General features: G+C 38.3%; 6 protein-coding genes across 8 annotated transcripts; 3 read left to right on the top strand and 3 right to left on the bottom strand.

Annotated features, from left to right (window-relative positions):
* Positions 1–21,226: 21,226 nt before the first annotated feature.
* On the top strand, positions 21,227–27,267 carry LOC137718792 (uncharacterized). 2 transcript variants are annotated; one of them, XM_068458327.1, is made up of 5 exons: positions 21,227–22,320; positions 23,857–23,992; positions 24,074–25,846; positions 26,138–26,575; positions 27,010–27,267. In XM_068458327.1, exons 1-4 carry the CDS (start codon positions 21,278–21,280, stop codon positions 26,489–26,491), a joined length of 3,306 nt encoding a protein of 1,101 aa, XP_068314428.1. In that variant the 5' UTR covers positions 21,227–21,277; the 3' UTR covers positions 26,492–26,575; positions 27,010–27,267. The 2 variants fall into 2 exon arrangements, with proteins under 2 accessions (XP_068314428.1, XP_068314427.1); XM_068458326.1 differs by having other exon boundaries at positions 24,062–25,846.
* A 2,771-nt stretch (positions 27,268–30,038) lies between these two features.
* On the top strand, positions 30,039–32,999 carry LOC137718798 (5'-adenylylsulfate reductase-like 4). The gene is made up of 4 exons (XM_068458332.1): positions 30,039–30,654; positions 31,519–31,706; positions 31,787–31,911; positions 32,268–32,999. Exons 1-4 carry the CDS (start codon positions 30,472–30,474, stop codon positions 32,711–32,713), a joined length of 942 nt encoding a protein of 313 aa, XP_068314433.1. The 5' UTR covers positions 30,039–30,471; the 3' UTR covers positions 32,714–32,999.
* Positions 33,000–37,973: 4,974 nt separating this feature from the next.
* Positions 37,974–41,522, bottom strand: LOC137718800 (uncharacterized). 2 transcript variants are annotated; one of them, XM_068458335.1, is made up of 6 exons: positions 41,361–41,522; positions 41,016–41,262; positions 40,535–40,693; positions 40,056–40,161; positions 39,841–39,955; positions 37,974–38,198 (listed from the first exon to the last, which is right to left on the bottom strand). In XM_068458335.1, exons 1-6 carry the CDS (start codon positions 41,406–41,408, stop codon positions 38,157–38,159), a joined length of 717 nt encoding a protein of 238 aa, XP_068314436.1. In that variant the 5' UTR covers positions 41,409–41,522; the 3' UTR covers positions 37,974–38,156. The 2 variants fall into 2 exon arrangements, with proteins under 2 accessions (XP_068314436.1, XP_068314437.1); XM_068458336.1 differs by having other exon boundaries at positions 40,661–40,693.
* A 2,073-nt stretch (positions 41,523–43,595) lies between these two features.
* On the top strand, positions 43,596–46,483 carry LOC137718799 (14-3-3 protein 7-like). The gene is made up of 7 exons (XM_068458333.1): positions 43,596–43,895; positions 44,509–44,815; positions 45,026–45,113; positions 45,241–45,350; positions 45,476–45,621; positions 46,066–46,100; positions 46,257–46,483. Exons 1-7 carry the CDS (start codon positions 43,829–43,831, stop codon positions 46,260–46,262), a joined length of 759 nt encoding a protein of 252 aa, XP_068314434.1. The 5' UTR covers positions 43,596–43,828; the 3' UTR covers positions 46,263–46,483.
* A 144-nt stretch (positions 46,484–46,627) lies between these two features.
* Positions 46,628–49,607, bottom strand: LOC137718797 (uncharacterized). The gene is made up of 4 exons (XM_068458331.1): positions 48,795–49,607; positions 47,636–47,728; positions 47,370–47,437; positions 46,628–47,115 (listed from the first exon to the last, which is right to left on the bottom strand). Exons 1-4 carry the CDS (start codon positions 49,422–49,424, stop codon positions 46,953–46,955), a joined length of 954 nt encoding a protein of 317 aa, XP_068314432.1. The 5' UTR covers positions 49,425–49,607; the 3' UTR covers positions 46,628–46,952.
* Positions 49,608–60,036: 10,429 nt separating this feature from the next.
* On the bottom strand, positions 60,037–60,732 carry LOC137717134 (uncharacterized protein At4g02000-like). The gene has a single exon (XM_068456438.1). The coding sequence runs from the start codon at positions 60,730–60,732 to the stop codon at positions 60,037–60,039; it is 696 nt and encodes a 231-aa protein (XP_068312539.1).
* Positions 60,733–65,674: the final 4,942 nt, after the last annotated feature.

Here is a 65,674-nt window from a genome sequence, read left to right as displayed (position 1 = left end):
ATTAGGTGAAGTTTCCTTATACCCTAGCATCAGATTTATGCATGCAAATTAAGCGTGCACTCTCAATTCATATACATAAACAAGTTTTAGTTCAAATAGATAAGTAAATTGAATTCACCATTCATGAAATCACAACTGAAAGTAATCAAATCATAATGCAAATATAGCCATGGTTTCGAAATTCCCCCTAGCCAAAAGGGGATTAGTTCCTCATACTCGCAAAGCAAAGATTCTTGAAATTAAACATTGAAAACACAAGAAAGATTACACCTAAACGTTTCAGCAATTCCAGGTTGAATGGCATGCACGGCTAGGCTTCCCTTCCTCTTCCTTGCTACGGCACAAGTTGTGGGTGGTGGTTTTGGGGGTTTTGAATGGTGTGTTCTTGTTTAGGATGATGAATAATGGCTGATTATGGTGAAGGGTTGCGGCAGGTGGTGTATGGAGGTGTATGGAGTGGGTGAAGGATGAGAATGGAGGCTAGGGTGTTGCGGCAAGGTGTTTTCTGTATAGCATAAGGGGTGGTACAAATTTGTGGCTGAAAATATGTTTATATAGTCCTAGGGTTAATTAGATTAGGGTTACACTTAGCAGATTTTATGGATTAGGGCCCTAGGGTTCGGCACAAGTAAGTTAAATCCACTTAGGAGAGGGTTTGGCCCAATTAGTTTCATAAAAGGATTTGTGTAACCCAAATCCACAAGGAATGAGTCCTAACAAATCAGAATCCAAAAGGAAAAAGGTTTAGGAAATTCGTCCAAAATTGGGCCTTCTAGAAACTAGGTGTTTTGTGGCTGATTTTGGGTTTTCTAGAAGAGATAAAAGGGGGAAGGGTGTGGCACCCTTTTAGGGTTAGATAAGGCTTCTAGAAATCATGGTTTGAGGTCCACTTGCAGCTAGGATTAAGGTGGAACAAGAATAGGTTAGGATAAGATAGGATGAGATAAGGTTTTGGATAATGTTTTGGATAATGTTGGATAAGGTTTTAGATAAGGTTTTGGATAGGGTTTCCTTTTTTGAGCTACTTCCTTATCCACTTTGTCTTGAGCTTAGTTCCTCTTCTCATCATATTTCTAGCCTCTTGAACTCCAAATTCGTCCATCTATGTTGGCCCATATGCAAGCTATCCACATAGTGCCCAAAACTGCTCCAAAATGCATCAAAATGCACTTTCTTGGTACTTTAACCCTTTGGACCTACAAACACACGAAAATGAGTTGTAATAGGACATTAACTAGGAAATAATAACACAAATGCATAAGAATAAGCTCACTAAGTCGCCTAAATATGCTCCTATCACACAACTCCGACACAAACATCATAAAATGATATAGAAGGCAGCCTAAAATCGTTTATCTAAAACTCAAACGTGAAAATCATGACATTAAATGTCTTTAATATAATGTGTTGCTCGAGTACTATCACATCAACAAAGATAAAACAAAAGACATTCCTAAGTGTCTTCAATCCTATCTACCAAATTTTAAAATCTGTTTAATGATCAAAGAAACTAATTTTTCAAGAGTACCACGTAGCATTCAATGATACAGAATTTAGAGCTGTTAGAAACATAAAGTTATAGATAGTACACTAATGCACTTGATAAAAAAAAAACATCTCGAAGAGAATCAAGTGGGAAAATTTAGAATAGGAAAAAAAGCGTTGCACATGCCACAATTACAACTCAAGTGAAAAAGCCGGTAATCTGAGACCTCTTGAATCTTATCTACCTTTGTAAGTTTTCTTCTTTTTAGTAAATGAGGAATAAAACAAGCCCAAACTAACAACTAACCACAAAAAGACGGAGGGTTGTATGTCCATAAAAATCAATAACGTAGGAAAAATACAATATTGTATCCCCAATATCCATGACGGCCTCAAAGGTGTGCAAGTGATGCCACCGGATATTTTATCCTCTTTGTACATAGAGCATACATATAATTTATAGCCCAAACTAACAAGGAATATTGCTAAATAGGAAAACAACTGACTGTTGGGCTTTGTTTACTTTTGAAAATTTTGGTTGTGTTATATATTTTATAGTCCTATACATGTGTCTTTTTAATAAAAATTGAAAATAGAAAAATCTGTAAATTGAGATTTTGAAGGATCTTAAAAGTTTGATGGAATTTAAGTGGAGTTTCATAGACTATTAAGTCGTTATTCAATTGGGATTTTGAGGGATTTTAATTCTTTCAATGAATCTAGAGGTATTCAATCAGGATTTTAAGTAAAACTCTGAAATTCAAAGTGTACTTTAAGATAGTTCAATAAAATCTGTATAAGTCCATGTATACAATTAGGATTTTAAAGAAGTTTATAACATTCCAGGTGTATACAATTCTGAATTCATGTTAAAGATTTTAAAATTTTGAAGAATTCGAGGGAATTTGGGAGATTTTATAGTGTATTTTAAGCATTCACAAATCTCACATCTCCCCCTAAGATTTTGAGAAAATTGAATCAAAATTTTACATAAAATCTTTATAAATTAATTAAACTCCATCAAAATCCATTAAAATCCGATAAAATTCCAATTGAATACACCCCTTACATGTGAATTCATTCAAAATCTTAAGGAAGAGACCTGATTTCCTAAAGCCTAAAATTCACTATAAAATCCTCATCCATCAAAATCCTTAATTTTTTTTTAAAATACTTTAAAATTAAATTCCTAATTGAATACACATGGAGTTTGTTGACTACTTTAAAATTTTGATTGAATACATCCATATTTCTATGGAGTTTTATAAACTCTTTTAAATTTTTTATTAAAGACTCATGGACTTTCATGGATTCATTTAAAATATTTTTTGAATACCCTTAGAGAGCTACTAGACCCACCCCATTGTCTTATTTTGCCACCCACGTTATAATCCCACCCACCTTAAAAAATTAAAAAAATAAAATGCTATTTCCCCACCCACTATTATTCTCAAAATAACCTTTAATATATACATATATTCGAAATTATTAAATTGTCTCTTAAAAATTGTTTTGTACTCAAAATTACACCATTGGCTCAAATAATCAAGGCCGTCGGATGATTATAGATTTTTCTTAACATTACTATTGTTTTTTTTTTTGTTTTTTTTTATTTTTATTTTTTTTATTTTTTTTATTTTTTATCATAGTAATTATCTTGAAAATATCCTTAAAGTGTACAGAGTTGTGATACGCGTAAAGCTCCATGTGGAAGAGGTTATGTGAAATGCCGTGCAACATTAGAGTCCTAGCTTGCATGCAGAACCACATGGAACAATACCACAAGGATGCAATTAATATTGGATGATCAGCATGTGGATATGCCCTTTGGATTAGTCAAAATGAGGTGATGTGATGGGATCAGGGTGGTTTTGCAGATAATGCAAAACTATCAACCATGGTATTTTAATTATCATGCATGCATGGTTGCACTTGGACCAATATAGTGGAGAAAGAGAAGTTTCGGTTGGAATAGGATGCATTCATTTGGTCAGGCCACGTATATGGGAAGATATATTTAATATTTTCAAGGAAAATTAAGAGATAACCTTTATCATATCTTGGAGATATTGGACGGCTAAGGTGATGAGACATAAGTCTGAGTCAAGTGATGTTCTACAAAGTTAGAGCAACAATTGGACTCTACAAAGCTATCAAGCTATGCCAAGAAAAAGACAGCTACTATAAATACAGAGTGGCAGACAACATTTAAGGGCCTTCAATTCAACGCACAAATTGCTCTGCGCAAACTCTTAAACATCTTGAGATTTTTTATTTTCTTTTTCCGCCAACACACCTTCAGTTTGGATAAACAACAGTGTGAAGGCAACCAACGAACATCAGTTTGGATAAACAACACTGTTGCCGTAGAATCAGCCAACCGATTAACACATTCAATTTGGATAAACAGCACTGCGTCGAGGCTGACTGGTTACCTATCCAAGTCTCGGTCGAGAAGGGTTTCTGAATCCTTATTGGCAGAGGTCATCTTATTAGCCTTCTCGACGAAGTAAGGTGTTACAAGTTACTACATTCAGCACATTGAACGCTGAGTGATTTTATGATTGGATACTCACAAGTGTGTTTTAGAGTTCGGCATTCTGACGGTTTAACCACATTTACCATCAAGACATACATCTATTTTGAGTACATGTGTTCGTATAGTTTGGAGTCGGTTCGACGTGTTTATACTCTTACGAATATAATTACCGTGACCGAACCCGACGTCGACGATTTGTGAACTTCGCAGAACTAGCAGCCTTGTCTTCAAGCTCGAGAAGCCGAAGGCTGAGATGTGTTCCTTCCTCGGTCGCAGTTGCAAGATCAAGAAGTCAGTAGCGTGTTCAACGCAACATCGCAAATTTTACTCCTCGGCCAAGCTCGGCCGACGAGTTGGAACACCTGCATCAATTGAAGGATGTAATTAGCTTATTAGTTACTCGGCCTGTACGCCATGTAGGCTTTGTAGTTTTTAGGGTCAACAAAAATATAAACAAATAATATGTAAATGAAAACCACTAAGGTCTGCAAATTCAAATGGAAACGATAGAGGTATCCAAATTCAAAAGAATTCGACAACGACAAATTAAAAAATACGATGGACAAATTCAAATGACCCACACACAAATTATTCTTCTACCTTTTCAATGGAAACATAATCTTCTATCTCTTCCGTAAAAGCGTCATCTTCCTCCTCTTTAATGAAAAAGTCATCTTCTAAGTCCATTGATATTTTTGTACTTTCTCTGAATGAAAGGAGATGAAAATATGAGCTAGGGTTTGAGGTAGACAAATCATCTTCCACGCCCAACCTTTTTTTTTAAAAAAAATTAAGTAAAACAAGATAATTAATGTCCTTATCAGTCTTTTTGCAAACGGACAAATTTGTAATTAAAAAATTTATTAAAATGTGGGTGAGAATATAAGACATTGGGGTGGAAATAACATCACTCTACCCTTAAATTTGTTATGTGACATCCCACATCGCCCAGGGGAGTGATCCTTAAATGTATGTTCCCATCTCTACCTAGCACGAGGCCTTTTGGGAGCTCACTGGCTTCGGGTTCCGTAGGAACTCTGAAGTTAAGCGAGAAGGGGGCTAGAGCAATCCCATGATGGGTGACCCACTGGGAAGTTGCTCGTGAGTTCCCAAAAACAAAACCGTGAGGGAATGGTAAGCCCAAAGCGGACAATATCGTGCTACGGTGGTGGAGCGAGCCCAGGAAGTGATCCGCCCCGGGCCGGGATGTGACTATTGGTATCAGAGCCTATCCCTGGCCGGAAATGTGCCGACGAGGACGTCGGGCCCCTAAGGGGGGTGGATTATGACATCCCACATCGCCCAAGGGAGTGATCCTTAAATGTATATTCCCATCTCTACCTAGCACGAGGCCTTTTGGGAGCTCACTGGCTTCGGGTTCCGTAGGAACTCCGAAGTTAAGCGAGAAGGGGGCTAGAGCAATCCCATGATGGGTGACCCACTGGAAAGTTGCTTGTGAGTTCCTAAAAACAAAACCGTGAGGGAATGGTAAGCCCAAAGCAGACAATATCGTGCTACGGTAGTGGAGTCGGGCCCGGGAAGTGGTCCCGCCCGGGCCGGGATGTGACATGTTAACTCTTTTAAAATCTTTTAAACTCCTAATTAAATACAACTCCCTTAACCCTTTTAGAGATTTTTTTTCCCCGCTAAGAAGAACACTGAAGAGAATGATTTGATAAAACGTAATAAATATTGGAATAAAATTGAAATATGTACCCTAGTGTGAGTTTGATTCCTATTGATTCCCCCCTAAGAATAAATATATAACCCACCAACACTATCGCTCTAGTCAAATATTAGTGAATTAGAGCATCTCCAATCATGCTTTTATTTTATAGCTAAATTTTAGCTAAAAATTACCAAAAGTTATTTTAAAATCTCTATAAAAAAAGTGTTACTCCAATCATAATTTATAGATTAGAGAGTCACCATGACTATGAACCAATAGGAATTAATAATAATAAAGAAAGTGGTGAAGCTGGTGGCCTTCGTTTTTGCTCTAGTGTGGATGGCAGATGTGAAGGTTATTCGAGGAAAACTTACTACTTGCTTAGAGCATCACGTTATAAAGGTGGAGATGGATGTTAGACTTAAAATGTTCATGCAAGATTAAAACATCATTGTACTAACCTTGTGAAGACATATTTCCAAGCACAGCGAGCATTGAAGCTGCAACAAGCACTCTCGAACACTTTGAATAGGAAAAAAGGTCTTCTACACACTCACCACCACTGTATTACTCGAACCTATAGGGAGTTCTCTAAGTATGTGTTTCAGTGGTGTATGCAGGGACCTTCCCTTGGTATTTATACTACTACAACCCTAGTGCCCTTATTCTCTAATTATAACCGGATTATATACCTTTACTTAAAGTCCAAGATATAGCTTATAACTAAACCCTAATCGCACTTACATTCCACATCAATCCTTATTAACTATATTGACTTATTAACCATTGATTAGAATATAACATCCAACATTCTCCCACTAGGTCATTTAGTTAATTCAAGAAAAAACTTTAACGAATATGTAAGCATGATTCTTTATTGGCCAATGGATTTAGTTGAGCTATTAAACTTCTTGCATACTTCTGTCAAGCAAAGGTTACTCATTCCGAACTATCAGAGACTATGAACTTAAACAAGTGTTCATGAGCTCTTATAATCACTGAATAAGGTCTTTACTTACATGAAGTAATCAATCAAAGACTTGGTAAAAAAGTGAGTTACAAAACCATAAGTAAAAAACATCGACTCTATCACTTCCAGGTCCACTTAATCAGTTTTATACCTAACTATCTAATACTTCCTATGAAGCTCTCAAGCTATTAGAATAGCTCATATATATTTTTGTGAAAACTCAGTTCATATGCCAAGCAATCTTATGACATAACCAACTGCAGCTAATAACTTTTTGCTATTGTATTATTTCATCGAAAAACACTTTAGTTGCCTTCAACCTTTCAGCAACCTTTATTTCAAACCGAAAACGTGAATTAAAACTACATTGAAACAATGTAATGAATTACTGAAACAACATCCCTTTATTAAACCTTCAATTCAACCAAATGCAGCGACTAGCAAAACATAAGACCAAACTCAATACTAACTATCACAATACAAACTAACATGCATAATTAAACTACATATTATCATTACTCCCACTAGTTCAACAAATCTAGGGTTGCAATCATTCCCATATTGACAGCATGCTTATGAAAAATTTCATTTGGTAATACCTTAGTGAGTGGATCAGCAAGCATTGCATGAGTGTCAATGTAATTAACCTTGATTTATCTAGACTTTACTTTCTTCCTTGTCAACGCATATTTGGTGTTCAAGTTCTTAGTTCTAGGAGATCTTTTATTATTCGTAGAATAAAAGACAGCAGCTTTATTATCACACCAAATTTGAACACGCTTTGCTATGGAATCCATAATCTTGAGACTGCTAATGAAATTTCTCAGCCATATAGCTTATGATGTAGCTTTATAACACGCTACAAACTCAGCTTGCATAGTAGAAGTGGCTACATTATCTTGTTTCACACTCTTCCATGACACTGCCTCATTTGCCAACATAAAAATATAACCTGAAGTTAACTTAAGTGAATCAAGGCAGCCTGCAAAATCTGAGTCACTATTGCCTACCAGTTCAAGTCTTGAATCTCTTTTGTATACCAGCTGATACTCTTTAGTTCTCTGCAAGTATCTTAAAACTTTCTTGGCAGCTATCCAGTGTGCATTACCATGGTTAGACTGAAACCTTCCCAGTATGCTAATGACATATGCAATACCAAGTCTGGTACATACCTATGCATATATGAGACTTCCAACAAGAGAAGCATAAGGCTTGCTAGCCATTTCTTTCCTCTCAAACTCAATCTTGGGGCACTGATCCTTACTGAGCCTTTCTCCTTTTGTCATTGGAACATCACAGCCATTCGAGTATTCCATATTGAACCTTTTAAGAACCTTTTTAATATATGCTCTATGTGATAAACCAAGTAGCCCTTTACTTCGATCCTTTGTGATCTGAATCCCAAGAACAAAAGCTGTCTCTCCCATATCTTTCATCTCAAGGTGTTTGGACAAAAATTTCTTGGTGTCACTCAACAATGATGCATTATTGTATGCTAATAATATGTCATCTACATAAAGAATGAGAAAAATAAAATAGTTTCCATTCCTTAGTTTCCAGTCCTTTTCATGTAAACACATTCATCACTAGGGTTCTCTTCGAAATCATATGGTCAAACGACCTCATCAAACTTCAAATACCACTGTCTCGAGGCTCGTTTCAATCCATAAATGGACTCTTTAAGTTTATAGACTAAATTCTCTCTCCATTCTTGAATGAAACCCTCTAGTTGATTCATGTAGATCTTTTCTTCAAGATTTCCATTCAAGAATACAGTCTTACCGTCCATTTGATGCAGAAATAAATCGAAGTGAGCCACTAGTGCCATTATCACTCTAAAAGAATCTTTTGTAGAGACTAGAGAGAATGTTTCATTATAATCAACTTCTTCTTGCTGAGTATAACCTTTTGCTACAAGTCTAGCTTTGTATTTTTCAATATCACCCTTTCAGTCTCTCTTGGTCTTGTAAACCCACTTGCAGCCTATTGGTTTACATCCTTGTGGAAGCTCAACCAACTTCTACACTTTGTTCTTATTCATGGAATCCAATTCTGATTGCATAGCTTCTTGCCAATTTGCATTATTTAGACTCTCAATTGCTGTCTTGAAGTTCAATAGATCTTCTTCTTGACTGTTAAACTCAGTTTCTTGTAGATACATAAGGAAATCATCTAAGATTGCAGGCTCTCTTGCATGGGTGGATCTTCTGGTTTCCATTTGCACAGGCTCAATGTGCTCTTCTTAAATGACTGGTGTGTTGTTCAACTGCACAGGTTCTTCTGCAACCATTTCTTCTTGTTGAGTAGCTTGTGTTGGTTCTTTAACTTGTTCATTTTGCACTGTAATTGGTACAACAACTTCATCTGTCACAACATCACCTAGGTTTTCTCTTGCATTGCTATGATCTCTTTATTCCAGTCAAGATTCTCTTCCCATTGATCATCATTAACTTCTTCAATGAACTTGGCTTTCCTAGTTTCAATGAACCTCGAGGTATGATTGGGGCAATAAAATCTGTAACCTTTAGTTATTTCTAGATACTCTACAAAGAAGCATGTAATTATTCTAGGGTCTAGCTTCTTCTTAATTGGATTGTATGCTCTTGCTTCTACTGTGCATCCCCAAATTCTCAAGCGATTCAGCACTGGTTTTCTGTTAGTCCACAACTTGAAGGGTGTCTTGGGAATAGACTTGCTAATGACCTTATTCAACAAGTAGTTTGTAGTTTTCATTGCTTCTCCACAAAGAAAAGTAGGTAGCTTCGAAGTACTCATCATACTTTTTACCATTTCAATCAAGGTTTTGTTTATTCTTTCACTAACTCCATTTTGCTTAGGGGTACCAGGATTGGTGTACTGAGCAACAATTCCATGCTCTTGGATAAACAATGCAAATGGACCAGGCTGTCTACCAGATTCTCCAAATACTCCATAGTACTCTCCACCCCTATCAAATCTTACCACCTTGATTTTACAGTCTAGTTGATTATCTACTTCTACTTTATAAATTTTGAAAGCAGCAAAGGCAAAAGATTTCTCAATCAACAAGTATACATACCCAGACCTAGAAAAGTCATATGTAAATGTGATGAAATACTTGTAGCCATCATGTGTTTGTGTTGGGAAGGGAACACAAATGTCTATGTGGATCAATTATAATAGCTTGGTACTTCTAGTTGAACCTTTCTTTTTCTTGTTTATCAATTTTCGCTTAATGCAGTTAGTGGAAAATTTTGAAATCACCATAGTTCAGTGATGGCAGGATTTGTTCTCTAGTCAATCTATGCATTCTTTCTCTAGAGATATGCCCTAATCTCTTGTGCCATAACTTGTATGAGGTGTCATTTGTTAGTGTTCATTTGTGCCCTATTGTGTTAACCACACTCATTGGTATATTGTAGTTAAGCTTGAACATATCACCAGTTAGCACTTCATCACCAATTAGCTCAGAACTTTGAGATATTGAAAAACCAATCTCATTAATATCAAACTTAAACTTTGATTTAACAAGCCTACTAACTGATACTAAATTCCTTTTCATGGAAGGTATATAAGCAACATCAACCAAATCTAGCAAAAAACCAGAAAATAATTCAAGCCTAACTACTCCAATGAACTCCTCTGCAACTCTAGCTTCATTTCCCACGAACACTGACATCCCATCCTTGTTTGGCACCCTCTTACTAATGTACCCTGCAATGAGTTTGTTACATGAATTGTAGCACCATTATCAAGCCACCAGGTATCATAAGATATCTCAACCAAATTTGATTCAAAACAAACTGAAATTTTATGCACCATACCTTTGTTTTTCTTACTTTCCATGTTTTCCTTCCAACGTTTATACCTAGTACACTCATTCTTCTAATATCCCACCTTTTTGCAGAAGAAACATTTTATTCCAACACCCTTATGCACTCTCAGATAGTTATTGCCCCTATGGACCTTCTTGCAACCCTTTTATTGTTTTTTTTTTTTTTTTTTTTTTTTTTTTCTGTGGAAGATTGTCTTTCTCATTTGAAGCATTTTCATGGTTAACATTTTGCACTGCATTGACTTGTTTCTTCCCCTTATCTTGTCGACTATTTTGCTCTTCATGCACATAGATGACAATCAGGTTGTTCAAGTCCCATTTTTCTTTTTGAGTTTTGTAAGTACTCTTCAATTGAGAGTACTTAGGGGGTAAAGATTTTAAGGCGAGATAAACTAGAAAGGGATCATTTATCTTAATGTTAAGTGCATTAAGTTTTGCAGCTGCATCAACCATTGTAAGAATGTGCTCTCTCACATCATTACCAAGGAACTTAGTGGTTATAAAGGTGTTCATGAGTGTCCCAGTTTCAGCCTTCTTGGATTCCTTGAACTTGGCTTTGATGGAGTCAAGATATGCCTTAGCATTACCTGACTTAATGATTGCCCCTCGAACCAAATCAAACATTAACCTTCTGATTACTAGTAGCGCCATTCTGTTAGCCTTAACCCATTTTTCATATTCATTCTTTTTTTCTACAGTTGCATCATCAGCAGGCTTAGCTGGTTCATTCTCTCTTAGAGCTAAATCGAAATCCATGAGCCCTAGATTTATTTCAATATCTTGCCTTCACTTCCTATAATTGGTTTCATTAAGTGTTTGAATTGAATTTAGGGAGCTAATTACTGAAAGATTTTCAAACGAAAGTGAGCATTCGAGACTCTATACGATACAACATGAAAGCCATCCACCTTTATTTGGCAATTAACTTTCACAGCTCATGCATCTTATATGTTCTCACTGAGCTATCAGTAATCGAACCAATATCAATTAGTCACACCTTTATTTGGGGATATAACCTCATTGTTATGGCTACTAATACAAGCTGATCAATTAAACCTTGAATTTTTAGCAGTTCTTGAATGATTGAAACGAATTTGTTGTGTTTCATTCATCCAATTACATCTCAAAAAACATTGATCATGTTATAACTTTTAGCATGCTATGAACCTTAAAAACTTTCGATCATTAAACATGCTTAATAATCAAGACTTCTGAAGCAAACAATTTCTGAGTTTTAACAGGCCAAAAATTAGTTCTTACACCAGTTATGCATGGTAGACAATTTTAAGGTTTCTGTGAATACCAGCATAATGCAAGAATTAATTATGGCACTTGTTTACTATCTTATATGTATATTACTCGGTTATATACTCAGTCGAGATTCATATAAATATGTAGGGATAACATCTCTCAATTTGTACATATATGTATGCATGCAAGCATTAAATACAGCAACGGAAAAGAAAACAGGATCAAAACTTGAAGAAATATTAGTTCATTCATATTGCATGCATGATCTCATGTTCGTTAGTTCTTTATGGATTTTAATCACACAAACGTTGGCTCTGATACTAACTGTTAGACTTAAAATGTTCATGCAAGATTAAAACACCATTGTACTAGCCTTGTGAAGACATCTTTTCAAGCACAGTGAGCATTGAAGCAGAAACATGCACTCTTGAACACTTTGAATTGGAAAGAAGGTCTTTTGCACACTCACCACCATTGTATTACTTAAACCTATGGGGAGTTCTCTAAGTATGTGTTTCGGTGATGTATGTTGGGACCTTCCCTTGGTATTTATACTACTACAACCCTAGTGCACATTCCCATTATCATGCATTAAAATCCCTTATTGTACAAGGATACAATCTACCAAATCTCAATCCAAATAGGATAGAATCAGGAGCCTTTATTCTCTAATTATAACCAGATTATATACCTTTACTTGGAGTCCAAGTTATAGCCTATAACTAAACTCTAATCGCACTTACATCCACATCAATCCTTATTAACTATATTGACCTATTAGCCGTTGGATTAGAGTCTAACATCCAACAATGGAATCAGATACTAAAGAGATTTTGGATAGTGACGATAGGGAAGATCAAATGGATGTATGTGGAAGGGATTATCCACGATATTCGTGTCTTAGTTATGATTCAGAGCCAACAAAATTTTGTATTTTCCCTCCAGCTTGTAATAAGGTGGGCACATTCAGTGGTTGCTTTTGTCATTAGAGAGCAAGGTGTTTTTTCTACATGACGACTTAGAACCTGCTTGGATTTTCAATTTATTAGCTGCTAGTGTTAACGCATCTGTCCGTATTTGATCATTAATGAATTCAGTTTAACATTTGAGAACAAACATATGAATTAATTGCCACGTAATACTATGGTCTAGTGGTATTCCTCTTCATTTGTAAGTAAGAGGTCTTAGGTTTGATTCTCATCAAAGGAGAATTTGAAAGCCCATTGTGAGGCTAAGCGCGTCCGCCTCCCTTATAGTGTAGATAATATCGTTTGTTAAAAAAAACCTATGAATTAATTTTTTTTGTTCAAACTAATATTAGAAAATGGAGCATTAATTACAAAGAGTTACTAATAGCTCAACCCTCCCTAAATATAGGAACTCTTAAGGTGTGTTTGTTTCCTTTCACGAGCTCTCAAGCCATCTCTAACCGAAGGGTCCAAAAGGCCAGAGGGCCGAAAATAGCTCGAAAACCGTTTTGCAATTGAGGGCTAGGCCAGAGGGCTTGTGGGCCCCATGGAATCTGAAAGGGCCAAAGAGCCAAAAGGTTGGCCGCATGCAGCCCGGGGCTGGCCAGAAATTCCAGCAATTCTATCGGATATAACCGACATGAATGCTTAAACAAAAATTTGAATCCAACGGCTAGCTGACGCCAATTACCGTTGGATTCAAATTTTTGGGCCAATTTTTTTTATTTTTTTATTTTTTATTTTTGGTTTTTTGGGCCAAATTTTTTTTTTAATTCTTAAAAATTCTAATTTTTTTTTTCCTATAAATACCTAAACCATTCCTACACCATTTCAATTCTCATATTTTCTTTCCTCTTTCAAAAATCTATCCTTCAATTTTTTTCAATAATTTTCAAATGGCCTCGTCTCCAATGAAAGGTAGGGCTTGGACCCGAAAAGAAGATGAAACTCTTTGCAAGGCTTATATATGGGTGTCGGAAGATAGTGTGAGGGGGAATTGTCAAACAAATGACGGTGTTTGGACTTGTGTGTCCAAAAAATACTTAGAGTTCTATGAAGGCACTACTCCACTAAATATCTGAAACAATATGAGTTGTTCTTCAAGATGGAAGAAACATCTTCAGCCAAGTTTGAACAAATGGCATCAAGCATTGTTAGTAGCCGCAAGTCAACATGAAAGCGGCGCTAATTCCTACTACGAAGTAAGTGTTTTCACAATTTATTTTAAATATTTAATTATATTACATTGAATTTCATAAATTAATTTCCTTTAATTTTTGTAATTATATTTTCTAGGTATGCCAAATGGAGGAATTGTATATTTTCTAGTTTTAAATTTAATTTGTAGTTTTTAAATTTAAGTTGTAGTTTTTAAATATAAGTTGTTGTTTTTAAATTTAGGTTGTTGTAGCTTTTAAATTTAAATAATAAATTATGTTTGGCCCTATGACACTTTGGCCTTCGGTTGAAGATGATTTTTTGTGACATGGCTAAAACAAGCCATATGGCCCTTTGGCACTCGGTACCATAGGGCTACAATGAACATTCTGACCAGTCCTCGGTTAGCCCCATGTTTGATAGCAACCAGGACAGCGTTTAATGGAATTAACTGGGACTCGCATCGACTAAAACCTTCGCTATAAGGTCTTAGCGAAGAACCCCCAGAATGAGTGGACCGCTAGTCCCGCCCTCTCCCTTCTCCTTCGCACAATCGCCCTTTCATCTTCTCCCTCGTCGCACCATCGCCCTCTCTTCTTCTTCTCATTTGTCAGTTTACAGCCGCGTACTCTGCGTTGGCTGTCACATCCCGGCCCGGGGCGGATCACTTCCCGGGCCCGCTCCACCACCGTAGCACAATATTGTTCGCTTTGGGCTTACCATTCCCGCACGGTTTTGTTTTTGGGAACTTACGAGCAACCTCCCAGTGGGTCACCCATCATGGGATTGCTCTAGCCCTTTTCTCGCTTAACTTCGGAATTCCTACGGAACCCGAAGCCAGTGAGCTCCCAAAAGGCCTCGTGCTAGATAGGGATGGGAATATACATTTAATGATCACTCCCCTGGGCGATGTGGGATGTTACAATCCACCCCATTTAGGGGCCTGACGTCCTCGTCGGCACACATACGACCAGGGTTAGGCTCTGATACCAAATTGTCACATCCCGGCCCGGGGCGGATCACTTCCCGGGCCCGCTCCACCACCGTAGCACAATATTGTCCGCTTTGGGCTTACCATTCCCGCACAATTTTGTTTTTGGGAACTCACGAGCAACCTCCCAGTGGGTCACCCATCATAGGATTGCTCTAGCCCCCTTCTCGCTTAACTTCGGAATTCCTACGGAACCCGAAGCCAGTGAGCTCCCAAAAGGCCTCGTGCTAGGTAGGGATGGGAATATACATTTAATTATCACTCCCCTGGGCGATGTGGGATGTTACATTGGCCACCAAATGCGTCCTCAAGTGGGCAGATAAGCACTGCGTTCGCTGCCAAATGCCCCCCTCACCGACTGATTCTCCAACCCCAACAGCCTGTTAATTAGGTTTGTGTTAATGGGGTTTGATAAATTTATGTTAATTTGGATAAATCTCGTTAATGAGGTTTGATAAATTTATGTTAATTTGGATAAATCTTATTGGATATTTAAAGCAGTAGAGAAAAAAAATGGGAGTTTCAATTGTTTTGGAATCATTGGTTTTGGCATTGGAAGTCTGAAGGGATTCTTGGTGGGTTTCCATGTTTTCGTCAATTCAAAGCATGAGGAAGTGAAGAATCTTTCAGTGGAAATTATTATCCCTGTGTTTTTTGTTGTTATTCATGGTGTTTGCTCAATCGATTGGGTATTTTGTTTTTAGGGATTTTGGATTAAGAAAATTGGTTGAACTTGTCAGTCTTGCATGTATTTGATTGCATTTAGTATCACCTGCATCTCATGAATCACTGAATTTTGCAGGGACATTGTTTTGTAGCTCTATGAGAGGTACAATTGCTTGTGTATGATTCTTAGAATTGATGATTTGTATGTTGATGCGAAAATTAACTTAACATACAAATTAAACCCTCTTTTGACAATTGTAGTATATATATAAGTAGGGATCGTTCTTAAACCGGGGATTAGAAGGGATTGCTAAACACTCTAAACTGAATCAAATAGATAAAACTAACCTTTAAAACACTTAACTCAACTTAAAAGACTCAAAACAAGTTCACAAGACTCAAAATAAGCTAAAAACACTCAAAACTGCCTAAGAACACGAACTGGGCAGATTTGACTCTAAACACAATTTTGGATGAATTTTGGTTCTAACTTGACTCAAAACACTTGAAAACACAATCTAAAACAGATTCTAACTAGTTAGACACTCTAAACTAAATGGGGATTTGGTTTTGGACGAAAATAAAGTAAACAAAACAATAATTTAAACTAGGCAGATTTCACGAATTTGATGGAATTAAGTGGATGGTAGGCTAGCTGGGAGGTTTTCTCCACACATGACATACTTGCATACAAAACAATCTCCAGTTGCTTTTTCAATGAATCATTAACCTCAACACCCAAGGTTAATTAGGTACGCTTAAATTAACCCTCAGATTTTCCTTAAGTCATTGAATTGAATGGAATTAGCGCATTGGAATCAAGTTATTCCTCAAAAGTTCTCTACATGAAAGCGCATAATAGAGAAACAATCAAAGATCATTAAATTCTATGAAAATCATAAGTGTTGACGAGGCATTCGTAACTCTGAAAGCGCATGATACTTATGTCAAGAATTTACTTAACATGATTGTGACTAACAACCTTTACTACTTATGAATATAAGTTCCCAACGATTAGGTAGAGTTTCCTTATAGCCTAGCATCAGATTTATGCATGCAAATTAAGTGTGCACTCTCAACCCACATACACAAACAAGTTTTAATTCAAATAGATAAGTAAATTGAATTCACCATTCATGAAATCACAACTAGAAGTAATCAAATCATAAAGCAAATATAGCCATGGTTTCGAAATTCCCCCTAGCCAAAAGGGGATTAGTTCCTCATACTCACAAAGCAAAGATTCTTGAAATTAAACATTGAAAAACACAAGAAAGATTACACCTAAAACGTTCCAGCAACTCCAAGTCGAATGACATGCACGTCTAGGGCTTTCTTCCTTATTCCTTGCTGCGGCACAAGGTGTGGGTGATGGTTTTGGGGGTTATGAACGATATATTCTTGCTTGGGATGATGAATGATGGCTGGTTATGGTGAAGGGTTGCGGCAGATTGTGTATGGAGGTGTGGGGATTGAATGGGTGATGGAGAATGGAGGCTAGGGCTTGTGGCAAAGAGTTTCTAAATGGCCTAAGGGGTTGATGCGAATTTGTGGCTGAAAATATGTATTTATAGTTCGGCCAACCCTAGGGTTAAGTAGATTAGGGTTACAACTTAGCAGATTTTATGGATTAGGGCCCTAGGGTTCGGCACAAGTAACTTAAATCCACTTAGGAGAGGGTTTGGCCCAATTAATTTCAGAAAAGGATTTGTGTAACCCAAATCCAAAAGGAATGAGGCCCTATAAATCAGAATCCATAAGGGCAAAGGCCTAGAAGGGTGCGGCACATATTGGAGGGAAAGAGGGAATGGCTTGCAAGGCAAGGCAAGGCCTTCTAGAAGGGAATAGGCGCCACCTTTGTAGGGTTTTTAGAAATAATGTGCTTTGTGGCTGATTTGGGACTTCTAGAAGAGAATGCTTCTAGAAATAGGTTCTAGAAATATCTATTTAGGTCCCCTTGTAGCTAGGATTAAGGCATGATAAGGTTAGGATATGATAAGATAAGATAAGATAAGGTTTTGGATAATGTTGGATAAGGTTGGATAAGGTTTTGGATAATGTTTCCTCTTTTGAGCTAATTCCTTATCCACTTTGTCTTGAGTTTAATTTCTTCATCTTCGTATCAGATTTCTAGCCTTTTGAACTCCAAATTCGTCCATCCATGTTGGCCCATATACAAGCTATCCATTTAGTGCCCAAAACTGCTCCAAAATGCACAAAAATGCACTTTCTTGGTACTTTAGCCCTTTAGACCTACAAACACACGAAAATGAATTGAAATACTACATTAACTAAGAAATAACAACACAAATGCACAAGAATAAGCTAGCTAAGTCGCCTAAATATGCTCCTATCATATGTATTTTTAGAATCTTAGAATTGATTTAAATTCCAATGATGTAGGTAGACGTGAAGTGGGTTAATTTAATGGTTGAATTGGTGGCGGTGGTGGGTAGGGTTGGGTTCGGTTCAAAACGGTTCGGTTTTTTGCCAAAACCGAAACCGAACCGAAATTTTGGTTCGGTTCATTTTTTTTTCGGTTCGGTTTTTTTCGGTTTCGGTTTTTTCTAGTTCGGTTTTGGTTTTTTTCGGTTTTTTATTTTTATTTTTAAATGATGTAAATGGAAGGAACCTACCTATCAACCTCCCAGTTCTCATATATCAGAGAATTGAGAGCCTCAGAATCCTGAATATATTCAAGTAATTCAACTACTTGTGATCAAGTAGAACAAATTCAAATTTTCAAAAGTTAAGCAAATACATAAACATATATTCTTCAAGGAAATGTACATTGCCAGGATTCAAAATTCAAAAACTTTAAAATTTACAAAATCATGAAATAACTCAACAAATTAACTGATCGATGCAAATCGAAAAAAAAAAAGCAATTGGGTTCTTCTAAATACCATAATCGGACTTCAATAGCGCATGCCCAGTGCCCACATTCAAATTCATAGTCAAGTCCACAATAGATCTAGAAAATTCCAAAACATATTCAGAGAAAAATACAAACTTTTTCACCTTAAATTACATAAATTTCAAATGGGTAACCATACAATTAAAAACCTATGAACTAACAAATAAATAAAACCACAACCTTTATTGTAGCGATATCGCCATGATCGTCGCAAGCTCTTTCAATTCCTCTTTTCGTCGGATCTCGAAAAGGGCGAGGGAAAATCATGGTTTGGAAGAAGGAATCCGCGAGGAGGACAGGAGAAGACTGGAGAGAGAGTGATTTGGAGGAAGAGAGGAAGGAGAGGGAGAGGGAGGGAAAGAGAGAGAGAGGAAGCAAAGGCAAAGAAGAAGCAGCGAACGAAACAGAAAGGTGTTTGAGATCTGAAATGAAATGGGAGTGAGACAGCTAGGGTTTGTAAAGTTAAGAAATTTTATAAAACATTAAACATAAGAAACCTATAAATAAATTACTGATACAATTATAACAACACAAAGCCTACAGTCAAGTTGGCTTGCAACAACGAACCCTAACCCCAACCTGCAGGGAAATGGTTCAAACCCTGACGGCAACATGTATTTTTTAGTATTTATATATGATTTTTTTTTGGTTCGGTTCAGTCCGGTTCGGTTTCCAAACCTCAAAAACCGAAACCAAACCAACCAAATTCGGTTCGGTTCGGTTTGGTAGTTTCGGTTCGTTTTTTTTTTGTTCGGTTTTTTTCGGCCTCGGTTCGGTTTGGTTTTCGGTTTTTTTCGGTTTTTTGAACCCACCCCTAGTGGTGGGTGCAGGTATGGGTTGACATGCTGGCAGAGCTGTTTGGAGTTACATTGGGTTCAAAAGGAAGGAATGTGGTGCTGCAAAATAAGTATGGACCTCCAAGATAGTCAATGACGGTGAGACTCTCCTCAAATAGGTAACTAGTTCCACATTTGAATTAGCCAATTGCTGTTTTAGTATTTTAGAATCTTAGAATTGATTTAAATTTTAGTATCGACATAAATTGAGTTTGGTGGCATTAGTTTAACTTTAGTGTTCAAAGATGACACGCAAAATATTATCTACCAAATTATCGTTCATTGTTCATGTGTTCTAGTTGGCATTTGTATCTAGAAGTCTACATGAGCATCTCTTTATGGTTCCCTTTGTATTGCACACTGACTGCCCACAAAAGTTTGATCTTCCAGTTCCATTTGTATTGCACACTGAGGGACCAGAGACAATTGTTGCATTCTATTTACGATGATGTAATCTGTGCATTTGAAAGGCTTGGCTACATGTATAGGTGTGACAAATACAACATTAAACCAGACCTTGTATCTGTGGCAAAGGCTCTTCTGAATGTATGCTAATCAGCCTTCTTGTGAACCCCGAAGTTTCAGATGTCATGCACTCTCAGAGCAGCAAGCTCGGTTCTTTTTCTCATGGGTTTACATATTCTGGACACCCCATAGCCTGTGCAGTTGCAATTGAAGCACTCTAGATTTTCATAAGTAGTTGAAGGGCACTGAAGAATATGTGAAGGAACTCAAGTTTAAGCACAAGTAGTTGTAACTTGTAAATGTATTGATAGCTGATGGTGAAAAATATATGTAGACTTTTATGTAAAGCAAAATCCTTTCCCCATTTTGTTTATGAGATGAAAAATATTTTCAATAAAGCATCTTTTATATCTTAAAAAAAAAAAAAAAAATTAGACAAGAAGGTGGAAGTTTTCATAATTAAATATAAAAAATATAAAAAATAAAATTTTAGCCTTGGCTAATCCGGCACTACACCAAACACTTCACAATTCTAGTACTGCTTAGTCCAAGTCAAGCCAATCCAATTTAGTCCTTGAAGCTAGTCTAATCCGAGTTAGTCTGATGCAACAAACGCACTCTTAGAGAAATTCCTATTATATCCAGCGAATAGAGATCATACTTGGAGTTTTATTTTTGTCAAACAGTAGTAATTTTATTCTTGAAACGGGAGTATTGGACAACCATCAACTATTCAAGAAAGATTTTAACTAAAAGCTCATTTAAAATGTCGGTTAAAGATGCTCTTGGCTCGGTTTGTGGTTTGAGTTTGAAAACCAATGCTCGAACTGAATAAACTTAATGCTAAATATAGCAAATGTTTCAGAAACTTGGACAGAATACTCAAAAACCTGATCAGGCCAGTACTTAACTATCATACGGGAATAATTTATATGAAACGAGTAAACTAACATGTAAAACCTTAGTCTACCAATAGATATATTGTGTAAGTAATTTTTTCGATGTGACAATATATTATGGCATCAGAACGTTTTAGTTGGGGACAATGTTAGAGAGAACAATTTTTTACCAAATTTGCAAACGAAAAAAATCATTAATTAAGTGTCAGTTTCTTATTAGTAATACATTATTTAATTTAAAATTTTAATCTTACTGACATTATTTATTAAGGAAAACGAATGAAAAAGATTTGAAAACTTTGAGTTTTAATGATAAGGACAAAATAAAAAGTAAATTGAATAATACCAGAATTAATTTTTTAATGTAAAAATATGATTTTTGCTCATTAAAATGAATGAATTTTTCGTTAAAACTCGCTGTTTATTGGTAACCGTGAGCACGTTTCATGGAAAGTTGATGCGTACACAAACGCAACTGACACACGTGTCGGTACGAAGTCGGGTTCCCATAGAAGTCAAACAATACTGCGCGCCAGTCGATCAGAAGTCGGATACCGAAACGCCTCGTCGTTTAACATCCACCCTCGTCTACTTTTCGTTTCTTCTTCTCCGCCCAAATCTCTCTTTCTTCCTTTCACAGTTCAATGCCATGGCCTTCCCGCCCGCCGTCGACCACCACAGCCCTAGCCCTAACCACCTCCACCTTGAATCCCTCCCTCTTATTGACCTCGGCCTCCTCTCTCAATCAGACCTCTACTCTCTCTCCCTCATCTCCTCCTCCTCCTCCTCCTCCTCCCAATCCCACCCCACCCGCCGCTTTGACGATGACGTATTGATCCCCAAAATCGACCGTTCCGTCTTCAATGAATCCGCCGGCAGCCGCAAGCAGACCTACTCCCGCCTCCGCCTCGCTCCTCGTAACTCCCAATTCCCAATCCCAAACCCCAAATCGCAGAAAACGATTCCCCATTACCACCCCCAAGACTCCGAAACCCTCCAGATTATCGCTCTCTTGAAACAGCTTTTTCCCTCAGAAAAAGGCCCAAACGAAAACGATGGCGTACTCGTCCCTGTCCCCGTCCGCCTCGTCCAATATGACGCCACGCCCGGCCCCTTCGTGGAAAACTTCCCGGCTGGACTCTCCATCGATATCAGTACGAAGAGGAAGAGAGGCCGCCCGCGTAAGGATCACAATGCCATTATATCTTACCCGAGCGTCAACGCTGATGTTTCGATGAAGATGCGTGGCGGTGACAATACGCCGCCCGGGATTGTTGTTCAGAGCAGTGAGGGCAGCCGGAAGCGAGGCCGGCCGCGGAAAGATGAGAACAGAGTGGTTTCGGTGGCTAAGCGTGAGAAGAAAGTGACGGTCAAGGAAGGGAAAGTGAAGGGGGAGGAGGCTGAGATGGTGATGGTGAACGGAAATGGAGTTGTTGTGGACTTGGCTGTGGTAGAGAATGCGGACGGTTTGTTTGGGGAGGAGTTGAGAAGGAGGACGGAGGGGATGGAGACCCAGGCGCAGTTGTTAGGGTTTCTGGGAGGGTTGGACGGGCAGTGGTCGAGCGCTAGGAAGAAGAGGAAGATTGTGCCTGCGGGTGAGCTTGGTGACGTGTTGCCGATGCATTGGAAGATTTTGCTATCTCTCAAGAGGAATGGAGGGCTAGTTCGACTCTTCTGTAAACGATACATAAGGTAGTTCTCTCATTGTCAATGAAAATGCTTGAGTTTAAGTTTATGAAATTTAAATGTTATTTCGGTGCAAATTGCTAATACAAAGTTTTGGGTCATACAAGTTAGAATTCATTTGCTTTAACACTGCAAAGAAATAATGTTCATCTATTATAGGTTTATCTTTGCTTTTTCTTGCTAATTTTAGGGTGCACGTAACCAAGGATTTAAGTTTCGATTTTGTAGCCCAAATAGAGAGATATATGGAAAGGTATATCGATGCAGATAGAAACAGTGGTAAAAAAGAATAAAATGAAAAAAGAGGAGCTATAAAAATTTAAATTATATGTGAGCCTCTACAAACTCCAAAACAAACTAATAATATGTTCACTTAACATATAAAATGATGGTTACAAAGATAAAGTACAAAGCAGCCTCGTGAAAACCTTGCCATAAAAATCCTCCTAAAGAAGGAAACTCCGGTCTAGGAAAGAGTACAATAAAATCTAACTACAAAATAAAGCACAATAATTAAACCACATATGCTAGGGGAAATGCTAAACACACACCTTTTATAGCTTCCTACACACCCCTGGCTAATCATGTCCGTTGTTTGTTTGATTAATTCAATTCTATGGCCTGGAAGAAAGAGTGGTGTGGGAAAAGCTATAAAAGGTGTGTGAAAATCAGCTCCTGCCTATAAAAATACTAGTACATAAACTCTTCAAAATGCATCCTCTACTTTACATATAAATATTCTAATATTTCTAAGTGATTTAAATTTGTTCAAACAAAACAAAAAAGCGATTTGAATTTGTTTCTGTTAATTTGGATCGGGGTTTGCTAATTTAATGATTGAACAACCATTGGAAATTGATTCCAGCCATAATGATTCAATTTTCAATACATTTCCATTTTGACATTGGCAATTGTTCTACCTTTTAAAACAAAACGACTTCGTTTCGTTCAGGGTTTTAATTTTTAATTTTTGTTTCTTCTTCATCCTCCTCTGGACTGCCCTCAACTTGCCCCACCGTCTCCGTTTCCTTGCCTCTGGGCAATTTGGGTTTTGAAATTCCACCAAAATTCAACTGATATTTCCATCAAAACCTCTGAAATTTGGGAGATATTCAACCGAAGAATCGATATCCAACCAAAACCACTGAATTTAGGTGGAAAGTCAGTACATATATGATATATACCTTGAAGCCCCTTTTGATTGTCGGTTACATGATTTTTTTCAAAATTTCAGCCGATATATTGGAAATATTAGTGAAATTTTAATCTTGGACATAACTTCAAAGAGTAAACTGATTTTCGGAAGTTGGTGCATTTGATACCCATTTTTGATTTGTCATTGTTTTGAGAGAAGGGAGTGGGAGGTTATTCAAAATTTCTATTTTTGTTTTTCTCAGGAGATGTGTTGTATATTGTTTCATTAAATCATAGCAAAAAATATCAACTATTTCGGGATAGCTACTATTAATTTTTTATCTTGCATTTTTAAGTTAGATGGTTGCCTGGCTCTTATACTAGTTTCCCTAATTTGGTATTATTCAGCCCTAATGGGCAGCAGTTTGTGTCGTGCAAGGAAGTTAATTCATACTTGATCTCTTATTTTGGAGTTGGAAACAAGTCAATTCCTGGTCATACTGGTGGCAGTATACAGCTTTCTAATAAAATGGTTTCTGGAGATGTAAGTCACTCTGCATTTTTTTTGTACTTTTCTATCATTCTGTTTTCTTCATTCATGCTATTTATTCAGGGTATGCAACAGGATACAAATCTTACCTTTGAAGATGAGAGCAAGGCTAATGAGCTTGCTAGCCGCTCGCTAATGCCTGTTACTTCAGTATCACCTGGTCATGAGAAACAAGAAAACTTCTTTCATACAGAAAATTTACAGGAATTTCAAGCAGGAGAAGAAATGGGCATGACTAAGAAGGTTGACCCGATAAAGACTGGTATTCTGCAGATATCTTTGAAGATTTATGAGTCAGGTCAACTAGACAGGGAAGCATCTTCTGATGCAGTAGCCAAATACGAATCGAGTGCTGGTTTTCCTTGTGGTAAAGTGAACAATGATATCACAAATTGTTTTGGATCGAACAATAGTGAATCTAATTCATATTCTTGTGAGGATCAAGCTTTGAAGAATAATAAAATTGGTAAGGATTTGGGATTTTCTGAGCAGGGTAGTGCAGTTATTATGACAAATGATAAGTTGGTGGATGAGCCTGCTGGTCCTGGTCTCAGCTTTGCTGAAACAAATATTTTGGACTGCTTTCATGATGGAATAAATGATGGTTATAAGGCTTCTGTGAGTTCAGTTGATTTGCCCAATGTAGACACTGATACTGCTTTAAATGGTACACAAAAAGAACAGAGGTCTGAGAATATTGATAACAACCAATTAACTAGCACAGAAGAAAATACAAAATTTGATGATGCGGATGATCGTGGGAATGTCAGGTCGATATCTGGTATTAGTGAGAGTTGCATTGGACCCCAGAATGTTTGTACTAATGTCGTGCAGCAAAGTACTTCTGAAGCCTGCTCGCTTCTTCCTTCAATCATACAGTCTCTACAGAAAAGAGGCTCTGAAAGAGGTTTATGTAGTACTACTGTTGAGAAAACATGTGACGTCAGGGATGATTACAATAGTGAGTCACTCTACACATCTTATGGACCCAAGTTTGATAATATTGATCTATCTGGGAATGACGACAAGGCAATCAGTTTAAGCAGCGACCATGCCATGCCGAATGTGGGTGCAGTGGAAATCAATGAGCATGTTAGAAGTACTGGGAGCTGTTCAAGCGGTCCAGGTCTGGATGGACAAAGTTGTATTGCATTAAGTAATGCAAAGAATCCTAGTTGCATAGTGGAGGAACTCTGGCAGGAAAAGAGTTTTCAAAGCAATGTGTCTGTTCCATTTGTTAAACCGGGCAGGGGTTCTTCTGAAACTGGTATGATTTACCCCTCTGGCTATGCACACAATGTGAATAGCACAAACTCAAGCTCAATAGAAGAATCAAAACATGAGGATTCTAAAAGGTCTTGGAATAACGAGGTAATGCTTTCTTTTAGCAGCAGTTACGCTGGATCAGTTGCCAATTCTATGGCAAACACTCTGCATGAAAGGAGTTCTGGAGGACCTTCCCTTGTTCATTCAGGGAATAGTCAAACATTTTCCACTGGAAATAAATTAACTGGCATTTTCAGTAGCTCGGTATCGGATGATAAGCTCAGTAGAGGTTCTGTTGATGGTTCAATACATCCAAATGGTGAAGAACAAATCCCTGGGATAGAACATAATATAAACAGGGTTTATGGCAGCATAATGTGGGAGCAGCCTAACACTGAGAATGCAGAAAAGTCCAGGAACAATGAGCCCCTAAATCATTCCCAACCTTCTGGGGATGTCATGGCTGAATTTATGTGGAGAAGTGATGAGCAAAATGTTCAGCAGAGTGGACTGGTTGATACACCATTTGAACTCATGCAATCATCTGGCTACTATCCGAACAGTGGTCTGTTGTCTGACAAGGTATGCTGTATATAGAGAATATATATATTAGGGACTGATGTACGCATTTATTTGAGACTGCAATATACCTTTCAACGTTTGTTTTACCTGCACGATTTCACTTGTTTTATTCTTAAGAGCACAATTTTTGACTTGTTTGGAACACACAGTGAGTTCCTTTGCTAGTCTGTCCGTCTTCTTCCTCCATTGAATTATTTCAATTTTTTCTTTACAACTAAAAGCTGCAAAGAATCTGATATGTTGTAATTTCAGTAGAAATATTTTTATATCAAATTTTGCTTCGATGAACAGGGTGCAAATGGAGCTTTAAGTGTAAATGAAAAGCGTGACAACATGTCAGGTTTGGAAGGATTGAAACTGGGTCAGTTTGATTACAATTTCCCAACAGTGCAAGCAACCTCACGTACAAAGGAATCAAAAGTGTTGTCATATGATGGAGAGATGGAACAAGGTTTCAGTTCATCGGATTGGCTTGAAAAGGAATCTTTGCCCTCAATGCCAAATAACGCAAGCAGGTATGAGATTAACACCTGTGTCTGGTGCAGAAATGAGTTTCATCATGAGGTTTGTGAACGGACACAACCTGGTTCTGTCGGTTTGATGTGTGCAACCTGCCAGGCCAATTTCTCAGGCAATTTTTTGTAGTTATTCATTCGTGCTGTTGCTCCCAGTGATGGTTTTCTTGTTATATATCCATCCTCCTTGCAAGAAGAAGAATTCTTGGTTGAGGTAATTATCTTATCTAACTTTACGAACTTGAATATATTTGTGCGTAGATTTGAGATTTTGTGCGTAGAATTAACTTTACAAACTTGATGAATGTTGGATATACCCTGGTCCAGTACACTTGTGTGCTGGCTATTTTTCATTCTTTCCCTTTCCTATTTTTCTTTATTTTTTTTATCAATGGGGGAGAGGATACGAATTTGGTCGTATTTCCGATCTTTCTGGGTTAAGTTTCTTCCAATTTTAGTTGTCATACTGAGTGTCAAAGGTTTGGACTTTAGTCTGTTTTGGCATTCAAGATTCAAGTCTTTATGTGTTTGCAATGCAGATTAAGCCCCAATATGTTCCATTTTTCAATGAAAAATGAATCATTTTAATGAAGATAATGGTGTTGTGAATGATTATGGATTGTTCTTTTGTGTTAATGTATCATGCAGGCTTTGATGGAACTGTTTTGAAGATCACTTTTGCTCGTTGATAGATCTAATGTTCCCATGCAAGAGGCTGATATTTCCGGTTCTGGTATGGAGCTCTATGTCCATTTCTTGCCAGAGGTTGCTGCAGCACATTTACATTTTGCTTTGCCTCTCTTTAGGTCTGAATGATTGTTTCATAATCTGATTGAATTAGGCCTTTTCTTTTTCCTTTCCGGCGGAGGACATTTTTCATATACTCCGCACGAGAAAGAAACTGAATGTCCAGTTAGGTTTTTTGGACTAACTTGTGCATAACAACTTCGATAACATTTTCTGCTCCAAATATTAGTCTCTCAAACAAAACATTTATTTTGTTAACGAAGATGGTGACGATAAGAATTCTTATGCTGTTGAGAACATGACTATTTTGTCTCAAGAGGCTCGAGATCTACTTTGTTCTTGTAGTAGAACTGGGGGAAACGTTTAAGGGCGGGTTTTAAACAATAGAAATGATTTCTGTTTGTCCTTTTTTTTTGTTCCTTCTGCGCGCTTTCCTTTTTCAGGCATTTGGAACGAATAAACCAAAGGAGAACCAACGGACACAAGTAACGAGAGGTATGCAGAAGGAGACAAAATGCGGAAATCACTTGCATTAAGCAAGTGGTCGTTTGCTAGTTTCCGCTATCACCATCTCTCCCACCCTCTTCTTTTACATTTTTTTTTTCTTTTCATTGTTGAGCTCTTACGGGATTTTAACTTTATTTTTCCATTCCCACCCCCACCCCCCCCCCCCCCCCCCCCCCCCCCCCCACATCTCATGCGATGGAGGGATATGGATTGAAGGAGAGATATTATGAAGACATTCACATCAGTGAATTGTTGTCTTTCCTCTTAGCCAAAGGTTTAGCTTTGTAAGCTGTCTGGGCAATAAGCTACGTTTTTGGAGTGTTACTAACAAGTCTCGTTTTAGCATTCACCATCGAAACTTTCAAGTGTAGATAGTACAAATGTGATATGAAAAGTATGATAAAAGTAATATGAAAAATGAACAAGCTCCTTGGTTTTTTTTTTTTTTTTTTTTTTTTTCTCTCCCTTCTCTTCCCTCATTTTTTTAGTCGTTTAAAAGCACATCCAAACCAACGAGTTCAATCAAAAGTTGGTATGACAATTTAATTGCTAATTGCTATTGTAACCAAGGTTTTAAAAGATGCTAGGTACTAGTCGGGTGACGGGTTAGGGCCTAGCATCTAGGTAGCTAAGCGGAGTCTAGGCGGGAGCTTAGGCGGATTAGGCAGATTTAATTAAATCTATTATATTTCATATAAATAAGTGTCTATTTATACTTAAAATATATATATAATTTCATCATAAACTACAAAATAGAATGATATATATAATGAGTTATTGGAACATAATAAAGTCATAGGGAGCAAACATATAATGTGTTCATTCAAGTATTTAACAAGTCTCTTACAATTTATTGGAAAAAAATAAAATGTAAAATGAAAGTTATCTATTTTCTGTCTAGTTGAGCTGCAACCTAGGCGGGTTTAGACGGGTTAGCCGGGTGCCTAGGTGGTCTAGGCAGGCGCCTCAGTAGGTCTAGACGTCATTTCTTAATTTTCAAACGTCTAGACATTAATCAAAACGGTGGTCAGCCGCCTAGTACCTAGACGGAACTTAGGCGGTGTTAGGTAAAGATTTTTAGAACAGTGCTTACAACATCTCCAGCCTACAAGCTGATAAAAATAATAAAAACAAGTTTACACTGTCACCGACATTGGTATTGGTATCAACAATGTTGCCGCGTGGGGTGCTTTGATAGCAACCATTTGTGTTTTTTTTCTTTTGTTGAAGATACTATTTTGTTTAAATTGCTTAAAGAATTAGTTAAAGACCTGTATAATTTTTCAATAATTATCAGATAGTTTTTCTTGGAGAGGGACCCATATTTTTCTCATTTCAATCAACTATTCAAATAACAAGATTAGGTACTTCCAGATAGAATCAGCTCGAATGATTTGAGTTCGACTCGTCTTTAGTTCGTCTTTAGTTTGGTCTAACCCGGTTGGTAAATGAAACTAGCCGATTTATAACAATATTAGGCTTGTTAGAAAAATGAGCTAAACTTGAGTTTTGATATATCAACTGATGACGCTGAATGCAATCATTTTAATTTATATAACTCATTAATTTTTATTTTTTATTAAATCAAACAAATGTAAGCTTGAGCTCATTCAATAAAATAAGCTCAGCCAACCAACTAGCCACCCAACAATTTTGATTTATAAATGAGCCGAGTCAACATCAAACTTGAAAAACTAGTTCAACATGAGCTTAGCATACGTTAACGCGCTTTTTTGAGCTTAAGCACGAATAATGGTATTCGAGTCAAGTTGAGCACCTTATTACTCGGGTTAGCGGTCGCTGGCCTACTATCCCCGTTTTGGTGTCTCCTTCATGTCTACTCCTTATTTACTTGACATGTGTTCATTCACTTAATCCAAAAATTAACAACATTAATGTTCAATCTATTAACATACAAAACTAAAAATAAAAGAAGAGATAAAGCCACCATCTTTGTTCCCCTTGAGGTCGGAAGGATCGTAGATGAATTGAGCTATAAAGTGTTAAATTTTTACTTAAGTGAATAGACCCATGTCAATCAAATAAAGACGGAACATTAAAGAGACAAAAATGAAGACAGCAGACCTGCGACTCTCGTTTAAGGGACCCAAACAACCCACCCAGTAACTTTTTTGTTTTAAATTATATATAAGGAGACTTAAAACACCATTTCATAATCATCACATTAAAAAGTAGAAATTTTTTTAGAATGTTTTATTCCCAAAAGCCAAATTAAAACACCATTATATGCAAAATAAATAAATAAAGGAGATAAATATTTTTCTTTAGTAAAAAATAGGGCATGAACCACTTGGTACTAGTCTAATAGTATTTACAGGGATGTGCTATCAACATATTATTTTTTACTTCTCACATATAAACGTCTTTATGTTCGATTCTCGCAGTCCACGTTTTTGCTAGTTCTGAGGCTGAACTCATCCCGTGCATAATATCAGGCATGGAAGAGGAAGACCAGTTGAGAACCGAGTTGGCAAATACAGAGACGCACACCAGTGTGACCCAAACAAAGAACTCACCGATATCTCCACGTCTCGGTTTTCTCCTCTGCTCTCCACCCCATAACCAAACTACCCACACCAAACCCCACCCCCCCCTTCACGATACTTCCAAACAAACCAACCCATTTTCTCACAAAATTACCATTACTAATCCAATCCAATCCAATCCGCTTCCCCAACCAACAACCCTCGACGCTAAAATGCGCCGGGTTTTCTCCCCTGCGCCCCATCCTCCTTCTTCCTCGTCCGCCGTCGCGCTGTTGCCAAGCAGCTCCCTTTTTTAGCTTTTCGTTTTTTATTTTGGTTGTTTGGTGTTTGGGGCGGCTTTGATTCTTAAATGGGGATTAGGGTTTGGGAAAGTGGGATCGTGATATTGGTTTTATGCGTCCGGCTAGTTTGCGCCGCCGAGCCCGCCTCTTGCCCGACGGAGTCCGTTGCCGACACAATCTTCGGCTTCCGGTATTCCAATTGCCCCGTCGACGGCGCTTGCAGATCCGTTGAATCCATGGGTGTTATTGTGGTATGCAATTACTTATCTATTTACTGTTTTGCTATTAATTTTTATTTTCTGGGAAGTTATGTGTTATTTAGAGTATATCATTGGGGGTGTATTTGGGTTTGAGGCGCTGATCAGGGAGATGCTGTTTTTATTTATTTATATGTATTTATTAAAAGTTCGGGTTTTCGGTAGGTGCATTAGGGTAGTAATTTGTATTGTTCTTGTAAAAGACCGAGTTGGGCAATGCTGATTTTTCAAATGGTGCTCAAAGTAGCTGCCGGCCTTTATCCGAAATGGCTTGATTCATAGAGTGTTTCCACGAGGATCATTTTAGGTTTTTGAGTTTCGCTATGTTTGTGTTTTGAGTGCTTTGCTGACCTCTGATAGCGAACCCTTTTCCGAATTTATATGTTTGGATAAACCAGAACAATACTTGTCCCAAATGCAGTTACTTGAATAGTAGAATCCTGCAACCAGTTTCTCCTGTGAATGCTGTTAATATCACATGCAGTTTAGTTTAGAACCTAAAAGTTCTCCTTAGGGGTGAGGTAATGGAAGTGGTTTTCTTCTGAAAGTAGAATTGGAATATATGGTGCTGAAGATGAATCTGCAATGCATAAGTGACAGAAAATTTAGCTTTTATCACAATTCCTTAGATTAGTCTATTGCTGGGATGACAAAAAATGTCTTTTTTTTTTATACGTAGTCTATTGCTTGGATCTAACGGTAGACATGGTGCAAAACTGAGTGCAGTGGCGTTCTAGGATTGATACAGCCAACCCCACTTAGTGGGATAAGGCTTTGTTGTTGTTGTTGTATTGAAAGTTGAAATTTCTTATCTCTTACATTTGTTATTCTAATTTTGTTTGTCTTGCTGCATTGAAGGGAGATGAGGTTTCCTTACAAAGGGCATTAAATATGGTTCACAAGAATACTCATGATTATGTGGCGGTGCTCTTCTATGCGTCATGGTGCCCTTTTTCAAGGATGTTTAAACCAACGTTTTCCATCCTGGCTTCTTTGTATCCTTCGATCCCCCATTTTGCATTTGAAGAATCAGCCATCAGGCCAAGGTTTGTAAATATCTGTAGAGACTGTATATTCTGAACGATTTGTCATTAGAAATTGAACAGAACTGATTAATTGTTTGCAGTATACTCTCCAAATATGGAGTGCATGGATTTCCTTCACTTTTCATTTTGAATTCTACTATGCATATTCGGTATCAAGGTGCCCGCACTCCTGGTTCTCTTATTGCTTTCTATAGTCATGTTACTGGTAAGTCTTTTTGTTCAGATCGTAGGCTTTGATTGTGAACTTTATTTCTTATCTTTTATAATATTTGGTACGATGAATAAAAAGCAGTCAAAAACCTTTCATTGAGTGATTTGTACTAAAGAGAACTGGATTTTTATTCTAAATAAACTGTTTTAGATTATGCGTGATCCACCGATTCTATTTAGTCCTACAGAACTACTTGTTCGTTTTTCTGATATTCTGCATTACCGTCCAGAATCATGTTTATTTAATATCAGATTTGCCATTCTTTAGTCTCTCACTGTCGTTGTATTTATCTTATATAGAAAACTGTTTTCCCCTGTGGTGTAGTTATTGACCGAGGTGAATTGGTGCAGGCTTCAAGACTGTATCACTGGATCAATTGTCACTGGAAAAAATTGGATACCCACTAAATCATGAGAAGCATGATAGCACTGAGCAGGAAAGCTGCCCGTTTTCTTGGGCTAGATCTCCAGAGAATTTGCTTCGGCAAGAAACATATTTAGCTCTGGCTTCTGCTTTTGTGCTTCTGAGATTGCTCTACTTCTTTTTACCTGCTCTGCTAACGTTTGCTCAATCTGCATGGAGACGGCATATTCAAGACATGATATTGGGGAGCTTGTTGGAGCACCCTTTGGCTTTTCTAAAGCGGGCAGTGCAGTTGTTTAATTCTCTAAAAGAGCCTTGCAAGAGGAGTAATTTGCAGGAAGGAGCAATGAACGCCAGGGTGTGGGCTTCCAAGTCACTTGCCACAGTTTCTATCGGGGATGCAAGCACCAGCAGGGGTTATAGCACTGACTGAATGCCATAGACGGTTTTATCTGAACAGGCTTTGATGCTTCCATGACGAAGGGTGAGGCTGCAGAAAATGTATTGTGCTAGAAGCGTTTGCGAATCATCTCAACACCCCTTGATTAGGGTTGTCTTGCAACGAAGGTGAAATATGTCGTTGTATCTTGTTGCTGTTGCGGATCATTCCGTCCTTGTCTATATGCTTTATAGGTTACGATATGTTTATCATTCAAACTGCTGAATTTGGACTCCAATTTTTGAATAGGTTTAATAACTAGTACCCCTTTCATGTGCCACTTACATTCGCTTCCGTTCGTTGTTTGTCTAAAAGAAGTGTGAGGGGTTCGTTGCAAGGTACTAAAAGGCACTAGTCGGATGGCCAGCAAAGGCCTAGACGTCTAGGCGGGGCTTTGGTGGGGTTAGGCAGTTTGTTATATAGTATAATAAATATCTACTTATACTAAAAAAAATATATAATTGTATTTGGATACATGAATTACATAATAGAATAACAGTAGATTATAAAGTATTAGAACATATTGAAAACATGGGGAATAACCATATAATGAATGTTCATCGAAGTATTTAACAAGTCTTACAGTTTTTTGAAAAAAGAAAGTGCAAAATGAAAGTTAATCAATTTTCTGTTTAAATGAGAGTTGCAACCTAGGCTGATTTAGGCTGCTAGATGCTTTTTTTTTAATTTTCAAACGTTTAAGAATTAATTGGAGTGATAACTAGTCGTCTAACTTCTAGGCAGGGTTAGACGGGAATTCTTAGGACAGTGATTTATTGTATCAAGTAGCTTAGAAATTTCTGATTAGTGTTGAGATTGATGGAACCCACCTTCGCATGATTTTTTTTATTTCTCGACCGGACTAAATTAAAGTTATTGCACTGCATAAGTGGGTAAAGGCTAAAAATAATGATTGGCAGCACTCAGAAAGCACACGCAGTTTGTGAATCCAGACTCCATTATTAGCAAGAGCACAGTTACACTCATCATTTCCTTCTGCCACAAAATTTATTCCGACGTTATACACTTATTCTATGGAGGCTTTAAGGTGACGTTATACACTTATTAGGTTTATGTTTGTGGATGACGAGTTTGATCTTACGTTATTATGGCATACCTATTGTATGAGTTAGTTAATATCTCACTTCTTAGTTTAAAATATAGGTGCGATTATTTACTCTAAAAATTTTATTGTGCATTTGTCAGTATATGTATACATTTTTTAGTATAAAAAGTTTGGAGTGTGGAAGGTCTTGGGAGAGACAAGTATAGCATGGCATAGGTTAAAAACGAAGAAGATGTCAAATGAGTGGCGAAAAGGCACTTTGGTACCTATGTACAAGAGTAAAAGTGACATACAAAATTGCATGAACTATAGGGGTCCTAAGTTAATAAGTCGTTCCAAGAAGCTTTGGGAGAGAGTAATTAAGTATAGACTAAGGCAAGAGATACGGGTCTTAAGCAATCAATTCAGGTTCATACTAGAGCGCTCGACTATGGAGGCAATCTATCTCTTACGGAGGTCGATAGATAGATATGCAAAAGGATTCGCACATGGTCTTTATAAATTTGGGGAAAAAAAAAAGTATGATAGGGTCCCAAGAAAAATTCTATGGAGGATTCTAGAGAAGAAAGAAATATGAGAGCATATATCCAAGTAATAAAGGATATGTATGATAAAAATACGAGAGCATATATCCAACCAATAAAAGATATGTATGATGGAGTAAGGAATGCAGTAAGAACTCATGAAGGACAAATTGAAAGCTTTCTCATAACCATAGGGTTAGACCAATACTCAGCTTTAACTCCTTAGCATTTCGCACTGGTAATTGATGAGTTAAAGAGACATATTCAAGATGATTGCCTAAGTAGGTCAAAAACAAAGTCTATGGAGTGTAAGTTTAGTGGCAAGTTGGGGGTCCAAATGAGATAGGGGTGAGGATTGGAGATCCTGAAGTACCAAAGAGCAAACGTGTTTGTTATCTTGGATCTATCTTCTAAAAGAATGGAGAAATGAATGAAGTTCTCATTGTGATAGAAGTTGGATAGATGAAGTGGAAAAATGCATTGAGTGTATTGTGCAATTGTCGTATGTCACTAAAGCTTAAGAACTTTTTTATAAGCCATCAATGCTTTACGGCACAGAATGTTGAGCCATCAAGCATCAACACGTGTAAAAAATGATTGTAGTGAGATAAGAATGCCTTGTTGGATGTGTGGGCACACGAGAAAGGACATAATTAAGAATGAGGATATCCAAGGTAAAGTAGGAGTGACCGTAATTGAAGATATGATGAGAGAAAGTTGGTTAAGGTGGTTTGGACATGTCAAACGAAGACCTACAAATACTCCGGTTAAAAATTGCAATTATGAGACAGAGGCTCAGGACAAAAAGGGTAGAGGAAGACCTAAGAAGATGTGGAAAGAGACTTTAAGAAAAGACATGGAGTACAATGAGCTAATGGAAGACTTGACACAAAACCGAGCACAATAGTATTCTAGAATTCATACAGCCAACCCCACTTAGTAGAATTAGGCTATGTTGTTGTATAGAAGTTTGAAGTATAAAATGAGATTTTTAAAGTGCCAATAACAGTATCCTAAAATGTTGTTTTAAAAACTCCCTATAAAGTTTAACTCTCGTCTTATAGGAGCCCTGGAATGCTAACTAGGATGTTAACTTCTCGTCTATACTCTCTTTAGAAAATAATCTCATGATCTGTATCATATATATTTTAGGTTCTCATTCGCAGATCATAGCAAATATTTATTCAAATCGGAAATTGTATTAAATATTGCAAATTTAAAAGATAGATTTTGTCCCCCAAAGACAGTTAGCGTAATATTAACAAACTGAATGACTAAAACTTTGAGCGATGTGTATAAGGTGGTCAATTCAAAAGTTCATCGACATGTGAGCTCATGCTAACATAAAATCGTATCCTATATAGGGTTACCAGAATCAGTACCCAAATTTGGTAATTGGTAGGCATAAATGATATAACTAGCCATAGGTTGCTCCATTCACTGCAAATATTCATGCCATTTATGTATAGAATCCACGTCATAAGATACATATCACCCAAATATATTAGTAAGCCTGTACTTCTGTCTTCCTCTTCAATCCACGGGTTCTATATTTTTAGTTATTAGTGTAAAGTAAAAGTAACGAAAAGTTTAATATCTCCATGCAACCTTCTCTTTACATGTCTTTGAAAATCTATCAAGATAGCAAAATAAATAAATAAAGATAGTATAAATTTCCTGTTACATAGCATGCATAGATCACTATAAATTCCGAAACACAACTTTAATGTTCACCCATCAAAGCTTCGATCATCCACAACGAAAGAAAGACTAAGAAGTCTTCAATTCTCATGGCTAATAACAACATTCCCTACAATTTTATGCCAACCAAAGCTGAAGAAGAGAAGGCAAGGGCCAACATGACGGTGAAGAACACTTCTTACTACAATTTTATGCCAACAAAAGTTGAAGAAGATGCGGCAACGGCCAACAATCGCAAGCATCTGGTAACGCACACTTGTGTGGAAATCAGAGAGTTTTCGGAAACGAAGGACTTCCTTGGTTCTTAGATGTTTAAGACTAGAGTGTTACTCTTTAAGTTTGTTTAGGATGTGAGGGTGTTCTTTTATTTCGTTTCGTTTTTGCATGTTTACCTAGTGGAGTTATATTTTGTTTTTAGAACGAGGTTAGAACTTAGAACCTCTTTTATCATTGTGTTTTATGAATATTGATACTACAATAATCTTTTGGATTTATCTTATGAATTTAAAGACCTAATTTACTTTCTTTGTTTTTTAAAGAGACCTGCTCCGGATGTTGTTCCCTCGGTGTGAAACCTGTTGGTTCCGTAGTTTTAAAATTCTTGGCAAAGTAGCTAGGCTGATGGGCAAGCCCCCTCCCACCGCAATGGTGTGGGGTGTCACTGTGTCAGAGGCCTTTACACCGCGGCCAACTCAAAGGAGTTGAAGTTCGACGTGGAGCTTTTTGGTTGTTTAAGTCAGCTTTATTTGTGTCGTCACTCAATTATTATTTACAGAGTCAATATTGAGGGGAGACCCAAGAAACATGAATATTTATGAATTTTATGAATTGACACAGAGAGGACAGACATGTTCATCAATTCAAAAAACATGCACGTTGGCACGAGGAAATTTTCGAAAATAATCATGAACAAATTATAAAACCATACCTAATTGATTTCTAAAATGATACCTATAAACAATAGCATCTTCAAATGAGATTTTAAATTCAAAACATCAAATTTAAATTTGATGGCTGACTTGGCAATTTGATATAGGACTGTGATATTCACACACCTTATTTTACTTCTCACATACCTTTTTAATTTTTGATCGTCGGATCGGATGAATTGAATAAGATCAATATTTTCCTTTCATCTGGTATGCCAAAATTTATTGCTTCATTTATGTTTTTTTTTAAACAAAAATAATAAAATTTGGGTTGTTATTGGTCTAAAAATAATAAAATAATACTTAAATATACTAGCATTTTAAGGTAAGGCAAGTGGAATACCTTTGGAAATAGTAAAAATCAAATTTGAAGACAGCTTCAAATTTGACATCACTTTGTCCATATCAGCTTAGTTTTTTTTTTTTTTCATGTCATCTTTGACATCTCGGTTAGAGTAAATGATACATCATTTGTTACCATTATGTATCTATATGACATTTTTAACATCTCCTTTGGAGATGGTCAATATGTGTGCTTTAATGTTCTCACTGATTAGTATATACATATATTTTTGTATTCTATTCTTTGAGCGGAGGCCGATAATGGTGAGTGCTAAGATGAGATATTTTCGTCTACATAATTACTAGAAGCAGAACCCAAATTTGTTAATTGATAGGCATAAATCAGAGATACAGGCTCATCTGGGAAGTGCTTTAAAATGATTGAAAACGCTTTTAGAAAAAATATTTTTGAAGCCAATCCTTAGTAAAAATGCAAGTTAATTCTAAAAAAACACTTGAAGTACTTCTTGCAAGTGCTTTTGAAACCCAAAACTTTTTCTCTAAAAATGGTTAGTCATTTAGAAGCACTTTTCAAACGAGTTAACATTCTCTTACAACTAATATATCGTATCAGTGATTCATTTGCTTATAAATAGATTTTTGGAGAGCCGACTGCCTCGTATCTAAACTTCATCAGCGGTATTTCTTTCAGAAAAAACAAATCTAACGCAATATAAGGCCTAGATGAAGACTTAACATAATGAAGTCCTTAAACATATCACATTATCATTTGTCAGTTCATACAAGACCCAAAAATGGAATACATCTATTGGCATTATAAGCTTCCTTAAAACTAGAGAAAAGTCATATGGCGGCAAGATGGAACCATCAAACTACAACTTAGATACAGTCAGATCCAAGTTGGCAGCCCGCCGCTAGTCGTCGACATCCACGGAGACAACCTCTTTGTTCACAATCTGCCAGAATGGATGCATACAGATACTTAGCATAGCATAATCAAGACTTCAGGTTTGCAGAAACTAAGCAAATGAATTTCACTGGACATAGATAATTAGATATAGACAGGGAAAGCTCTGAGCTTTTAGTACAAATCACACAACTATGAATTTTTTTTTCTGCAACAAAGCGACAAAACAGCCGAACAAGACTTTCTCCCGAGCTAATTCCTCAGAGCAATATAAGAGTGTTGTAAATAAGTGGCAGCACCCTCGGAAAAATGTTCTTTCAAATGGTCTTTAATATCTTTTACCTTTTATCGTCTTCTATACTTTTACTATTTTCTTTTGGGATATGGATGAATTTAGAGAATGTTTCATCTGCATATGCATACTTGTCTCTAGGGTTTTCGGAATAATTATAATCTCCTACTAGTTTGACGCTCGTAGTTTCTACCATATTCTTGCAACCTCTTACAGTTCCTAAGGGCTTGTTTGGTATCCTACTTGAGTTCAACTTACTTTTTGAGTTTTAGGCGTTGAACTCTTGTTTGGTAGGACTCTTTTTAAAAATTGAATTCAAAACTAACTTAAAAACATAGGCTATTTCTTAAAAACACTAAAAGTGAGTTTTTAGAGTTTTTTCTGCTTTCTCCTCAACATCTTTTTTTTGCTCTCTCTCCTAACCCCTTCTTTTTCCTCTCCTAACCCTCTCTTTCTTCTCTCCTAACCTTCTCTTTCCTCTCTCCCCATGTCACACCCTGTCTTCTCTCTCTCTCTCCTCTGCCTTTGTCTCATCACCCTCTCTTTCTTCTCACTCCTCACTTTCTCACCGTAAATTTTTGCTCTCTCCCTCACCTCTCCTCGCCCTCTCCCTGTCTTTCTCTCCTCCAATGTAGTTTGAATTCAAACTAAAAAATTTATTTTTAAAAACTCAACCAAACAGATTTTTGAAATTTTGAGATTTAAAAGAAAACTGTTTTTAGTGATGTTATTTGAAAATTATTTTTAGGAACAATCAAAGTTTTTGGGTAGGATACCTAACGGGCCCTTATATTTTCTTCTAGTTCTTTATTCTCAAAATCATAGTATTTCCTCATTTTCTATATAGAACTGCTTGTATAATTTATTCCTATTCTTAGACTCCTCAACTTCCCCTCCCTTCTAAACTACAGGACCCCTCCTCATCCATATGACGGGCACAGTCACTCTCTGCGCTGTCAACTCTAGTTAGACCGATCTTTATTCTAGGATAGAGAACCAATGTGTACTTTCTTAACCTTCCTTAAATGCAAACTTAACGTTTTGTTTCTTTGCAATCTTCATGAACTCTCTACACTGTTCATTGTGTTACTCTGTCTACAGCTCTACCTTGCACAAACTTTCAACTTTCGTGTCTGTGTACAGTTTATATTTTGAATTAAATGAGTGGAGACACAAAAACTTGAACCTCTAACAACTCTATGAATTCCCAAACTAGAGGACAAACATGTTCACCAATTTGAAAACCGTGCAAGTTGACATGAGTAAGTTTCCAAATATACTTTTTCTCTGTTGAGGGGAGATATATATACACTCCAAACAGAACTTACTCTTAGCTGCACAAGATACTTAATCATGAATAATATTCAGAGTCATTACGTAATTGATCTCTAAATCATACCTCTGATATGTGTGCTTTAGTGCTCTCACTAATTGGTGCATCTAAAGCTCTCTCCGCAAGCTCATAAAACAAAGTATTGCCTTCAGGTCCACTTACTTTGTCTTTCTGCAAATATCTAAAATGAAGAACAATACTTGAGATAGATACCCACAGACACAAAGAACAATAACAAAGCCTTATCTCATTGCGAATAAACAATCCTTAACAAGCCAAACCTTTGCTGGACAAGTGTGTCCAGTGCTTGCTTTATGTTTCCCAGGACTGGATGGTTTTCATTGCTTTCATCCAATCCCATTCGTCTCAAATTACGCCAAAGATCCTCTGCAGTTTCACCAGGACACCAAAAGTTGGTTGTCTCACAACACAACACAAGGTAACAGAAAATAAATAATTGCCCACATTGGTTTTTAGCATTTTAAAGACAATATGTGGAGATGTCTGATCCATGCACTTTGCTACACAATCTCATTATACCAGATGTGGAAGAGCCCATTAAGCAAGCAGATCACCAAATATCAAAGTACATTCATCACAGAATTTGGCTTATAGTTTACCAAAAAAAAAAAAGAATTTGGCATATATATAAGCAATTTCCCAACTAAATGGTTCTGCCAGCTATCCTGGCATCTTTCCTTTCGCAAATGATTAGCTTGTAAACATAAAACTATAAAATAAAACCCAAAGGCAGCCATACCTTCAGTCATTTTACCGCCGGAAATATGTATAAGACTCAGTACGACAAAAGTGAAACCATTGAGAGGAACCGTACTATCATTGTCGTTCAAGACATACTTCTTATACACATCAGAAGGAAGCTTACTCGTGATGATATAGGATTTTGCCTCCGCAGCACCTGAATAATGTGTTCATAAACTACTGTCAAAACCCGAATCGAAATTACTAAGGAATGATGGGCACATCGTAAAATTACAATTGAACTTGTATCAAAAGGGAACATATAACCTACAATTGAGAAACCCACATTTCCTGCAACTTAGGAAACCTCAAATTCCATTATATATGGTTTGGCCAATACTGGCTCATATGGGTATCATATGGATCCTACCATACTCGGACCAGAACAAATCAAAACAGAATTACAATTCAAATAAATTTTGAACCTTGAGCTTAATTAGCAACTTAACCATCGAAATTTCGAAAGTAAAGAATCTTACTCTGTTGTGAAATGCGTCCCTGATTAGCGGAAGAAGGACGAGACCTCTGAAGCTCCCGCATTTCGTACCCGAAAATGGAGGACAACTTCTGTATGGCCTCGTTGATGATGAAAGTAGGAAGATTGCGCTGGCGGTAGTTCTTGGTGAGCAGCTGGGTGAGCTCTTCCCTCTTTATCGGACACCCCGAGCTGTGGTGCGTCTTGAACAGCACGTATCGGATTACTTCCGCTACAAGCTTGTCCTTTTCCTGAGAAAAATAAATACCCAAAACGAAAAATCTTTCTTCTGAAATTTGGGGAATCCGAGAGGAAGACTGGAATTGAAAGTGTGCGAGTGCGTTCTTACCTCTTTGGAGATGTCGAATTGAGAGAGATCTACAACTGGTTGCGACATGATGGAGGGAATTTGGGGATTTTGCCTTCAATCTGAAACCCTAATCCCCTTTTTCTTGAGCGATTTTGTGGCGGGAAATCTGTTTTCTCACCGACGAGCCACCAAGGCCATGATGAACCAAAGCCGCTCTTCAAGATATTAATATTTTAATAAACAGTAAAGGGTTATATTTACTTTCTTCTTCAATCGAGAGCCAAAAGGTTAGAGGGCTCATTTTAGCCCTATCATAAAAAACCGTCTCCAACCGGGGGTCATAGGGTCAAACATAATTTATTATTTAAAAACTACAACTTAAATGTTGTTTAAGTTTCATGTTGTTAAATGTTTTTTTATGTTGTATAATTTTTATGTTGGTTAATGTTATTTAATGTTGTTTCATATTGTTTAATGTTGTTTCATGTTACTTAATTTAATTTAATGTTGTATAATGGCTTAGGAAGTTATAGGAAAAAAAATAGAATTAAAAAAAAATATGAAACAAATTTTGTGAAATAGAAGTTATAGGAAAAAAAATAGAATTTAAAAAAAGATATGAAAAATAGAAGTTATAGGGAAAATTTTGTAAATAAAAAATAATAATAAAACTGTAAAAAAAAAAAAATTCAAAGCATTCCTGTCAGTTATAACCGACAGGATTTCCATTTTTTCTGACCTATCCTTTGGCCTTTTCAGATTCCGTGGGGCCCTCTCAGATTACACAAGCCTTCTGGCCTAACCTTCGGTTGGAGACGGTTTTCGGGCTATTTTCGACCCTCTGGCCCTCTGGACCCTTCGGTTGGAGATGGCCTTAGGTTTGGAATGTGAAATGTTCCTTTTAGCAGGTTCTGTTGGGCTTGGGTTGGAGGGCCGGGTTTTTTTTCTTTCAGCTTCAATGATTTCATTCATTGTTTTAAAAATCTCCGCCTAGAGCCACCTAGGCCCTGCCTAGGGGCTAGGTGGCTCACCAACTCTCCGATTAATGTTTAGGCGTTTGAAAATTAAGAAATGGCACCTAGACCTGCTGAAGCACCTGCCTAGCTCGCCCATACCCACCTAGGTTACAACTCACATAGACAGAAAATAGATAAATTTCATTTTGCATATTATTTCTTTTTAATAAATTGTAAGAGACTTGTTGAATACTTAAATGAACACACATTATATGTTTGTTCCCCATATTTTCATTATGTTCCAATACTTCATAATATATATGTTATTTTATTTTGTAATAGTTTATATATATATATATATATATATATGTATATTAAGTATAAACAGACATTTATTTACATGAAATGTAATAAATTTACTTAAATCCGCCTAGACGCCCGCCTAAGTCCCACCTAGGCGCTAGGTCCCAATCAGCTGCCCTACTAGCGCCTAGCGTTTTTTAGAACCTTGATTTCATTTCATCTCTCATAAATATTCTATTTTCATATGCTATATTCAATTTCAAGTTACAAACTTTTATTTTATGGATTGATATTCTAATATTCTTTTTTTATAAACGATATTATTTACACTAAGAGGGTGGGGGAGTGGGCTAAACCTCACAATGGACTAGCAATAATGTGGTTCAAATTCACCTTTGACAAGAATCGAACCGAAAATCTCTCACTTACAAATACCTTAAGATATGTAGATTGTTAACCTTTTAATATTATATTCATGTATTTTTCTTAGGTGATTCTGTACATATAAAGTCTCAAATATGAATAGGGGTAATGAAATAATTCAGGAAGACTTGTTGGAGGAGGAAGACATTGAGGTGGAAATAGGGGATGAAGAAATTGAGGAAGATGAATAAGAAAGGGAAATGGAGGACGAAAAACTAGAGCAAGAATTGAATTTGTGGCTAGCATTTCAATGATTTCAATAAAGATTTTGTTTTTACCAAAAGAAATTATTGACCAATGACTCTATTAGACTCCATAAAATCGCTTTCAGTTCTTTTAAAAGTATTTTCAAGCAAGCCTTATAATATAACAAAGGTATAGATAAGTCATTTCTTGGTTAAGATCTCTCTTGGTGAAACCATAATGAAAAGGAGTTGACATAACATGCAAGCATATATACAAAATGGAGCCCACTTGCAGTGCACCACTCACCACTCTCACCCTTTCCAACATCAAACACCCATCAGTGGTCGCCCCGTTCAATAGCGCACCCAACCACGTTGCTCCATGTGATCCACGTTCGAATCTAATTCCATCACCGGCCCTTATCTCGCCCTCTGAGGAAAATCCACAACCATTTCAGACCATTGATCCTAGTACCTGTCCACTAACCATATCCAACGGTCTCTCGGTCGAACTATTTGAATCGTCATGTGATGAAAGAGATAGACGGAGGGTTGTGACGAGATATATATAAGTAGATCATATTATTTAGTTGCAGAATATTTCAAAGTTGCCAAAACCAGAGTTTCAGAGAGAAAGGCTATGGAGATAGAGAGAGAGAAGCATGCTTACCAGGCGAAACTTGCCGAGCAAGCCGAAAGATACGACGGTTTGTTCTTCTTGCATGGACCCTTCTTACTTTTGTGAATTGTGGTGGCGTGAATTGTTTGTTATATTCTCATGGCTTTTGGAATACTAGACCAAGTTATGAGTGGCATCTAAGTTTGCATCATAACTAAACCAAGTTAATTACTGCGTGTTTGATCCTATAACAATGATTATCTCAAGTTTCCGGCTTGATCCTTGATAGCTTAGCCTGGTTTGGTTTTTCGATCCGGAAAAGAGAGGAAATGGAAGAGTGATTACATATATCATAGGTGTTCGTAAGCAGAAATAAAATTTCCAGTTGTTTACAAGCAAAACTGGTTATGTTAAACATTCTTTGATTGCGATACATGTCATACCCCGTCCTCGATCACCTGTTCATTCTGAGACTCAATTCGGTGCCATTTATTTGGTTTGTGTGTGGCATGTGTAATATCATCTGAAATTTAATGGAAATAGGGTATTGGTCTTATCATTTTTGCAACAAATTTTCAGGAACGTTGCTGATTTGAGTTTTGGTCATCTGTGGTGGCAGTGGTGCAAATAATTTTCTGTTTTTGGGTCATTTCTACACTTGCATAATACAAATTAATTATATTTCATTTTCTTTGTTTCAGAGATGATTGAAGAAATGAAGAAAGTTGCCAAGTTGGATGTGGAATTGAGCGTGGAGGAGCGAAATTTGTTGTCAGTTGGGTATAAGAGCGTGATCGGGGCAAGAAGGGCGTCATGGCGGATACTGTCTTCCATTGAACAAAAGGAAGAGGCCAAGGATGCTGAACAAAATGTGAAGAGGATAAAGGAGTACAGGCAGAGGGTTGAAGACGAGCTTGCGAAAATTTGCCATGACATACTAACAGTTGTTGATTATCACCTTCTCCCCTCTTCGTCCACTGGGGAATCTACTGTTTTTTACCAGAAGATGTGAGAACAACTATTTCGTTATGAATTTCTTACCTTTGGTTACTTTTCGCGTGCATTATGTTCGGAGGATCTTCGCTTCGACGCCTATTCCTTTTGACAGACTAACACAATGCAAAGTAATGTTGCAGTTTTCTTTGGCAACAATACGGCATGTGTGGGAGAGAGAGAGAGAGAGATTTGATTTGTGACCCTTGTTGTTCTGTGTGACAGGAAAGGAGATTACTATCGATATCTAGCAGAATTCAGATCTGGTGATGATCGCAAAGAAGCTGCTGATCACTCGCTTAAAGCCTATTTGGTAAACTTTGATTCCGCTTCTTTGCTGGATGTCTTCTTCCCTATCATGTTTACAATTTCTTTTCATTGTCATGTTATATTCACGTACCAATAACTATATCATAACGCAATTTACATTTGTGCTGCAGACTGCCGTTGATACTGCTGCCTCTGAGTTGCCCCCAACACATCCAACCAGGCTCGGCCTGGCTCTAAACTTCTCTGTTTTTTACTATGAAATTCTCAACTCCCCGGAGAGGTTTCCCTAATCTTCCTCTTTCTGCCCCACTTACCTGCCTCCTTCGAATTATTTTTACACAGCGTTTACTTTTACAACATTGAGTCACCACTTTTATGTTCCATTTGCAACATTGCACCGTGCAGGGCCTGTCATCTAGCTAAGAAGGCATTTGATGAGGCTTTTGCCGAACTTGACAGCATCGACCAAGAATCTAGCAAGGACAGCACCCTCATTATGCAGCTTCTCAAGGATAATCTCACATTGTGGACCTCAGATCTGCCAGAGGGAGGTAATTTTACGAGTCGGTTTCTTTCTGCATTGTTTGAATCTTGTGTCAACTTTCTATATTATCTTCAAGCCATGTCTTTGTATGATTTCTACAAGTCCTGATAATCCGTCTTAATTGGATTCGTCGTGTTACAAGGTAAAATCTTCTTAAATTCATTATGTTCTTTTCTCACTCTTGTGTTAGTGTGTTCTTTCGTTATCACAGAGTTTAGTTCGTCTAAATTCTTTTCCTTGTGGTGAAATTTAAAATCTTAGACCATTCTGTGTTGCTTTCACGTAAACAAAAAGAAAGCGAATACGTTTGCTTTCTTCAAGAAATACTTTCCATCTGATTATGTTCTCCGATTTACCAATCTTTTGTTGTTGCTGCTTGTGTAATTAATGGAAATTAATCAAGAGTTTATCCACTTAATTCGTGATTACTGTTTTTTTATTGAATTCTCAGGTGAGAAACTTAAAGTTGAAGAACCCCTTCCAGAGGTAAGCCAGATAATATTATGAAATAGAAAACTGCAGTTTCATCTTGGCAAAATTTCATTTCCACCTTGTGCTGTTTATTTTCGGGCGTAGATTTTCTGCTTTTGTTTGTTAAATTGCCTTGTTTCCTTTAATCCCTAGTTAGTAATGAATCTGCAGAGTTAGATGGGGATCAGAGAGACTAATTATTTGGGATTGGCTTTCGGCAACGGAGCAACATAAGCCGTGTGACTCAACGGATTACTAAGTTTGTAGCAGGGGGAAAGTGAGTAGTATTGGTTTGTATCTGTGTATGTATTGTCTATCAACATAATCACACTCTGCATTTGCGATCCTGTTGGAATTTGTATGCCAAACTGTTAAACTGTTGAACTCATTTATGTTTATGTTTGCTCTCCTATCAGAATTTGCTTTCGTCTATGAACGAGACACGCCTATTGCTTGTCGACCATTAGATGCGCTTTTTTTGTTTGACTGCATTGGAAGGAATCGAACCCTCGACCACTGTGACTCGTTTGTCAACTGTAAAATTCCGAGAATGTTTGATACGAATCTGACATTGAATGTATTAGTTTACCGGGTAGGGGCGCAGCTTATGTGCCCCTTACGCTATGAAAATTACATTAAATAGGGTCCTTCAAATGAATCCCGTTTTTGTTGTACACCATGTCCAAACTAGCTAGTATGATGTTTGTTTTCGGTAGAACACAAGCTTGTTCTTGGAGCCTTGAACGAATCAGGTGTTGGCAATGTCAACAATGCGCGCGTGGGCAACTCCCGGCAGTTGATTCTTATGGGGATCAACTTTCAGAGCCTCGCCCATTGACGCGGCGACATCTCTGTACAGACGATTAATTAGTGAGTGACTGGTTTAGCAGATGGAGTTATCGGAGGGGAACGGGGCAGCGAATCGACTAAGAAGGACTTGATGTGCTTGTGGTACTCCTTGGGCTTCTCTGCGTTTAGTGCATGCCCTGCATCCTTGATTACTACCAGCTGAGCGTTTTCTCCGACGTGCCTGTGTTTCTCCAAAGAAATCAAAACCCACAAGAATGAGCGACCGAGTGACTAAACAAATGCATTTGGTCAAAGACTTTAACGGAGACACCCCGACCCGATTAACCTTCCAGCTAAGGGTGGAAATGTGCTGGCCATTAAATTAACGATAAAACCCTACCGTAGGAGTGACGAAATACCATCAACTTAATGACTAGCCATAAGTAAGGAAATTGTGATGTGAAATATTTTGAGCTAAGCATCAGAAAAACTGACCTTTTTAATTTGTGAGCAAACTCAACTGGAAACACTTGATCATGTTCTCCCCAAATAAGGAAGGTTGGCTGTGAGAGAAAGTGAACAGAATTTGAAATTTATTGTTACTAACATTGTTCTAAATTTTGTGAATTTCGCACTCGCATACTTGGGAGATTTTCAACAGTTGACCCAATATGTATCAACGGTTGAAAATTACATAGTTAGTGTCGCGACTAACTTAAAACATTGTTTTTTTTGGGAAAAGACAAAGAAGAAGATTGAACCTGAGGAATCTTGGGGAGTTCTGAAAGTTTACGGTTTTGGGGGACGGCCCGGATCAAGTCTTTCTTCTCTTGCACAAATTCGGTGAACATTGCCTGTTCATTTCAAATATTTTAATCGTTAGATCTTTATTTAGAAATATAAAAATAAAAATTTAATCGTTAAAAAAATTAAATTATTTTATACTCCGCACCTTAAATTTTTTACGTTATTTAATAATTGCTACAATCACTTGCATGAAATTAATTTATTATTTCTTTTAAGACTGTATTGTACCGAACAATGTTGACCGACAAATCTTATGACTGATTGTTTGATTTGTCAATTGTCACACACACGATCAATTATTCAATAAAACAAGGGATTTTACGACTAATCCTTCCGGGGACAAGAATTTAAGATATGAGTTAAAAAAACTAAATTTACACGTGTCAACTAACTGTTCGTTTCGTAAATTAATAAAAAGCAACAAAAAGGAGAAGTCAAATTTGGGTGTTTGTATGCGTGTACACATTATTTACACTTGTCAAAGCACAAGAAGATACTGCTAAAAAATGGACATATTCGACAAAAAAAGGACAATAAAGATACTGCCAAATGAAACGACTAAAATTAAATGCATGAAAGATTAAAAAGTGTGTATTTACGTTTTTTGGTGTTACTGAAACTTTCATGGGCTATTAAAATTTTATTATATTATTAACTATTTTATTAGAATAATTTTAGATAGATCATATTTTATAATATTAATAAAAAAAATAATAAAAATAAAAAAAGCACTTGGTGGTTTCGCCTAATGATTATTGTGTGATTCATCAACAACAGAAATCGAACTTAAAACGTAAATACTAACCTGGAATTCGTTCCTAACCTGGATCACTGGTGGTTAACTTGTTTTGTTAAATGGGTAATCTCTCAGTCGGATTCAATTAGGGGAGTTTTAATGAAAAGCCTACGGTATTGTTCATTTTAACGAAAAACCATATTTTTACACTAAAAAATCAATTCTGATACTATTCACTTTACCCTTTATTTTGTCCTTATCATTAAAACTCAAAATTTTCAAGTTCTTTTTATTAGTTTTCCTTTCGATTAGTCTAATAATTTAAGGACTATTGCAAAACAATTAAACAGGGATTAAAATATTAGCAAGCTTTTTACCTGAATGAAATCCATGAGCAAGCAAGAGGGCAACAACCAAACTGGAGGTGGCCTGAAAAACGTGTACCTAACCAACTCCCTCAGCTTCTGCGGCGTCTGCGGCGTCAAAATCCCCGCCGCCTCATCCAAATCCGAGATCCGAAACGCACCTTCCCGGAGGTCCTTCTCCTCCAGGCACACGGCGGCGCAGCATATCACAACCCTCTCCACCGCCTCCTTGTACTTGGCAGCCAAGCTGTACGCAACAAACCCGCCGTAGCTCAGTCCCACCAGGCTCAGCCTCCGCACCGAGTGCGCCTCCATCGCCTGCATCACGCACTCCGCCTGGAACGAATCGGACCGGTCAGGCTGGGTCGTATAGGAGTCACCGAAGAAGACGAGATCCGGCACGTAGACGTTGTAGTGAGGGGTGACATGGCGGAGCAGGTCTGCGAACTGCCACATTGCGTTGAGGCCGAGGCCGTGGATGAGGAGGAGGTTGGGCTTGGAAGGGTTTGGGGATTGCGGGACCCAACAGTGCATGGTGGTGGCGCCGTCTTTGAGGTCGGTGATTGCGGACCGGAGGCCGGCTCGGGCGAAGGTGGACCGGTGGCATGAGTTTTTGGCCTGGGTGAGGCTGAAGCATGACATTTTGGGTTGTTTTCGGGACTCTGTGCGGAACTAAATTGAGGACCGGGTGAGATTGCGTGATACAATTTGGGTCGGTTTGAGGTGGGTGATGGTGATGGGTGGGTCGGACTGGGTTGGTTGGCTGCACAATTTTCATGAGGATGTAATTTTGCCTGGAAAGAAATAGGTGCAGAAACATGGAGAATGTACGCATATGCAGGTTGAAAAGTAGTTGAGAAGGAGGAATAGGATGTTTTGGGGGAGTAGACCAGTCCTAGTAATAGTGTCGACATGGATGTGGTCGTTGAGCCCACAAATGGAGAAATTAGTTTCAATGTCAACGTTTGTATATCGCCACCAGACGCTACAGTGTTGGACTAAAATTATAAGTGTGAGGTGTTAGGAGGAGTTTTGTACGTCTGTGATTAGAAGGTCATGTAATCTGGTCATCCACGCCAACGAATCTTTCAACTAAATGAATAAAACTATTGATCAATTGATTTTTGCCAAAACGTGTTCAAGTTGAACAAGAGAAGCAATGCCCATAATTCATATCAAAGATGGCACTTCCTAATATAACAAAGTGGTTGAGATGGAGGGACAAAATGATCTGGATCGCATGGTTCATGAGGATATCGTCCTAATAATATATCTCTTGAATCCAAGCATCGATCGGTTATCACAATATCTGCAAAGCAAATGATAAAGACACATTCACTTTAGCTTTTCACACACTCTAATGTAATCATGTTTATTGTTTTCATTTGATTTATTTAAATCGATAACTAGAAATAAAGAGTGTTTGAAGTTAAAAAAAAAAAAAAAAACGTGTGAAAAATCACCTCCGTATCTCCAAATAGATGACCTTTCGCAATGTTGTTTTCATTGACCCAACCAAGTGAACAATGTTGTTTTCATTGACCCAATTCAAATTATAACCAACCTGAATTTGGTTGGGATAAAAATTGTAATAGTATATTAAGAATAAAAGCTTCCAATAGCTGGTGTCCATATTATCTATGGAATCGCGGAGAATGCTTCTGTAGACGGCAGATGATGGAAGCATTATTACGTTACAATTATGTTCGAACAGGAGGATGTAGACAAGTTTGTAGTTTGTGGATGCAAACTGTACAAATTTCATCACAAAAACAATGATATATTTATTTACTTAAAATCTTAAAAGTTAACATGAGAATGAATGAGTATGAGATATGAGAATTATTTATGTTCCACGTTTTTAGGTTGTTTGATGGAGGATGCAAATGAGTGGGCTTCCCAATTACAAGATGTGAGAATCATCTATGTTTCACGTCATCGGAAATGAGGTTACCTATTGTTTAACAAAATTTGCTTTCTCTATTGGTTGTGATATGGTTTGGAGTGGAACCATCCTGATCTTATCCGGATGCCCTTCTTCAATACTCATTGTAATATTTCTCTTGGTTAATGACATTATCGTTTTTCTTAAAAAAAAAAAAAAAATGTTATGAGATAAATAACCGTCTGATTATTCTATACCAAATTTTTTGAGGTATGTCATACCCAAAATTAATAAACGCATGATATGACATGAATGCTGATGATATGAGTAAAATATACTCCTATTTTGCTAATATAGCACATTACAACTACAACAGATAGTTGTTTCAGCGAGGAATTAACCTTTGAAGTTTGAACATGTTATGTGCAATGTGACTGGCCACAAAACAAACCTATTCTAAATTACGAATTATGTCAGTTTACACACCAGTGAGATTTTCATCGTATCAAGGTCCCTTTTTATCTCGCTTGAGCTACCTTCCCCAAAACCCTAAATATCACCTTCCTGATAATAAGGGTGTCTCTCTTCAACTCATTCCCGCCACCCTTGCGTTCTTCGTTGTAGTACCCTAGATTGCACCCTTCTTTTTAGCTGTGCGAACCGGATGAGCACTGGCTTAGGGAATTAAAGAAATCGATATCGCTACGGTATGCATCGACCAGTAAGTGGCTTGGTGGTGATTGTCTGTCCAACTCGTTCAAGGTAATGCCACATTCTAAACAATCAGCACCAGCCATTGCAAGTGCTTCAATTGAAGGCGGCATGTCGATTTTATTTTTCGGACTGCATAAAGAATATTAACTGTATTGAGGACAAGTCCTTCAGGAGTACATATAGAGGAAATTAACGGTAACATTCTCTATTTTCTTTTGGATTTTCAGTTAGGAAAGAATTACCAGTCCTATTTCCTACTTGGTTTGGTCTAACTTCATGTTTCTTACTTTGATATGGTCCGACTTCCTACTTCTTACTTCCACTCTTCTTCGGCATTGTTTTCATACTACAAAATATATCAGGATTTATTTTTAGATCTTAAGTTCTATATTTTTCTTTTTTCTCTCTCTCTCTTACAAGCGATGTTGGAAGAGATGGCATATATTTTCGAATATGTTGATCATTCCGAACTGAAAAATTGTGATTACTCTGATCTGATTTTTGAAATTTTGAAACGAAAATTGAAAATGTTGTTTCTAATGCGATCATTCCGAAAAACACTACTAACTAAGTAGCACACTCAAAGTTGATGGACCTACCCCAACTGATATCCTCAACAAACATCTTTATGAGACACCATAAAAACGTTGTTTCGAAACCATCCTAACTAAGTGGCACACTGAAGTTAGAGTGTAAAAAAAATTGATGCCCCTACACCAACTGGTATCCTCGTCAAACATCTTTATATGACTCCCCCAAAATCACTCTGTTCCATCAAATGTATCTCCAAGACCTTGCAATGCCAAAATCACTCTGTTCTGTCACCTAATGCTTTTCACTCGATCAATTGTTGTCAAACTCTAGAAACCATGGTGTTGCGACTTGCAAGTAATCAGATACGATGAAGGCAATGGCGCCTTCGGAAATCTACAAAGACCAACATGTTCTTAGTTTCTCGGAAGATTTGTGAGTCCCAACATATTTGCGTGATACATTTTGTCGATCTCAATGTGGTTTGGTTGAAACAGAGAATGAATCACGAACGCTGCTTCGTAATCAATCCGGGATGGAATGGGATTCGATAACACAAGATTGTTCGTGTTTCTCTTAATTACAAAGCTGTTGCTCCTTCCACTTATATAATGGAAGAGTTTCGTATATACAGAAGATCTTGTATTGGGGAAGACAACAGCTCGTGGCATTCGAAACTCGAGAGACACCAGCATTACCTCCACCTGATTTAAGTGTAAGTGTCTATGAAGACGTTCATTGTTTGATAGTGGAGGCAGTAAACACAAGTAGATTTGACTTGAAAAAAGAAGAGTTTAATTGGATGCCTCGTCCTATGAACAACACTTTCTCTGAGAGAGGATCATTTACAGCCATCCTTCATACTTGCTCATCGTATGATGAGAACATCGACAATGAGATGTGGATGTTGCAAGATTTTGATAAGAGTGGACGCGAGAATATTACACCATAGTTAGGCGTAATTGGTTGGGACCAAAGAGAGAAGTCGGACAAAACCAAAGATGGTAATGCGCCTGCATTCTTTTTAGATCCATCTCCAATAGAGAGCGCTAAAGGTAATGCGTCATCGGAAATGAGGTTACCCATCGTTCAGCAAAGTTTGCTTTCCCTATTGGTTGTAATTCAAGACTCATTGTAATATTTCTCTTGATTAATGACATTATCGTTTTTCTTTCAAAAAAAAAAAGTATGAGATAAATAACCACCTGATTATTCTATACCAAACTTTTTAAGGTATGTCATACCCAAAATTAATAAATGCATGATATGACATGATTGTTAATGATATCAGTAAAATATACTCATATTTCGCTGATAAAGCACATTACAACTACAATAGATAGTTGTTTCAGCGAGGAATTAACCTTTGAAGTTTGAACATGAAATGTGCAATGTGACTAGCCACAAAACAAACCTACTCTAAATTACGCATGTCAATTATGTCAGTTTTCACACCAGTGAGATTTTCATCGTATCTACGTCCCTTTTTTCATCGCATGAGCTGCCTTCTTCAAAACCATACATATCACCTTCGTGATAATAAGGGTGTCCCTCTTCATCTCATTCCCGCCACCCTTGCGTTCTCCGTTGTAGTACCCTAGATTGCACCCTTCCTTCCGGCTGTGGGAACTGGATGAGCACTGGCTTAGGGAATTAAAGATATCGATATCGCTCCGGTATGCATCGACCAGTAAGTGGCTTGGTTGTGATTGTCTGTCCAACTCGTTCAAGGTAATGCCATATTCTAGATAATCAGCACCAGCCATTGCAAGAGCTTCAATTGAAGGCGGCATGTCGATTTTATTTTTGGGACTGCGGAAAGAATCTTAACTGTATTGAGGACAAGTCCTTCAGGAGTATATATAGAGGAAATTAAACGTATTTCCTGTCCAATTGTATTTCGGATTGGGTAATATTCTCTATTTTCTTTTGGATTTTCAGTTAGGAAAGAATTACCAGTCCTATTTCCTACTTGGTTTGGTCTAACTTCATGTTTCCTACTTTGATGTGGTCCGACTTCCTACTTCTTACTTCCACTCTTCTTCGGCACTGTTTTCACAGGATTTGTTTTTAGATCTTACACTATGTTTGGATGAAGAAATTTAAGATTACTAAGGAATTTAAAAATGACGGGTTGAAATGACGAGATTTTATTTTCTAGAATTTGTAAATTTTCTTGTTTGGTTAACCTGAAATAACGATGGAATTGAAGACGAAATTTGTCATTTTTAAACTCTCAATCATAGAAATTGAAAAATGACACCTATTTATATTGAATTTGAACTTGGGATTTGGAGGTCCCAAATTCCATGTTTTTTTTTCCATGCGGAAATTCTAAATTTCTATGTTTATGAATCCAAACAAGAGAATTAGTGCCTGTCAATTTATAAATTCTGACTTTTACCAAAATTCCATGTTTATTTCTCTCATCCAAATATAGTGTTAAGCTCTATATTTTTCCTTTTTTCTCTCTCTCTTACAAGCGATATTGGGAGAGATGGCATAAGATTGACACGTCTAAAACTTCCTCTTCGAAGCAGAAACAATCGTGGCCGAAACATATGAAGATTGGCGTAGTGTCAAAGGGACAAATCTATATCTCTTAGAGTGATTGCAGACTAGATGTAATGTAAAACATAAGAAAAAAATAACACCTAAATTAACCACTTTTCATGTTCTAACTTATTCTTAATTAGTTGCAAAGTTTCTTTGGTGTCATTCTTCCTCTACAAAATCACCGGAGTTTTGTTCTTTTTCCTAAAGTTAGTCTTGAGTCATTTAGTATTACGGTTTAATAATATTTTTCTTTACTTATAACTTGTAAGTGAGAGATCTTAAGTTCAAATTTAGATAATGGCGTGTTCACAACCAATTTACTCTCTAGTCCCTCAAGCTCCATTTGTTTCACCTTCGTAGCTAGATTTAGACTAGTTTCAGGGATTAAGCTAAATTGACTTGGCTTGGACTAAGTAGTAGAAGAATTATGAAGTATTTGGTGCAGTGTCAAACAAAGCTATAGACTATAATATTTTGAGGACCAAAATTTTTTACGTTGGAATGGTGTTTCCCATAACGACATTAAAAATTCTGAATGAGAACCCGAAAATTTTGAAACTGAATATTTTTGGAAAAATTAGAGTGCATTTAGAGATTTTGAGAATTCTGAATTATCGATCCAAATTTTTCTGAAGTGCTCCGAACATATTACAATAAAAAAGCTTATGAAATAATCCAACTTTTTAAAGTTATTTACTAAAATTATATATTTTGTAATCAACCATTATATTTTATTGTTAGTTTTGGATACATTTTGTTCATTGTTTTTATATTAAACATGCCTTTATATATTAAAAAAGAGGACAGATCTGTGACACCACTTCTTTTATACAACTTTTTACATGTTGTAGGGCCCGCTCCTTAATTCAACGGTCATATAAGTTTAGATTTTGGTGATTTTTGGTAGACATGATCTTTGAGGGAAGACTTAAATGATAAAGAGTTCGGATCTTTGAATACATTACGAAGTGGTGCCCAAAAATTCTGTGTCAAAATTTGTGTAAAAAATATATATACCAAATATTAAGAAACAACAATAAATTGCATGTACAAAATAATTTTAGAATATTTAAAAACTTATAAAATATATAAATTTCCTAAATTTCCAAAATTACTCAAATTCCAAAATTTTCGAATATACCGATAATTTCGAATTTAAAAATTGTGATATAATCGGATTTAATTGTCAAAAATTGAAAGCGTTGTTTATGATGCGATAATTTTGAAAAACACTCCTAACAAGTGGCACACTCAAAGTTGATGGACCTACCCCAACTGATATCCTTAACAAACATCACCCTCCTCCCCCCAGAAAAAAAAATCACTCTGTTCCATCAAATGTGTCTCCTAAAAGGAAATTGACTAACAACCAAGCACAACCAATCATATAAGGTAGTTAAAGAGCTTCGATTAATTTGAAGACGAAGAGGATTCTCTAACCACACCTTGGTAGCCCACAGACACAGAAGGAGTACGTGCTCCATGGACTCATCACTCTCTGCACAAATGGGACAAGGGGGGACCCGGAGCATCGACGGTGGAACAGGTTGAGTTTGGTGGCACAAGCATTACGTAACGCCCTTTAAAGGAAGTGCCGCATTTTTGGTGGTACCTTGCAACCCTAAATTCAAGCCCATACCCAAGAGTCAATACTTCGGGAAGAAGACGGACGGTCATGATTATGCCGGGGTAGCCGGCTTTGACACCATCTATAGCTTGATTTAACCGAATAAGAACCATGCCTTTCAAGAGGCTAGACAAGCTTATCCAAAGAGAAGCAGGGACCCATATGGATTCAAGAAATAGCCCCACAAACCGTCCCTGGGACTAGATCAACAAGCAAGTCCAAATTCCACTCCCTAGTAACCGGATCAATTAGAACTGCAACCCTACAATCATTATTAGCATCCACACTCATGGGAGGGATGAGATGCCCTTCCGTTAAGCCAGGGATCCAATTATCCAACCAAAAACGAACCTGCCGCCCTCTCATAATCTGCCAACTAGCACCCTTTAGAATAACATCCCAACCATCTAAGAGACTCGCCCACGCCCATGAGGCTCTACAACCTTTTTTAGCCTTCAGGAAAGAATCATTTGGAAAATACCTGCCCTTCAAAACCCGAGCCCAAATCGAATCGGGATCATGAATCAATCGCCAACATTGTTTGGCAAGTAAAGCAAGATTAAAATCTTTAAAATTACGAAATCCTATACCTCCCTCATTCTTTGGCCACCGCATGTCCTTCCAATTGATCCAGTGTAACCCATGGTCTTTATCAACTCCCGCCCACTAAAAATTTGCCACAGCAGCATCGATCTCTTTACATAAACCTTCCGGGAGCCAAAAAACACACATGGGGTACATCGGAATAGCCTGGACCACCACTTTAATGAGGACTTCCTTCCCCGTTTGGGATAAGAATCGACGCTTCCAACCTTAAATTTTTTCTATAACCCGATCCTTTATATACTGAATAGCCATCCGCTTTGACCTCCCCCAGATTGTGGGAATACCCAAGTATTTACCCGGGTCTTCCACCTTTGGCATATCTAAAATATTACAAAGCTTTGTCGCCAAAAGGGTCGGGATATTTGCTCCAAAATAAACAACCGATTTCTGGCAGCTGATTTGTTGACCAGAAGCTCTGTAATACACATGAAGAAGAGTGGAAAAGTTCCTACAATTCAGCTTGGAAACCCTCAGAAAAATGAGGGTATCGTCCGCAAACAAAAGATGTGAGAGCACTGGCCCCGAAGTTGAAATTTAAATGCCCTCCAAATAACCTTGTTGAACCGCTCTTTTAATCACCAAGGAAAGAACTTCACTGATAATGAGGAACAAGTAATAGGAGAAGGGGTCCCTCTGTCGAAAACTAGGTGGGTTTAAAAGCTCTCCCCGGTCTCTCATTAATCAGAATTGAGAACTCCACAGTTTTCACACAGCGCATCACCATGTTTATCCATCTCCGGTGAAAGCCAAGATGCTCCATTACGGCTTCCAGGAAATCCCACTCCACCCGATCATAAGCCTTATTCATGTCAAGTTTGATCCCCCATTTCGAATTTAGTCTTTGTCTTCCTTAACTTTAAAAAATGGAAAATTTCATGAGCCAAGATAATATTGTCCTGGATTTGCCTACCTTTGACGAACGCATTTTGACTTGGTGAGATAATATAATCCAGCAGGGGCTTCAATCGATTCACCAAAATTTTTGAAAGGACTTTGAAAGAATAATTACACAGCCTAATAGGTTTGAAGTGACTAACAACTTCCAGGTTAGGGACCTTTGGGATCAGAGCAATGTTGGTGGAATTGATTTGGGAAGCGCATCCCTCCCCCACTAGACACTTAGCCACAATACCATGGATCTTATCAGCAATAATATCCCAAAAAAAATGAAAGAAGATGCCTTGAAAGCCATCAGGCCCAAGCGCCTTAGACCCACCCATGTTAAAAACTGCTTCTTTGATCTCCAAATAAGTTATGGGACTACACAACGTAGCGTTCATAGCTTCAGTAACCACTAGATCTAGGCAGTTTAGAATGTCACCATAGTCTCATGGCCCCTCAGTCGTAAAAGGATTTTTAAAATGGTCATCAACTGTCTTCCGGACCCCTGCAAGATCCCCTTGCCAAATCCTCTCATCGTTCCGAATTCTAGAAATTTTGTTCCTGCGACCTTAAACATAGTAGACTGATGGAAAAATGCGGTATTCGAGTCGCCGGCCTGCAACCATCGAATTCTTGATCGAGCAGCCCAGTAGGCTTCATCTTGGGCCTCAAGATGATTCAACGTTTCCATTACCTCGCCAATTTCTCTACTGTTCACCTCCTAGTTTAGTTGGAGATGCCCAAGGTGAAAGTTCAACTTTTGAAGTAGTTTTCTTCCCTTAAATTTGTTTGCACTCCACCTAAGAAGACCACTTCTAGTAGAGTGCAGTTTAGATTTCCACCCATCCACTCCCCCACCAACATCTTCCACATCCCAACATCTGGTAATCATCTCTCTACATCCCTTCTCTCTACACCAGAAAGCCTCAAACCGGAACATCGATTTAGATTTTTGAATCGACAGGTCAGTATTAAGAATCAACGGGCAGTGGTCCGATGCCATAGCATTTTCATGAAGCATCACATAATTTGGCCATTTACACTGCCAACTCCCGTTAATCAACCCACAATCCAATCTTTCCTGCACTAAGCGACCAATCCTGGTTCTTTTCCACGTGTACTTTGGCCCCGAGAACCCAAGATCCAATAGCTCCATGTTGTTCATAAAAGATTGCAGAAAAGGAGTAGCCGTCCGATACCATTGGCTTCCCCCATATTTTTCGTCCTCAGATAACATCTCATTAAAATCTCCTGCACAGATCCATGGGGCATCTGTCGGACTTAGTACCTCTAACATCCACTGCCAGAACTCGTTTTTCTCATTTCTATACAGCGTTCCATAAACCCATACGGCATGAAACCACTTATCTTCTCCTGTTAGCCGCATCTCAGTGTGAATGAGATTCCTAATCGCCTATATCACATTCACCTTAATACAGTTGTCCTACCATAAACTCAAGCCACCTGCAGACCCAACCAGAGGTACATCCTAACCATTCACAAACCCCATTCTTCTTTGGACACCACTTATTATGTGGTTTTTCATTTTAGTCTCAGATAAAAAAACCACAGAGGGTCGATGTCTTCTAATGAGCCCATGTAAGGCTCGAACTACCGTGTCCGACCCTAGACCACAGCAGTTCCAGATCAAGTGTATCATGGTTGACTTGTGGCTGTTTTGGGCCAATTGCCACCGCCACCATCATTATGTGCTAATCTCTGTCTCTTTTTAGTTGTCTCATCTTCCACAATATCCTTAAGGTGAGGTCATATATTTTCTACTTGCACCGGTACCTCCAGCAGATTTTCCTCCCCAATTACACCAATGTCACTAACCTGAGCAAATGTCGACCCCTGAGGCTCAGCATCCTGGGTTCTACAATCTCCCCTCACCACTCTCCCCATTGGTGTCAATTGTCTCATTATCCTTTTAAGCGGCCTTTGGGCTCTGCTGCTGCTTCCTTCATTTGCGCTTCTCTTCAATCCCATCTTTTTGAACAAGTTTACTCCTTCCATCTATTCCCCTGGAAGACTAGTTGTTTGCTGCGTCCCTGTCAGATATGGCTTTACCATCGAATCTGTATGAACTTGCTGCCTCCTATCATTTGTCCTCCCCAAGGGATTTTGTGGGCTATCCCCTCAACATTATCTCTCATTCCAACTATCAGCTTAGACCCTCCGACTTGTGCCCGTTATTCTTCCAACCTGCACCCCTATCCCCACATCCCTTCATCTCTGCAGTTGCAACACCCCACCCCCAAAGGTTTGTAAGCCACTATTAAGGATATTGAAAGTTTCCGCTTCCCCTCTTCTGGGATGTTGAGTCAACCTCGGTCTGCTCGGACTCGTCAGATTAGTGGACATCTTTGTGGTTCTCCTCCTACCATCACCTTCTGTTAAATTTCTGACCTCATTCAGAGTGTTGATTTCCCTACCAACCTGAGCTGGAACCCCTATTTCCCTACTAACCTCTCTTGTCTCCTCATTCCTTGGGCGATATTTGTCTTTCTCTGAGCCTTCGTTTCATCTATAATCCTCCGAGTTCTGGTCCACTCCCCGTATCTAGTTACATCAGTATTACTTTCAGTTGCTGAGCATTCAAGACTAGCGTGGCCAATTCTGCCACACTTATAGCAAAAATCCTGTAGGCGTTCGTACTGAAAGTCAACCCACGACTCATTTAAACCCTTCCTAGTAACCCAACACCCCGAAGCCAGTGGTTTAGAAGTATCCACCATGATTCGAAGCCTAAGAAATCCCCTGGCTTTGGTTAGGTCCTCCACCTCCATTAGATCTCCATATTTATTTGCCAGACGGGATATGTTTCCATCAGAGCATAAACTTGGTGGAATCCCCTTCATCTGTACCCAGAAATGAACCATATGCATCTGAACTTCCTCTATCACAAGATTTTCCGTCCATCTTTTCACAGACAGGTTTTGCTTCATCACCGCCCACGGTACCAACTCTAAAATACGATTTGCTACACTTTCATCACATACCAGCACCACATACCGGTTGTCCTGTACCCAGTTTATTTGTATTTCTCCAAACTCTTTCCATGCACTTTTCAGAATATTCCAAACACCCCATTTATTAACTGGTTTTTCCACCAGGACCTTCGCAATAAGCTTCACTCCTGACTCCATATTCGATAGCTCCAGGCCACTTTCCAATTACACAGCCAACTTCTCCACTTTGATTGCCATCTTCTCACCAATTTTTGTTGTCTAATCTCTCTTTTTAGGCAGTCTACCTATCTGTTTTCTTCTTCTTTTTACCAAGTGAATTAGCCAATAACTCTAATTGTTTATGCAAAATGTATAGAAAAGAAACCAACCTATGCTCAGGTAGTTGGGGCCATAGTTAATGCTCTTCCTTTTAATAAATGCCAGTCTGACCCTGCTACCTTCATTGCCCCTCAATTTGCACCAAATCTATATATCAAACAAAATCTTGACCTTCTGCCAATAACTCTGGTTACAATTGTAATACGCATAAGGTAGGAAACAAACTAACCTCAGGTTGGTGGAGGCATAATTAATGCACTTCTTTTTCTTAATTGCCAAAACTCCCCTTCCCCAGTCATAATCCCAAAATATGCACCAGATCAGAGATTTACACCATTCACCAACCCATAGACCTGCAGAAAGTAGTTGACCTCTCTTTGGTGAGGTCATAAATTCCTTTTGTTTCTTCAATTTCCTTCTGAGAGATTAGTAAATAACCCCCGTGAATCTAGGGTTAGAGGTCTCACCCAACCCACCAGACCATTGTACAAATTCATGATCTTCCCAAAGCATTAAAGGGCAGACACCTAGACCCCAATTCCCACCATACTAATTGTTAGTTGGCTTAGGCGAGGGCATACCTCGATATGGTCACGAGTACAGAAAGAAAAGTGGGATTGCACAGTTCAGGCAAAACCTTATTGCCTCCCACGGCAATCCCACGCAATAATCGAGAAACCAGGGGGAAAATGCACTCTGTGAAAGACTTCAAGATTTGATAACCCATGCCCAGTAGCAGATCTAGAGAAAACTGAACTCAAATAAAAAACAAGGAATAGGAGATGTGACCGAGACCGGAGAATCACGGAGAAGCCACTTTCACTTGGAAGAGAAACTCAGGTCACCTTCTCATGTTGGTTCATTTGGAAGTCACGGTGTGAAGCTGTTTTTAATGGGATATCTCCTTCTCCCTTTAGAACTTTGTGCTCAATAGCTACTGCTTTGGTTACCCTTCAATAGGCTTCTAAAACTCGGAGTCTGATGGCCACGACTAGCACGGGGCTATCTTGTGCTATGCTCCGCCCTTCTCTATGGTCTCCTCCCCCTGTTAATTGGATCAAGCTGAATGTTGATGCATGTTGGAAAAAGGGATTCCTTATGCGGGCAGGTTGAGGTTGTTGCCAGAGATTGGAACTCCAGATGCATGGCGGTGAAATGTGTTCGGGTGCATGCTTCTAAGGCTGCGATGGCGGTCTTGGAATGATGCTTGCTGGCAAGAAACTTACAGGTGCAGGAGGTGGTGATTCAATCTGATGCTCAGGCTATTATTCAGTTCCTAAATTCCCCTTCTGTGAGTTGTGATTGGGAACTGCTCCCAATCCTATCTCTTGCTTTGGAGGCCAGGAGGAGTTTTCAATCATGCTCCTGGTCGTGGTCTCCACGATCAGCAAATATGGCGGCAGATTTTGGCACGAGAAACTTGTCTCCGGAGATGTGCGGCTCAGGCTGGGTGGTGACACCTCCATCTTCGCTTATGGGTATTCTGAACAAAGATGGTCTTCCATGTCCTCCGTAGGGGGGTTTTTTGTTGTGGTATTTGGGAAGACGTTGAGGGCCTTTGTGGTGGCGTTTGTTGTTTCCCGTTTTTCCTTGTTCTTGTTTTTGGGTGTGTTGGGCACCCTTCTGTCTGTTTCTTAGCCTTGGGCCTTGCTGGTTCTTTGAAGTTCTTTCAACCAAAAAAAAAAAGTATATAGTAAATATTAAGAAAGAATAATAAATTGCATGTACAAAAAAGTTAGAGAATATTCAAAACTTACAAAATATATGATTTTCCAAAATTTAAGATTACACCAATTTCGAAATTTTCGAATATGCTAAAAATTTCAAATTTAAAAATTGTGATCTAATCTGATCCGAATTCTGAAATTCTAGAACGAAAACTAAAGACATTGTTCCGAAACAATCCTAACTAAGTGGCACACTCAAGTTAAAGTTAAAAACAAAGTTGATGCCCCTTCCCCAACAGGTATCCTCGTCAAACATCTTTATTTGACTCCCCCAAAATCACTCTGTTCCATCAAATGTATCTCCAAGACGTTGCAATGCCAAAATCACTCTGTTCCATCACCTAATGCTTTTCGCTCGATCAATTGTTGTCAAACCTCTAGAAAGCACGGTGTTGCGACTTGCAAGGAATCAGATACAATGAGGGTAATGGCGCCTTCGGACATCTACAAAAACCAACATGTTCTTAGTTTCTCGGAAGAATTGTGAGTCCCAACATATATGCGTGATACATTTTGTCGATCTCAATGTGGTTTGCTTGAAACAGAGAATGAAACCCGAACATTGCTTCGTAATCAATCCGCAATGGAATGGGATTCAATAACACAAGGTTGTTCGTGTTTCTCTTAATTACAAAGCTGTTGCTCCTTCCACTTATACAATGGAAGAGTTTCATATTGTTGACCCTAATAATTACAAAACCTACGTGGCGCGCAGGCCGAGCAACTAGTAAGCTAACTACGTCCTTCGGTTGAATGCGGGGCGTGCCAACTCGTCGGCCGAGCTCGGCCGAGGAGTACAATTTGTTGATATCGCTTGGAGCGCGTCGTTGACTTCTGTATCTTGCGATTGCGACCGAGGAAGGAACGCTCTCGGTCTCTGAGTTCTACAGCCTGAAGACAAGGCTGCCAATTCTGCGGAGTTCAATAATCGTCGGAGCCCGATTCGGTCACTGTGATTATATTCGTGAGAGTATAAGCACGTCGAATCGAGACCAAGGTGTATGGGCACAGGTACTCGAACGTGATATATGTCTTGATGGTAAACGTAGTTCGGCCGTCGGAATGCCGAACCCTGAAACTCACCTGTGAGTATCCAATCATAAAACCACTCGGCAACCAGTACGCCGAGCAATGTAATTCGTAACACCTAACTATGCCGAGAAAGCTTAGTAAGGTGACCTCTGCCAACAAAGGTTCGAAAACCTTCCTCGACCGAGACTTGGATAGATAATCGGTCGGCCTCGACGCAGTGCTGTTTATCCAAACTGAAGATGCTTCTTGGTCGGCTGATCCTGCGGCAGCAGTGCTGTTTATCCAAACTGAAGGTGCTCGCCGGTTGCTTCCACAGTGCTGTTTATCCAAACTGAAGGTGTGTCGGCAGGAAAAAGAAAAGGAAAAATCTCAAGGTGATTGAGAGGTTTTGCGCAGGGCAATTGTATGCTGAGTTCAAGGTCTTTTCTGTTGCATGATTTCTTGTATTTATAGTCCCCCATTCCTTGAATCTGACTCCGATTTGGATCGGGAGTCCTTTTCCCAATTCGCCTCTTCCTCGAACAATCCTACTCCTACTGGGATTCTGAATTTTCCTTCTTTTCGGGACTTCATTCCTTGCTGGTCGAGAATCCTAATTGCATCAGGTTTCCTCGACCTTTCTATTTATCCGGATTACCTCTGAAGGGATTTGGGCGACCCTGCCAGCTGGCCCGGGCCTTATTATTCGGCCCATAGTATTTATCATCTCCTTGGCCCGAGCACATCCTGCTGCTCGGCCCAGCAATAATATTTCGGGCCCAAACATTGCCCCCTCGCTTCTGAGGTCGCCGACTGTTAGCTCTTGGTCGGGCCTCGACCTTGAAGAAGCGAAAACGTTTATTGCTTTTTTGAACTTAATGACCGTTATTCCTGTGCATTTATGAAGCATGATTGCACTTTTCTTGCTGCCCCCAAGGCGTGGCCACGTGTCGATTCTCCGCCGCTCTTAAAACTTTCAATCATGGGCCTCGAAACCGTGCGCTAACTGAAACGTCTCATCCTTATTAATGCCTTAAAACTGGCGTCGCACGCAATCGTGCGTCCTGGATTTTCGACTCCTCGATCCCCTCTTCGCAGTTTCCCAAAATATCCGAAATGATTGAGCCTTTCCCGGTTAAATTTCCCCCCAATTTGAACCAGTGCCTTTTGAATCCCAGACGTTTGATATTCATCCTGAAAGGCCTATAAATACCCATATTTCTGCCATTTGCCTTTTACGCTTTCAGAAATTCTAAAATCTCAAATTCCTCATCCTTGTTCGTTCAAATCAAACCTTCCAGTTCTTCTGCAATACCTTCTTTTTCCAGAAACATCACTTCTCCACAAATGGCCTCCTTCATTTCAAAGTTCTCTGATGAGATCAACAAGTGCAAGGATTTCGTCGACCGGAGCGCCGTCAAGACGCTACGATTTGAAGAAGACATGGCCACGACCCACCAAATTCTGGGTCCCCTTTTCAGAGACACAGTGCCGTCGTCTGTCACTAACCTGCTCAAGGAACAGTGCCTAACACCCCTGCTGCAGGGGTTCGACTGGTCGAAATGGACTCTGGCGCGGCCTCAGGGAGCCTGGCCGTCGACTACTGCGGCTTGGGCTGCCTGGGTCGACCGGATGAGCACATTCTTCTCCAAGGAATGGAAGGCTTTGGGTATTTATGATGCCATCATCCTGTCGACCATGGAGGTCGCCATGGATAAGGAGCTGCTTATGGCGGCCCTGAGTCTATGGTGTTCGGCCACCAACACCATGATCCTGCCTTTCGGCCCACTCGGCCCCACAATCCTTGACGTCTCGGCCATCCTTGGGACTTTCCCGACCGGCCTTCCTATTGACGCTGCCCTTTCCGGATACCCTTCTCCTCTCGACCTGAAGGCACTATTCGACGAAAGGGCCGTCGAGACGCTAAGCCGGGACGACCGGGAGCCCTCAAGGGAAGAAGTTCAGAAGCTGCACAAGAATTTCTTCAACTATAACACGCTCATTCTTCACTTCGCCGGCCGAGGCGAAGAAGGTCTTAGGAAGGGAGAGCACGAGGCCTTCCT

This window comes from Pyrus communis, chromosome 15, assembly GCF_963583255.1.
Source record: "Pyrus communis chromosome 15, drPyrComm1.1, whole genome shotgun sequence".
Taxonomy (NCBI): domain Eukaryota; kingdom Viridiplantae; phylum Streptophyta; class Magnoliopsida; order Rosales; family Rosaceae; genus Pyrus; species Pyrus communis.
This window is presented reverse-complemented; position numbering and strand designations above follow the sequence as displayed.

Coding starts and splice junctions, on each gene's coding strand:
- LOC137718792 (XM_068458326.1), top strand. CDS start 21,278: ATGGCCTTCCCGCCCGCCGTCGACCACCACAGCCCTAGCCCTAACCAC. Junction 23,993..24,061: donor ATAAAATGGTTTCTGGAGAT/GTAAGTCACTCT, acceptor CTATTTATTCAG/GGTATGCAACAGGATACAAA. Junction 25,847..26,137: donor GTGGTCTGTTGTCTGACAAG/GTATGCTGTATA, acceptor TTCGATGAACAG/GGTGCAAATGGAGCTTTAAG.
- LOC137718798 (XM_068458332.1), top strand. CDS start 30,472: ATGGGGATTAGGGTTTGGGAAAGTGGGATCGTGATATTGGTTTTATGC. Junction 30,655..31,518: donor AATCCATGGGTGTTATTGTG/GTATGCAATTAC, acceptor GCTGCATTGAAG/GGAGATGAGGTTTCCTTACA. Junction 31,707..31,786: donor GAATCAGCCATCAGGCCAAG/GTTTGTAAATAT, acceptor AATTGTTTGCAG/TATACTCTCCAAATATGGAG.
- LOC137718800 (XM_068458335.1), bottom strand. CDS start 41,408: ATGTCGCAACCAGTTGTAGATCTCTCTCAATTCGACATCTCCAAAGAG. Junction 40,694..41,015: donor GGGACGCATTTCACAACAGA/GTAAGATTCTTT, acceptor CACATTATTCAG/GTGCTGCGGAGGCAAAATCC. Junction 40,162..40,534: donor CGGCGGTAAAATGACTGAAG/GTATGGCTGCCT, acceptor GTGAAACTGCAG/AGGATCTTTGGCGTAATTTG.
- LOC137718799 (XM_068458333.1), top strand. CDS start 43,829: ATGGAGATAGAGAGAGAGAAGCATGCTTACCAGGCGAAACTTGCCGAG. Junction 45,114..45,240: donor ACTCGCTTAAAGCCTATTTG/GTAAACTTTGAT, acceptor TTTGTGCTGCAG/ACTGCCGTTGATACTGCTGC. Junction 45,351..45,475: donor ATTCTCAACTCCCCGGAGAG/GTTTCCCTAATC, acceptor TGCACCGTGCAG/GGCCTGTCATCTAGCTAAGA.
- LOC137718797 (XM_068458331.1), bottom strand. CDS start 49,424: ATGTCATGCTTCAGCCTCACCCAGGCCAAAAACTCATGCCACCGGTCC. Junction 47,729..48,794: donor TGCTCATGGATTTCATTCAG/GTAAAAAGCTTG, acceptor TGAAATGAACAG/GCAATGTTCACCGAATTTGT. Junction 47,438..47,635: donor AACTCCCCAAGATTCCTCAG/GTTCAATCTTCT, acceptor TTTCTCTCACAG/CCAACCTTCCTTATTTGGGG.
- LOC137717134 (XM_068456438.1), bottom strand. CDS start 60,732: ATGGAGTCAGGAGTGAAGCTTATTGCGAAGGTCCTGGTGGAAAAACCA.